This window comes from Neospora caninum, chromosome V (assembly GCF_000208865.1).
Source record: "Neospora caninum Liverpool complete genome, chromosome V".
NCBI classification, from domain to species: Eukaryota; Apicomplexa; class Conoidasida; order Eucoccidiorida; family Sarcocystidae; genus Neospora; species Neospora caninum.
The window spans coordinates 303,453-371,557 of NC_018391.1; the positions used below are offsets into that span (position 1 = coordinate 303,453).

The following is a 68,105-nucleotide window of genomic DNA, read 5'->3' on the forward strand; positions in this document are numbered from 1 at the left end:
TTCAGTCGCACATGGTGCAAAATACGTGAACGACAGACTGGAGCTCGTTTTCCTTGTCCAAGGATCCTTCTTACAGGTGTATCTGTACATGCACTTAGTACACGGGCTTTTCATACGCGTAAGCCGCTTTGTCTCACAGCCTACCTCCTACAACCATGGAGCCTGCTTGGACCGGAAGAAGACATGTGGGTGTTCCTGTGTCTCTCAATGACTTCCCATTTATGTTTATAACTGTGTACGTATATAGTGCACGTGTAGTACGTATATGGTGCACGTATAGTACGTATATAGTGCACGTATATATATATATATATATGCATAAAATCTCTCCTTCGGGAGATGGTCGAAGCGTTGCCGGCCTTGTGTCGGTCTGGAGGCCTGCTCAACAGAGTGCTTTCTGTTGGATCGAGATGGGCAAAGGGTCGACCGTGGATTTTCTCGTGCGTTTGTGTGTTCCGGCAGTCCTCGGCGTGGTACCTGATGCAGTTGAAGCTGCATGCACTGAAGCTCCGGCCTAGGGGGCCGTTGACAGCGCGTACCGCTCACGACATCTTATCTTCACATGACAATTTCTACTTCCATAGTCCGTACTCGCAGGAGAATTTCCTTCATCGGCTTCGCTGCCGTTTTGCTTCCGACGCCAGTGCACCCGCACAACAGGCTGTCGGTCGCACTTCCCACTTTGAGCTCGGGGCTTCGTCCCTTGCGTCGCTTTCCTGTTCGCCGCGATCAGCGGAGAGTGCGCACGCTGACGCCCCGACAGCCGGAGCTTCTCCCCAGCGCGAACACTGGGCGGGCAGTCCAGGTGGAGGTCCAGCGCATGCAGCTGGAACGGGGTTTCCCGTCCGCGCTATAGGGGGACACCTGGCGCCTTCGCCACCGAGGCAGGAAGTGCACCGTTCCCTCCCGGCTTCGCCGTCTGTGGCGCCGCGAACGTCTCTCGTCCCGGGTCCAGCAGCAGGCGCACTGGCGAATCTTGCCGCCTCCTTGCTGGCGAAGCACGAGTTGAAGACGGGAAGTCCGTGGGTTCTGCCGTCGCTCTCTACGCCCCAGTCGCTGGTGAGGGAGCAGGTCTGTCAGCTGCGTGCGGATTTGCCTGCGCCGGCAAAAGCCTGTCACTCTGCGGATCGTATCGGAAAGACTCCAGAAGACACTGGTGCCGCACCCATGACACAGAATCGTGGCCTCGCTTCCTTCCATGCTCCGCTCGCCGAAAAGTTGATCTTGGCTCGACGCCTGCTGTATCTCAGCCAGGGTGGGGGCGTAGGGGTGTCGGAGGCAGGAGCGACAGCGGCGAACCCGCCGCCTTCTCCGGCCGTGGTAGAGCGGGACAAGGTGGTGGAGCAGTCTGATCAGGCGCAGTCGCCGGCGACGCTTCAGCGTGTCCAGGCTCGTGTCTTGGAGAGCTCGAAGGGTCGCCGTTCTCGCCAGGTACAGGCGAGTGTGCAGCCACTGGACGTCTTGTCTCAGTCGCAACTGGGAGGCAATCGAAGGGAGACCGCGTCGGTTTGCAAGCAGGCGCCAGGCCAGCAGGAGGCCGGCCTCGACTCGCCATGGAGGGCGAACGTGAAGGTGGCGCGAGACGCTCTGCAGCCCCGGAGGTCGAGGGACAGGTCCCCTGGAGAATCAGAAGCTTCGTCCTGCGCCTCAGAGGGCATGCAGCAGCGGGTGCCGCAGCCGACGTCTCCAAAGGCTGCAGCAGGGATCCGCGGAGACGGCGCGCGTGACCCAGATTCGCAGCGTGTGGAAGGCCAGCGAGCGCGCGCGTGCGTGCAACGTTTGCAGGCTGAAGACGCGAACGAGGCGGACCTGGCAGGCGGCTTGGGAGGTTCAGAGCCTGTGGGAACGGGGAGAAGGGAGAGCGGTGGCGAGACGCGGGAGGTGTGGTCGGCGACTGAGGCAGATCAGCTTCGCACGGAGTTGATGGAAAAACAGAGAGAGTTGATAGCCCAGTCGCAGATGCTGGAGAGAGAGAAGGACTTCTTTTCTGTCGAGCAGGACAAGTGGCCGGAGACGCGGAAGGAGAGCTTCTACGCGCAGCTCGTCGAGAAGCAACGCGAACTCCTGCAGTCCATTGAGAAGCAAAAGGAACGGCTGCTGCAGTCTCAGGTGACAGCACAACAGAAACGCGAATCCAGGTCCGCACAGGCGACAGAGCAGCGGAAGGACGCAGGGCCCGCGGGCTCCGAAACAGTGGCCCAGGCACGCGGGAACGAGCCCTGTGGGCGAGTCTCAGCTCCAGAAAAGAAAGCGACGGACGTGCAGCCTCTCCCCTGCTCGGCGCCGCGAGCGAAACATCCCGATGCGTCTCTTCACGCTCCGACAGGACAGCAAGTGGCGGGCAACTGCGTTCCGCAGGCGCGCATCCCGGCGAGGGCGGACGAGGCGCATCCCGAGTCTCCGCGGGCCAAACAGCAAACGGAGGCTGGGCTCCTCTCACCGTCCACAAGGAGCACCACGGACGAGAAACGGAGATCCACCGATCTTGCAGAGAACGGTTCAGCTCTGACCCGTGGAGACCGTGGGTTCGAGGGAACGAGCCAAGAGGACAGTGCTGGCGAGCAGCGTCCAGGCGATGGGGTCCGAGAGACATGGAGATCTGGAGCCGATACCGAAACGAAGCACGAGAAGCAACGCGGCGCACAGCAAGGAGTGGAGGACAGGCCGAAGACGGGGGCGTGTGGAGGGGAGCGACACGACACGCGCCAAGAGAAGCTGAGAAATGCAACAGACGGAGGTAAACAGCAGACTTGCACTGAAAAGCAGGGGCGGTGATTTGGGGAGTGTCTCAGACACCCGCTGTGTGTGGGGGGGGTTACGGTGTAGGTGCGGTAGATCAGAGAACCTTCGTGGTTCACAATCAGACACAGCGCTAGAGTGATTCATGTGATTGTGCTGCAATCGCGCTCGACGGAGGTTCATCAACCGTGTGTATAGATGTAAGTGCTTGCGTACTTTCGTGTTTATTCCCTGTCCAGTGGCCAGAAGCGTCGTCGTGTCGATTGTTGGCTTCCGTGCAACGCATGCAGCGTCCAGTCTCGCTGCGTCTTCGCGATATGGATCTCCATGAGTACCCCCGAGCTCGTATGTTTTCTCGTCTCCAGTTTTCTCCCTCTTCACTCCTTGTCTCTCTGTTTCCGCTTGCTTGTTGTTTCGGCTGGCCTCCAGGGTCGGCTACTTTAGCTGGAACCGCCGTCGACGTGCGCACAGCAGGGGCGTGTTCTCGAGCGCATGCTTCGGCCTCTTTCGTCGGTGTTCCTCTGCTTTCCTCGTCAACCGTTGTGTCCCCATCCGCCCTTCTGCGTCCTGCGACGCCGCGCTCTTCCGTCGCTTCTGGAGCGTCCCAGCACGCGCCTTTGGAGACCGCGTCTCCGTCGAGTTCAGCGCGTGCCTTGGGCTGTGTGACGGCTTCGAGCGGGCCTCGTATAGAAGCCGCAAACGGCCGCACGCGTGGCGAACACGGCAGCGGAACTGCTCCCGTTGTCCCCGTTGTATGCGGCGTGAATCCTGCCGCGTGTCGGGCAGCGCCTCTTTTGAATCTCGCTTCTCTGGCGCCTCTGCACCATCTTCTGTATCCCGCGCTCCATCGCCAGCTCGTGGCCGCCTGTGAGGTCTCCGCAGCCCAGCGTTCGTGTGTCCCACGGGACGCTGAACTCGGGGACCTTCTCCAGAACTACCTTCTGCCGATGCCTCTCGCAGGCGCAGCCGGGGCTCCTGGCGGCGGCGCCTTCTTCCCCGCCTCGCTGTCGTCTCCCCTGTCGTCTGTGTCTCCTCGGCCTGTCTCGGCGCCCCTTCCTCATCTCGCCACGGGCGTGTGGGTACAACAGGGCGAGAGCGGGACCGCCCCGCTGCTGTCTCCGCTGGCGACAGAGCGTACAGCCGCTGCGCCTGGGGAGTGCGTGAAGGGAGACAGGAAGGCCGGAAGCGAGAAGCAGCCGAAGGACAAAGGGCCCAGAGGACTTGGAGGGACAGGCGAGAGCCGACAGGCGCCGTCCATTCCTCCGCTCGAAAGACTCGTCGACATCGCCATGGCTTACAGCAGCTGTCTTCCGCCTTGCGCGCCTCTTCGAGGTGGACACGACGATGGGCACAGTGTCAGTCCCGGCGCGAGAAGCAAAAAGGGTAAGCTTGCCGTCGTGGTCATCCCCCCTCTCGCGCTTTAATGAGTAACACCCCTCGGAAGGCGGCCCGAGGTCTTCTCCAGGTTCCTCGGGTCTCGTCTGTCTCCTGCCCCCTCGCCGGTAACATTCGACGTGAAATGTGTCTCCCTCGTCCTGGCGCCTTTCGCCGCAGGCGCTGCTCGTTGTCCCTCCCATCGATTTCGTCTTCTCCCCGTGCGTGTTCTTGTCTCCGCTCGCCTCTTCGCATTTCGTTTCTTCATTCGCCACAAACCTAAGCTCCGGTCTGCCTGCTGTTGTCTGTTTGCCGTCTCAGCAGCGCCGAAGGCTGGACCCGATGCGTCGCAGAGACCGAACAGACTCCACCACCACCAGCCTCTGCGCTGCGTGTGGTTTCTCGACGCTTCGTCCGCCTCTGCTTCGCCTCTCGCTGCCGGCAATGCGATTGCCAAACAACGGCCCTCCCCGTCCCGGCGTACCTCCGTCGCCAGCTGCACGGATGCTGCTGAGCTTCGCGAGAAAGAGAAAGGCGGAGGCCTGCGGGAAGGGCAATGGTGTTGTTCGCGGTCACATCCGAAAGGACGGTCGACGGGGACGACATTCTCTGTTAAACTCTTTGGATGTAAGTCGGCCTTGTGTGTGTCCCTGCTTGCGTCGCCGCCTCCTTTGCATCCGTCCGTGTGGACAGTGGGCCGCCTCAGTTTTTTCGTGACTTCCACGCCTCGTCGCCTTCGCTTCCCTCGTCTCGGCGATGGCGCTATCCCTCTCCTCTCTCTGCGCTCCGTTCTTTCTCCTCCTGGACCACGTTTGACTTGTCGCTCTTCTGATCTTTCGCCCGGCCTCTCCCACCTCTCGCTTTGGCTGCACAGCCCGGAGACTGCAGCCGCTCTCGCCTGCTGTGTGTCACCCCTCCGGGCTCCATACGCGATGCTCGAGCGTGGATGTGTGGAGATTCGTTGGCCCACTCGCGTCCATCTGGTTTCTGCTGTCTTCAGATGAAGAGGCAAAGAGGCTGGCCCTGTACACAGCCCTCTACGCGTACTCTCCCCAAGACAGACAGGAAGTCCTCCAGGTGCGTCCCGCGCGTGGTGCCGAGCGTCTGTCCTCTCTGTGCCTTTCCCCGACGCGGTGGGCTCTGGAATATCTCTTTCATCGCCCCAGCTCTCTGTTGACTCGCTTCGCTCTTTCGTCCGTAGCCGCTCCTCGCTCTCGTCTTCTGTGCAGGCGCGCGTTTCGACCGCTCACCCCCTGCGACGTCTCGTTCTCTTTCTGCGGTCTCCGGGCTCTGGAGGAGACAGGCATGTGCTGCTGACGCATACAGTCGGGATTCTGTCCCTGGTGTCCTAAACGCATAAAGTCGTAAATGCACGTGCCGGGTGGCAGGTGCGGCGGTTGGAGGAAGGCGAAAGCTGTCGTTAAATGGATGTGGATGGGCAGCAAAAGTGCAAACGTAGCTTGAGGCGCGTGTTCACTCCTTTTTCATCTCCAGTAACTTCACGCCTCCTGCGACGTGGTTTTGCTGTGTCTCTGTGTGTTTCACGCTCGTCCTTTTCCACCTTCTTGTAGTTCTGAGGATCAAGGTTTGTCTCATGTTCCGTGTCACAGGAGCTAATCGACGAGGCGGTCGCAGCTTCGTCCTCCTCTCCTTCGGCTTCTCCTCTCCCTAACCCGGAGCGTTTTTCCGGCATTCTGGAGATGCAGCGGAAACCCGCTTCTCTCGCTTCGCCGCCCGACGCGTCGCTCGCGCCTGCGATCTGCGTGCGTCTGGAGGCGTGCACTTTTCCGCTGCCAGGTGAGAAGAGAGGAAAAGACGGAGGAGACAGCCGTCCAGGGGAAAGGACAACGAGTGGTCCAAAACCAGCAGTCCGACGTTTTTCTGTGTTTGCGGCGGACTTAAGAGGAGCAACACGAGCGCAAAAGGCGGGCCCAGAGGCAGCAACAAATCGGCGGGTCTCGCCTCCCTCGGTCGCGCCGACGGCTGAACGGTCTCCGTGAGAGACCGGATAGTCGGTTGGGAGAAGTCTCACGCGAGCGTCGCCGTGTTCGGCGTTCCTAGTCTGTGCCGAGGCATTGTGTCACCTATGTGGGCGTATACACGGTTTTCCAAAAAAAGACTTCGATGCGGCCATGCGAGCGGAGGACAAGCAAAAATCGGTGAGTGTGCTCCTCGGGTGTGTGATACGCGTGATGTGTGTGCCTGGATGTTTCTGTCTTTTCAGTTCTCTCGGGGTCGTCCTTTCGTTCCTCGCATGCGTCGTCTGGGGGAAGTGGAGCCAAGGCTCCTCCGGCGAATGTGTCTCGTGCTCGGCCGAGTCTTCTCCTTTCGCACCCCGGCGCTGTCTCCCGAAACGGCAAGGCTTCCCAGTCCCGGCAGCCCCGAGCCTCACCGAGGCTTCCGGCGTTGTCGCCTTCTTCTCGGTCTTCAGTTCTGGCCGCGAGCAAGAAAGGAGAGACCAGTGGCGAGGCTGACCAAGAGACGAAGCTGCGGGCCGTGGAGACAGGAGAGAAGACAGGAAGGCGAGAAAATAGAAGACGCACTCCCGACATTTTCGCGGGGAACAACGAGAACGTGGCGAGAAAGCGGGAGAAGAGCCGGTCGCCTCGCTCTTTGCGTAGGCGTCATTTTTCTTCGGGTCAGCTGCGGATGCAAGAGGGAAGTGGAAGAGCGACGACGCGTCGTTTGGGAGTTGAGAGGGAGGAAACGAAGACGGCGCGACAGTCAACGGACTCCTTCGAGACGAACGGCAGCAATGGGGCAGGGCAAAACGGCAGTGTTGAATTGGCGAGCGTCTCTGGCCTGAATGTGCGCCATTGTCGCAGTGTCGCTGTAAAGGCGATCGCTGGGAAACGTGGACAAAATAGCGAAAGCGTTTCTTGCCGCCTCCGATCTTCATCCTCATCCTCGGTTTCCGTCTCCTCTTCGTCTTCTGCCTCGACCTCTTCTTCGCAGTGTGGCGCTTCCTCTGTTCGACTGTCGTCTCTCTCTGGGCCGGAGCGAGGCGAGGAACGCCCGACAGGTGCCTGTCCGCGGGCCTCGCGCTCGAGAGCCATATGGCTTTCTTCTCGTGCTGCGACGTTGCGTTCGAGCCCTCCGGCTGCGGGCGGAGGCGAAGTTGTGGGACAGGCCAGGGAAGAGAGAAGGACTAGGAAAGGTGCGTGAGAAGCGCTCAGCCGGCGAGAAGACTCGCCGCCAACAGGTAGAGACAGCAAGAACGGCACACAGAACAAAGCGGAAGAACCAGAGACTGCAAGCGCAGGAGTTGTTTTTCCGCGTGGAGCAGAACCAAGCCAGCGGAAAGACGGGAAAGGACATGTGGAGGCAACGAGTAACGGTGTCGCCTCGGCGTGCGGAAGAATGTACTTGGCGAGGACTGGACCACGATAGATGAAAGGAGGCAGCGTCCGAGGAAGAAGGAAGGCAGAAGAAGAGAGGGGGCTAGAAACACAAAGGCACACGAGAGAGAGACGAACCAATGCAGAGAGGTACGTAGCTAGTGCTTCACATGGGTGTATGCAATTCGTAGGTATTCGAGGGAACGAATGAGAGTCGTCGGGCTGTTGAGTCATCCTGCTTCCGGTGGGCAGCGCGCGAGAGGGATGTTTGTGCACGTCGGTTTTGTTACGCCTCAGTTTTTTTGTCAACGCACCGGTAGCCGACTTCCTTCTTTCTTAGGTGTCAGCAATCAGCCGGATACAGGTGTTTCTCTTGGCTGTGCGTGGCCGTGAATTTTCTTTCCGTTTGCCTGAAAGTGACAAAAATGGGATTCCGCTACCTCCAGGGCTGTTCCCATTTGTTCTCAATGACGTCGTTTTCCTCCGGAGATTTTCTTTTCCGAAACTCTTTCGTGTCTTCTCACTCCACTGCGCTCTCTAGTCTCCGTCGAGTCGTGCCTCCCGCCGGTTCTCGTGTTTGGGTCGGCGCTTGGCGTCCTCCCCATCGTCCTTTCTCTTCAGGGCTCTTGGTGGGACTCCTTGTCTTCTGGGTATCTTCACGTGTCTCCGTTTCTTCCGTTTTGCGTTCGTTCGCTTCCCGTTCTGTTCGATTTGACTGGCGGTACCTCTTGTCCTGTAGTCTCGATACGTTTTTCGATCGCAGTGTCTTGTGCAGTTTTGCTGGACTGCAGTCGCTAGGCAGGTCCTGGTTACGGAAAGCATTGCTGCCCGTACGGGTCTTTCTCCCGTTTGCTGGGTCATTTCTCGGCTCTTCTCAAGCACGAAGATGCTAATGTTTCGTTTGTTGGCGAACGCCCGAGCCTGTTTTCCTTCGTGGCGTTTCGGAACTCAGCCGGAGCGGACTTAAAGAGTGGGAGTCGTTGAGCAGTTCCTTGACACTCGAGAACGGGCTTTGCTGAGCACAATACAGTCTCGACGTGTGAAGTCTATAGATGGTGAACGAAAGGTGAAAACCGCAGGCTTGAAAAAGCGCGAGTAGCTGGACTGAAGAGAGACGGTTGCCAGGTGTGATCGTCTCCACCTGTATAAAATGAGAGGCGTGCTTTGCCCCCACAACCAGTGCGACATACAGGCAGGGCGGTCGGTATCCAGAACGTGGGACCGCTTCACCAGCAAACTGACGCTACAACCACAACGCACCGCCTCCCTCAGTCACCATACACGGTGGTTGCCTTCCCCTCGATGTGTGTGGCGACGAGGAAGCCAGAACGAGAACTACAGAAATGTATGTATGTATGTATGTATGTATGTATGTATGTATATATATATATATATATGGGAGACACACGGCATATATTTGTGTGTCGGAACAGGAGACAGAGCTACAGAAGTCAGATTCCCGATATCCCCGCGAAGACAGGAACGAAGCGAAAACCGGCCTTGACTAGACGGGTCAGCACCGTGTCCGCGTGAAAGGGAGCAAGGGACGCACATGTGGAGGCGCGGGTCAGATCTGCCTTGTGTGTGGCCAGTGTTGAGCCTAATCGTATGCGTTTCCAACCCAACCACGATGACTTGTGCGCAATCCGTCTAGACAACATCTCTCTCCGTTGCGCCGTTGCAATGCTGTCGTCGCTCATCGCGGGTAGGCTCGGCTGGGAGAGTGGCGTCGCCTGGCTCCTCACGTTGTCGAAAGCAAAGAAACCGGCGAGTGCCTCACGACAAAAGCGATCCGGGTTCGTTTAGCTAGCTCTATCCGTCGGGCGACTTCTCTAGGGTTTCGCTGCTATTAGACCTGAACGGTTTCCAACACGCAACAGTCGCCATCGGGCCCATTCTAGGCGGAAACCAAACGCCCAGAGCCTGCAGGCGAGGATCCGCGCAATACGGCATGCACGCTCCCAAGCAAGACTGCAACTCGTGAAAGTGGAGCTCGGGAAAAACCGTCCCGACCGGTACTGGGAAACTGACTGCTACACGAGTAACCGGGGACACGACACGAACCCGCGGTGAGTCTTTTTGAGGGTCAACAGGCACGCCGTATCCGCCTTCAAAGAAATGTGTGCACGCTCTGAAACGCTTCGTGAAAAAAGGAGCTAATAGAAAAACCGGTGATGTCCCGCGCTTTCTTCTTCCAAGTGGCTGCGTTCACACACATGGAACCGAGGACACCAGGGAGGCGAATTGTGTACAGTCACGAGAAACGCTGCCCAGTACGGAAACCATAATGCGCAGGCAGGCGTCAGAGCGTGGGTTTACCAAGCGATGCGAAAAGGAGATGAAACAAGGAAAGACGAATGGAATACAAACAGTAAAAACGCGGCGGATCCTCGGCTAGACTTGCTGCGTTGAGGCACAGCAGCACACGGAGAATGTAAAGCGAGAGGACGCTAACTTCTTCCAGGCTTCATTACAAACGTACTTACATGTGCGCAGATATACGCACATCAAGACACGCCGGTCACCGCTGCATGCAACTGGGCATACGTATGAACCTCTTTCCCTCCATAGTCATTTTAGCGTAGACGGAATGTAATCAAGACGCGTTTGCATCTTCCGTTCCCGTTGCTGGAGACCCTGTTTCTAACCTCTACTTTTTCCTTCTGGCTTTCCGTCGACTTCGCCTTATGCTCAGCGGGCTTCTCCTTCGCTTCCCTGTGTCCTTTGTTTTCTTCTTCATCTTCACCTTATGCCCACCGAAAGTCTCGTCCATCTTCCCCTCCCATCATCCTTTCCGTTTCTTCTCGAGCTTTCCCTGTTCCGCCTTCCTTCCTCACGGAGCCGAGACGGGGGAAAGCCTGAGATCCGCTACGCCCCGCACCGGTGGACCACGACGAGAAGAACATGGTTTTCCTCCGTGGGCAAAACGAGCAGCAGCGGTACAAAGCGCGAACTCGACGAAGCTTGGAAACCGAGGTGGAGACGGAGGAAACGAGATGAAGAAGGACAGGAAAGTCGACGCAACCCAGTTCTTGGTCACACCAGAGCAGAACAGTCAGGTGAACGAGGCCGACTTCATAACCTGAGAGCGGAGAAAAAACCCAACCAGGCAAGAAACCGGAATGAGAGACAAAAGAGGGGAAAAGGCGAGTTTACGCTGTCACGAAGATGTGGAAATGCAGCGGGGAGCGAGAAACAGGCGTTTCTTTCGCTCACCTATGAAGGAGGAGATCGAGATCGCAGGGATGTCGGCGGCTAAGCCGTAGAGGCCCCACAAGCAGTTACAGACGACCGTCATGGAGACAAGAGGGCGAGGCAAACCCAAGGAGGATCGCCGGCGAATCATATTGCCCTGAGCGTGAAGCAAGTCGGCAAGAAAGAGAAACCAGATTCTCGGTGCTCTTTGGGAGAGAGGCCAAGCGGACGCCACGTACAGAAACGCCGCTCGAAGGCTCTAGGCACGACAAACAAGCGACTGGATCCTTCGTTCTCACTCCTTCGCTGCGTGTGTTCGGGGCGCTTCGTCTCGTTTTTTTCCTTCTTGTGTCTGTGCAGCTTTACTTGTTTTCCTTCACGCTTCCTCACCAGGAGGCTCAGCGGACTGACTGCAGTCAGCACATTGAAAACGGTGAGAAGCACGCCCAGCGCCGACACCGGCAAGAGGGCCAGGAATAGACAAAGCGGGGCGAACGCGGCGGAGACGCGAGCGAAAGCGAAGAGAATCGAGCTCCAGGGTTGGTAGTCCCCCGGGTCTCGTTTCGCTTCCTCTCTGTCATTCACAAACGGCGCAGACCGTCTCTCCCCTTGGCGTTGCTGTCCTGAAGCTCTCGCCTCGTTGACGTCTCCTCGCCTGCCGAACCGCGGTTGGCTTCTTCCCTGGCACACCGTCGCCGTCGCGCCATCTACAGTGGACCACGAAGATGGAGCGCAGGGAGGTGACACAGCCGAAAGAGACACGAGGAACGAGGCAGACGCTCTTCTTCTCTCCCTGTTGAGGGTTTCACCCTCTGGTGCGTTCTCTGCGCCACTGCACTGCGCGTCAGCCGCGGCCGAACAAAACGGTCCGCGGCTGTGACGAGGCGAGAGAGACGTTTCTGATTGGACAACCGCGGGAGACCCCGCCCGGGGCGCGGCGCCTGACGAGGTAAGCACGCACCGGCCACAGCGAGAGGAAGAAGGCGTTCTCGAGGGCGAAGCAGCCAGGGCCGAACACGCAAACTGAGGCGGAGGCCCCTGGGCCGCAGACGCCTCGCTGTCGTCGCCGAGCCACAAGCCACAGCCGGAGGCGGGGGGAAGGGTGGAAACAGGTGAATGCGGACGAGAAGGCGCCGGCGTAGAGTGAGGAGAACAGGGGCGAATGGAAAACGAGGAGAGCTCGAGAGACATCCGTCTCGTGAGATCGGGTTGGCCATCGAGCGTTGCTTCGAGCCTCTGACAGCGCACTTCATGCAAAGCGTTCATTCCTTGCAGTTCTTCTACGCCTTGCCGAGGGCGGGAAGTCTCTCCTTGACGGTCGAACTCGGTCATGCTCCCCCCAGCTGAAGGCGCGCACAACTCTCTCCTGACTTCTCCATCGCTCGCGATTCTCGCCTGTGTCGTCGCCTCATGTTCGGCGTTCGCTTCACCTCCCTCAACTCGCTGTCTCGCGAGGAGCGAGACGCGTCGACCGGAAGGGTGGGAGAGAGACACTGCGGCTAAATGCGTGTGACCCCCTACCGAGCAAGGTAGAGTCGCGGTCGCAGGGCGCGAGGCCGCCAAATCCCAAGGAAACTGCGGCAAAGCATTTCCCAGACAAATGCGCCTCGTCCGTCCTCTCTCTTCTCCCGTGTCGCCCCTCCCTGCAGCTTCTTCTTGCTCTTCACTTCCTTCTCGTCTTCCTTCCACCGACCTTTCTCGTTGAAATGTCGTCTCCTGCGAGTGAAGAGGAAGGCCGATCCAGGCGTTCTTTGAGTCTCCAGATTGTCGTCCTTCTGGGCTCGAGGAGACTCGGCGCGAAGAGGCGGGAGGGACGGAAATGTCAGAGAGGCCGACGCGACGCTGGGCGTCTGGTGAACGACTGTCTTCTTCGTTCGGGCATAACGGCGAGAACTTCCGCGACGCTGCGGGACTCGGTCCGCCTTCCACAGACCACACAGTCTCTCTTGCGGCCAAGCTGGAAGCGACATTGTCAGAGCCCTCACCAGCGGGAGCAGAGACGCTCGTGGACGAGGGATTGGAAGGGCGGGCTGGCGGGTGTCTCCAGGAGACGTACACGGCCAGCCAGAACACTTGGAAGGAAAGCCCTGCGGAGACAGCGGAGAACGAACCGGAACAGGTACGGCGAAAACACACGAAACACGGTCTGAGAATCTACCCTAGAAGAAGAGTGGACGGAGAAGGCGCCGGAGCTCACAATGCAGAGAAGCGGGAGGGTAAAGCCAGCACTGTGATCCCGTTAACAGGGGTGGGAAGACAATCAAATGAATGAAACGGAGCAGCGCCGAGGCGCGCGAAAGTCTCAACGTGAAGAGAACCTGTTCTCTTTTCGTTGCCCGAGTCCGCAGGAGTGGTCGGGAGCTGTGTTCCGCTCTCGTGTAGTCTCTAGAGATACCACGTGTAGATACGTTGTCTGGACAGGAAAGGGGGGTGACTGCTTTCCATTGACGGGGAAAGCGAAGCTGTCGGTGATCTGCCGAGGGGGACCGGTAACATGCGGCTGCCTGTGTGGAGGGTTTGTTCGTTAAAAGTCTCACCAACGCAGTTTGTGGCAGCGAGGACCACGCTGGGAAGCGAGAAACCGTAGGTACACCCGATGAGGTTGCACATCCCCTGGAGGACGAAAACGAAGGCTGGCAGGTGTTCACTTCTTCTGCTTTTTATTGCGGTCCAGGCCGCGCCTGCCGGGGCGACATAAACGCAGAGAGAACTGATGGGGCAGAGGCCGTCGAGGCAACTGAGGGCACCAGCTCGAAAGGCAGGTGAGAAGCAGAAGCACCAGCCAAGGAACCCAGGCGGAATGGAACAGAGAAGGAGGAGAGAAAGAAGAGCGGCCACCGCTTTGAGACGAGGAACGACATCCGACGAGTGCGCGCTGCCATTCAATCTGCGAGGCGCAGCAGATTGAGACCGACAAGTGGAGACACGGCCTTCACACTTCTCCTTCACCAGGGAAGAAGGGATTCTCGCGGAAGATCCACACGGAGACACCGGGTCGTGCGCGACACGCAAGGATCCACTCTGACAGCGAGAGTCAAAGGAGGGCGAGGATGAACAGCAAGAAAAACGAGACGACAACGAGGAAGAAGACGCTAGACAGGGGTTCGGGATCGCAGGCAGATCTCCGTGACCAGCTGCGATCCGTCCATTCGCTCGGTTTCGAGGGCTCAGCGCCGCATCGCCTCCCACTCTAGAGGCGGAAACGGGTTCCCCGCTGCCTCTCCCCGAGCATCCACGCCCTCCTGGTCCTCGCGGCCGTGCTTCTTTTTCCAGTTTCGTCACTCTGCAGGGACTTCCTTTCCCGAATGGCGTCCCCGGGTGGGCGCTGGGGGACGGGTAGCCGGGAGGGCTACTGTGCGCCGCGACCTCCAGAACGTTCACGGCATCTGAAGCCGGTGAGGCAGGAGATCCACGGAGTATGGACGCCTGGCCGCACCCTACGTGGCGGCTCTCATGCAGCTCTGTGTGCTCGATACGGTCGTCCCCGCGTCCATTAGGAGAACTCGCTTGAGTTCTTTCCCGAAGGGTTTGCTTTTGGTGCGAAGACAAGAGGATGTCCTCGAGAGGAAGAGAAGGGCTGTCAGAAGCGAAAATCGAAGACGACGCAGTGGTGCTTAAATCAGCCGCTTCTGCACCATCCACGCCGCTGCCGACAGACCTCCACGCTGCTTCGTCTACGGGCGAGGCCACGTAAGGAGACCGGTGCGTTTCGATGGTGACATATGCCCGTTCTTCTTCGCTCTTTCCCCCGGGGTTTCGGGCGAGCAAAGCGGAGACAACGCCAGTTGTATAAGGCCCTCTGTTCCACTGTTTGGCCGGGGCTGGACCCGACCTGGGAAGGAGGAGGTTCCGTGAAGCGGAAGAAGACGGTTGGGCCGCTGTTGAGTGTAAATCCACTCCAGTACAGGATACCGGGCGCTTTGTAAAAAGGTCAGGAAGAACCGAAATACGAATTTCAGCCTTTTCGATGCCATGCTCCTCGTCTTCCTCTCTTACTGGCACGCAGGCATCTGTCCCGACCGATCCGTCTTCCATTTCGACCGCTCTTGCTCTCCGTTTGCCCGCACAGGAAAAACTGGTTTGGGTTAGGTGCCTCCATCCGGAGAAGCGGGGAGACACGGACAGGACAGAGACAATCTGTCCACGATTTCCTCCTCCAGCGAATGCTCTTTCCGGAGCGAGGGCGTGGGTTGCTGGGTGGCCGAACGGGTACAGAAGACCAGAGGTTCGGGGAGGAAGCAAAAGAACGGAGGACAGCCGCAGCGAATCAGAGACAATCGAGTGGAGACAAGATTAAGAATTGCAGAGATCGAAGTAAACAGGGGACAAGACGAAGGAGAGGGGTGGAGCAGGGAAGGGAGGCAGAACCCGGTGCGGCGCGCGAAAGGTGTCTGGGTTGTTTTCTTAGCAGTCACGGGAGAATGAAGGAAAGGAGGAACTGGACGAGTCTCGGGATAGAGCGGATAGAGGTGAAGATAAAGTGGATGAGAAAGGAGAGGAGTCACGAATGCATACCGGGATAGAAACGGGAAAAAACATGTTCGGGATGGGTGATGGGTGATGGGTGAGGGCCGGCATGGCGTGAGACAGACGGACTCCAGAGCGTTGCAGAGAAACCTTTCCCAGAACCCAAAAACTGCCCTTTTCACAGCAATCAACCCCGCAGATAGCGTTTTTCCCGTCATTAGCAAAACTCGAGCAGAGCGAGAAATTGTGCCGCCTTCCGACCCAGTAAGAAGGGCTGAGAGGATCCTTCACGGCTTGCGCAGTTCCTCAAGGACGCAGACAACGGATTATTTGTGTTTCCATATTTACGAAAACAGGACTTGTGCAATAACACAAAAATCCGTGCGGTTTATCAGACCGGCTCGGGTTCTGCCGTTCGTCCCCCGCCCTTCAGAACGTTTTAACCGAAAGACCGCCGAACGACCAGAGAGAAAGAGCTCAAGGTGTTCCACCGGGTAGACTCTCTGAGTCACGGTTGAGGCCGCAAGAGAAAGGAAGCGAGGCAGGGAAACGCCGCTATTGAGAAGGAACTCTCGGAGTATCACTTCCTGGCTCCTGAGCGGTTGTCGCAGTGGGTGGTTGTGGGCCATGCCTCTCTCCTTGAGGTATTCCGAGAAGTCCAGGAACACACAAATGAACTGCCTCCAGGCATCGGTGTGAACGAGTGAGCAAATTTCCTCTGCAGTCTAAGACGCGAGATCAAGTAGCTAAGCAGACACGGGCGTCGCGAAGCGCCGGGCTGCACACCCTTGGCAACCAAGAGTCGGCCCTTTCAGATGTGCACGGAGTCGTGCCTCCTCAAACTTGTCCGTGCTTAATTCTGCGAGCAATGACTTGCAAGGAGAAGAGAGACGCCGCAGGCCCCTGCCACGTCTGTTTCCTCCATATCGCCCGAGTCGGGAGACACCGCTCGCTGAGACTCACTCGAAACAGTAGAGCGTTCAGCGCTTCGGCGGGTGGCCGGGCACCAGACCATCCGCTGAAAATTAGGTTACGAAGAAGCGAAAGAAAGAAGAAGTAGCAATAAAGTTGTAAGAACAGAGAAGGACAACTTCAAGGAAAACAGCAAAGGCGAACTCCGAAAGTCGATATGGCCGAGACGTTGAGGTGCGCAAATTCACGACGCGTCGCGCATGCGACAGTGCCGGGTTGAGAGGCGCGTAGCTTGCAAGAAAAGACGTTTTTTCTTTTCTTCGCGTCAATTTTGGTTGTGTCACGGCTGGTTTCCACCGCTCGAAGTTCTCCCTCGCGCTACGGTGCGTCTTGTCTCGAGCAGACGACTCTGGCCCTTACCAAACAGGGCCTGTCTCGCATTTAACTCTTGGCTAGGATCGTCTTGCTCGACGCCTACGATGTTTCTGCCGCTTTGGGACACCCACAATGTCGAAGACACCACCGCTAACGCACGTGGCCGTTGTGGATTTGTTAATTGGGGGGCTAGCCTCACTGAGATCTGGCTTTTTCCAGACATGCGAAGCACAGGAGACATGGCGAAGCACTGGAGACATGGCGAAGCACAGAGGCGCAGTCAACCTTGTAACCTGCACACCAGTCGCGTCTTCAGCGTCCTTACTGTGTTACACGGAGTGTCAGTTTTTTTGGGGGTCGCTTCATCTTAGTCAAGCATCTGGGTCACAGCACATGTTTGCTGGGAACAAACAGGACTGATTCTCGGCATGAGCGAGGAGGCAAGTGCATCAGATACGTCCCAGGAATACAGCTGGCTGTTTCTTCGCGAGTATCTTCGTGAGATAATACAGATCTCCGTGCAAGTTCTGGTGTCATTTTGGAACAGGAATGTAGGCCAAAAACGGGCTGGAGCGGCAAAGGAGCCCAGTACGGGCTGATGGTGTAGGGGTATCACGTTCGCTTCGCATGCGAAAGGTCTCGGGTTCAATTCCCGATCAGTCCAGATAGTTTTCTCTCCATGAACTGAAAACTTTTTCCGGGGGCCGGTTATTGTAGCCTGCCAGTGCTGCAACCGTGTGTTTTACACGGCTCGGGCCCGCAGCCATCGTTTGGCTCGCGTGGCTCCTACCAGCAATACGGGAGAGCTGAGGAGTTGTTATGTCGGTACGCTCTGAAGGCTAACCACTGTTGATCGCTCCCCTACTCGAACAAGCAGGCATTCTCGAGCTCGCTCCCGACACATCGATGGACTCATCTAGCTCCTTGAGGAACAACAATCTATTTTTGACTTAACAGTGAGGTTCTGGTGGAGATGTGTAAAGAATGTGAGTCTGAAGAGCAAGAGCCTGCGATTTTGTGTAGCACTGTGAGAGTAACCGCGCCGTGCATTCTCCACGGCAGTCGCATTGTGTTTGGTTCGTACAGTGTACCGCAAAAATGCGTCCTAGGACGCGCCTCGGAGTTCCCGTTTGTTGTTACAGGGAGATGGCCGAGCCAGGATGCACAGATTTGGTTTTTGCTCTTGAATGGAACGAGGATTGGTAGAAAGAATACGTCTCCGGTAACGTTCCCGCGTAGTTAGCTGCTTGGGTCACAGTGGTGGTTTGTCTACCGCGACCTTCTGCTGGCGCAAAGGAGCCTTTCAGCCCAAATCATTGCCGGCACCGGGTAGCTGGCGACGAATCCCGGGGGACTGCGAAGAAGGCCAGTTAATAAACCTTCCATGTGCAAATGCAAGCTTTAGGTCAGCCTCATAGTGCTGGTACACCGTAAGACTAGACAGAAAAGTCGGGAGTCCACGGCAATTCGTGGGCGCTGTGACACACCAAAAATAAGCTATGTAGTGGTACTAAAAGTTTAACTGTCTTCTACTCTCGAGTCAGCCACCATGGCCCTGAAAGGAGCCGCTTGGGGGGCTGTAACGGAACGTCAACTGTGGTGTGCACTGGCACTCACTGAGTTGCAGACTGGTCCCTCCATGATTTACGACAGTCGCCCAGACGACGCGCGGCATGCAGCTTTGCTCGAGCTCGACTAGGCGCCGCAGCCACATAGTTGTAAGGGCGGGGGCAGAGGAACGTGGCATCTCCATTGGGGTCGTCGCCTGCCATCGTGCAGCTGCCGGGAGGCCGCATGAGATTGACCCAATAGGCAGTGCTGGCTCCTTCAAAGTGTGCGAAGGACTTGCGAGAGCAGCGGGCGAAAGAACTAGGGACGGAGACTTGAGTTGAGCACCGGAATTATCGTTCGTTGACACATACTTATGCAACAAGGGGGCTAGCCTCAGTCAGCTACAAAAATCGCTTCTTCTCTTTAGTCTCCTCTCCCTTCGTGTATTGAGTGTATTTCTGGGTTGCTACCGGGGGAGATGTCCCCGGTGGTTTCGTCCAGTGTGTGAACCTCACCGCGAGTGGCATCCTCAGTAATCAACAATGATGGACTTCCTTTGTAGCAGGCGTGAAGCGCGTTTACCTCTATGGCAAAACCCGCACCGCGCATCAATGGGTCATATTAGTCTGTTTTGAAAGAACGTGTAGCTCCATCGTCACCCTACGGGATGGTTCGCTTGTCTACAGAACGCAGCGTGGCACCTTCTGCCATCACATCCCTCCTGTCGACTGTGAACTGGATAACTCGCAGCAAAGATGGCGTTGTAGCGGAGAGCCAGGCGACGACGCACGGTGGCGCCGTAGCCGCACACTCTTTCCCACTAAAACGACTAGAAGTGGACGAGTTTGGTGTTCGCCGATTGCCGCTACGCCTCACCAGACTCGTCATCATGCTTGTCCTTCTGGTTTGTGGCGCCACCGTGTTTGTGATTTTTCTGACAAAGCTCGCGTATAGGTTCTTCTCCCCACACCGGGGGGATTTGCTAACGAGTCTTGGATCCCTACAAGAAGGGGTGCTACCTTTTTTACCTGATAGCAGCGTGAGCGAGAGAGGCCAAACACATGCGAACAAGTCAGGGAATACCCACAAAGCTCTGCTACATGGTAGAATGTCATGGGTTGTACCCTCCGTTGCTTCTGCGCCCTCGGCCGCTTTATGGGCGAAAACCCGTGGTGACTGGTCGGGCGAGGAAATCACCCCTTCGGTGGATCTTAGTTGGCCGCATCATCTGGATAAATACTTCGATAAGGTCGGCTTTCTGTATGTGACCGCGAGTGGTGTTTTTGGGCCTCCGGAAATTCACGAGATTGCTGCGAAATCTGACACGGTTGCAGCCGTTTCCTCAGGGGCGCGGCTACGCGTAAAGCACCGGCAAAGCTTACATAGAGTGTGGAACAGTTCTGATGAGGAGCCCCTTCATCTCACGATCGGCGTAAGGCTGCAGCAGGAAGCGATCCGCGTAAGGCTGCAGCAGGAAGCGATCCGCGTAGGGCTGCAGCAGGAAGCTATCCGCGTAGGGCTGCAGCAGGAAGCGATCCCCGTAGGGCTGCAGCAGGAAACGCCGAGAAACACAGTAGGCCTCTACAGGTCTCTGTCAACGGATGATCCTCTTCTTGTCCTCAACACGGGGTCCCCGGTGCGCAAACTGAGCGGTCTCGTTGACGAAAGGAGAACTCTTTCTGAACTGAATAACGGCCCAACCATTGTTTGCATCGTTCTCATTGCAATTGTTGGCGCTGTATCTGTCACGGCAGGAACGGGAGGTAAGTTACTGTGTATTTCCGCGTCACGAGAACTCCGGTATGTAAGACAACGGCAATTCTTCCTTTGTAGAGCAACGAAAAGACTCCTGTTTTTACTGTTGGCTGCATTCCATCAAGAGAACGGGGAACCGTCTGAGGTAGGGGCGTGAGACTCGGTCTTGCTTGTGTTCTGCATGTGACCGTCCCAACGGTCAAACTACGTCAGAAAAGCTCTTAGGTCAGTGTTGTCTCGGATGAAGGGAGATACATTAACGGAAATATACATCTCTTGTGAACGAGGCTGTGCCTTCCAACGAAATGGGGTCCTTCCCTATATGGAGGACTAATCAATGAGGGAGCGAGTACGAGAGCGGTGTCCAATGAAAGTTGGGTGTGGAGGTACCGAGCCGTGATTCAGGGGCCGCATATCTGCATATCCGTACAGTTGCCGAATTACGCTTATCAACGTCATTGTACAGAGGGGAGGCTCTAAAATCCAGAGGAGAGTGTGTGACGGCTCATACCTCGTCGGGAACATGCGGTCGTAATTTCTTACACCGTCATGCAAACCCGGCGTATACTGCCGCTTTTGTTTCTGTATACGCGCCTGGCAGATAGAGAGCAGCAAGATGACATTGTACCAGACTCTTCAGAAGAATTTGGGTTTCCAGATCTTCAGCCATGCTGTGTAGTGGGGGCGCGTCAACATTTTATTCTTTGGCAGCATGTGCCCAGTGTCTATCGTCAGTGACGACAGAGAACCCAGAAATGTAGCCAGAAGTGTGGAAGCAGAATCGACGAGAACAGCTGGCTCCGGTTGTCGGCCGCTGCTTGTCCGTTTTGCGATAGATATAGGTTGTTGGTACCTGTCCTGGTTCCCTGTGATTTTCCTGCCGCGCTGTCGCTACAGGCGGAGCAATATTTGTCCCGCTTATGCAACTTATAATGCATTTTAATACTTTTGAGGCAACCGCAACAAGTCAATGCTTGATGACAGGGAGCGCCCTCGCAGGTCTCTGTCTCAACTTCGTCCGCCGCAACCCCGTCGTTGACATGCCACTTATTGACATGGATATGGTAGGCGATACTGCAAGTTCAGTCCACGATATCAAATCATTGGACATCAACAGGAACTGGTCTTCTCTCGTAGTTTCGTTGTCATGCACTCGCGTGTCCACAAGCATGCCTGCGGAGCACAATACGGCTTGTAATATTGCATTGTCGAACCTTGCTATCAACGTTTTCCCTCCTGGCGTGACCAGGTTGTTGCTACCATTCTGTGGCCTGGCCGGAGTCTATGCTAGCATGACCATGATCGACTTGGAGGTGGCCGGGATGTGTCGTCGATTGCTTCTGTAATTCCATTCGTCTCTCTATTTCGGCCGTCTCGCGCTGCTCCTTTTCTTCTGGTGCAGGTCCTCCTCCTCGGTCCGATGCAGATGTGTGGTTCCTCGGTCGGCGTCATTGTGAATCGTGTGCTGCCTGCGTGGTTAATAACTGTCCTGCTTGTCGTTTGTTTGTTATACGAAACCGTTCGCCTCATGCGGCGTCTTCGTGACAAGCAAAGAGAGGCGAAAAAAGTAACCCAGCTGACTGCATCTGAGCACGCACACAAGGAGACATGTGGGGAGATTGGGGCGGCTGTCCCGATGGAGGAACCAGCGTCAGCGGGAGACAGGGAGTTTCCTGCCCAGAAAGTAGCGGGAGACGACGAGAAGCAAGGTGGAAACGAAACAAAGAGGGAACTGCAGAACAGCGGGAAAAAAGAAGGCGAAGAATGCGGTACGACTGTCCGGCTCACAGAAACTCTGCCCCTGTCTTTGTGCCTGTGTCTCTGCAGATAAATAGCCGTATATGCCCTCACGCTTATGTGGGTGAAGCACTTGGTGGTGCTCTATATAGGTACCTGTACAGTGTCAGGGTATCTCCACTGACAACTCTCCCCTGCTACCCCTGGTCTCTACGTTACTGCGTTCTGGTTTGATTCCCCTGGAAGCGAACCGGTTTTCTTGTTGGTGGATCATGCATGAACGACTGCAGAGCAGATCCTAAGTTGACCTCTAAGTCGACAAGTATATCAAACGCAGTAACTAACACAAACGCAAGTAAACATCTCCCAAAATGTAAGCATTTTTTGCTGGTACCCAGATATGCGTCAACAACTATACACGTCTACATGAACACAACTGCTTCTGGTAAAAGCCCCAGAACTTGTGCTCACAGATCTCAATATCCTCTTGTACTATTCGCTGCTGCTAACAGAGGATCAAGGGGTTCGGGTGTCATCAGATGATGGCAAATTCGCTCCCGAGGAGCCACAAGATAGAGAACAAGCTACAGTAGACTACGGTAGTAGTCACATCAATCGAAAACGGGGTCGCTCAACAATCAAGTACCAATGGAAGCGTCACGAGCTGACGGTAAGTCCTGTTCCCCACTGCTGCACACAGGGCATTACCTCTGACTTATGGTGACGGTTGTCTTCTTGATTTGGGGAAGAATTGCGTGTGCAATCAGGGTGGTGGCTCCCGTAGATATTCATGGCGACATTTTTCTGGTAACTGCCCACATGTTTCACATGCAGATGTTACGTCTCGTGGCGTCCCCAGTTTTATACACTGTACTGTGTGTTTCATCTCCAGTTTCACCGTTTTCACGATTCGAAGCAGTCAGGCTGTTCTCTGTAGGTGGGGCTCCTTCGGTGACGGTTTTGTTTTGACTTGCAGAAGTGGTCAATGCTGCTGGCAGTCTGGATCATCAACCTCACCATTACATTTATCAAGGGCGGCAAGCATTCCACCTTCCACATTGTAAGAGGCACGCACGCATGTTTCGGTTGCTGTCTCCTGCTGCACGGCGTTCCTCTGATTCGTTTACTGGCCAATTCACGCTGTATCATGTAACTTATGCCTGCAAAACCGCGACGAGCAGCTTCACAATTTCTGTATGCTTTCTGCTTTGAGTTTCTCGTTTGTCTCCTTGGTTCCTCATGGCTCACGCAGAAAGACATCTGGCGACGTAACTCTCAATTCCAGGAGGTCTCTCAGTTTGGCCATTTTCCGTGACTGTAACGTGCACGCACAGGTACACATCTCGATAGATTGTTCATCCGTTGCAGGTTTCCAACCGCTATGCTTACGCATTTGCGAATCTCACCCGTTTTTGCATAGAGGACTGAGGGACTGAGTCAGCTTGTGTTTCCTCCATCCAAGTGTTGTACTGCCGGGTTATGGACCAGTTTTCCTCGAAGGCGAAGGGCAGTGATTCGAACACCTAATTTGTAAGGTGTTTTCCACGTTCTGTCCGTTTTCTTCTGTCTCCCTTGAGAGCTCTTCCACTTGTGGTCGCATCGGCTTTCTCTTCTGGAGAGTCTCATGTCGCCTTCGTGTGTCCCAGGGCGCTATGGCTGTCTCCAAGGGGTCTGATGCCGCCAGACAACGTCACTTCTGAGATTTAAAACTTGTTTCCTACGACAACGGGACGTCCGTCAGCTACAACGGTTGTTCCCTGTTCTACTTCATTGTCATACTCATGTTCTATCACTTTTTTTCAGGTCCCCTTCTGCTCGGTGTCCTACTGGCTAATATATCTGATCGGCTGTCTTTTCCTAGCAACAGTATCCCTTCTATGGGGCCAAAAGCTCATCACACGTCACAAGAAGAGACTCCTGCTCCACAATCACTGCTACTCCCCCATCGAGTTTACCGTGGGGAACGTGCATTTTCTTCTTGCCCAGTCTTTCTTCGCCGGCATGCTAGGTAAGGGAGCAAGCGAGAGAAGAGGAAACGAAGGTTGTTGTCTTTAGGAATGCATCATAGTTTCTCGGTTGTATGCAGCGGCACTCCTGTCTCCAGCAGTACGCTTCCTGTCGGGTGTTTTCCGTAGTTTTGGCGTGTATTCAGCCACTCGTCTCCCCTCTTTCCTTTCATATCGCTCTCTTTGCGGGTCAACACGCGGCAGCAAAAGATATTAATTTATGTTCGAAGAGAGCCGCTCTTTTCTTTTTACAGTTGCCTCTTTTTTCTCTCTGTGTTGTTCTTTGCCCCTGTCTCAAGCGCTTGGGTCGCGCCCCTCCTTCTCTCATCGCTGTGCCGCACCGTCTCTCTCTGCTGAGCGGCTGCAGGTGCCATCGTGGGGATCGGCGGAGGCCTAATTCTTGGCCCAATGCTTCTTTTGAAGGGCGTCATACCATCCGTGTCGTCTGCGCTGACGTCATGTCTTGTACTTTTGTCTGCTTCGACGGCCGGGACGATCAACTTGACAAGCAGAATGGCGCCTCCAAGCATCAGTGGTGTTCTCTTCCTCGTCCTGTTCTTCACCACCCTTGTCGGCAAATCTCTTCTGGATCGATACGTGGGCTCGAAAGCTTTTCTAGTAGCGGAATATGGAAACAGATCCTTTTGGATGTGTCACAAATAGTAGGTCGCCTGACCATTATTTTAAAAACGTTTAATGTCGAAAATCAGTTTTAAAACGGATATAACCCCGGTACAACAGGATTTTACCTCTCGCAGGCGTTACGTAAGTCTACAGTCCGCAGATGGTTTGGCTGTCGTTCGTTCGTCTGGTGCGCGTCAGAGTAGACACCCTTGTGGTACAGGCCGCATATACGCGACAATCCGGAAGTGCACTTCTTCTTTCTTCTTGTCCATCCCTACATGAACTTCGGCAGAAACGAGTCCTTCTGTGTACAGATTAGGAAACATCGACTTGAACGCCTGCTGATCGTCCTCATGGTCAGCGTCATGTGTTGCTCTATTGGGTGCTCGATAGGTAAGCGTTGGAGGACCGTTTCAGTACACGAATGCTCCTCGTGGTGTTCTCTACATGATTTGAAACGAGTCATTGCCAGGGTGCTCGTCTCTCCTTCCGCTGTTCGTCCCTCACGGACAATTCCTGAACTGCCTTGGTTTCTGTTTCACCGGCCCTTCCGGTATGCCTCAGCTGCTCTGTGTTCCACTCACCCGTGAAACATCCGCCCCTAGGTGGCCGTCTTTCGTTTCCCTCACGTTTGTACTTGTTTGATCGCCGTTTCTTCTCCTGTTCCGTATTTTGTGTACCGGCTGACTTCGCGTTCCGACTGCTACATTATCTCGTTGCTTTGTTTCCCCACATCACTTCTTCCTCTTCCGCACTCCTCTCTCCTGTCAGGTGGTTCCGGGGCTGATGTATCGAAATATGGGAGGATGCCAGTCGTGTCGGGATGAAAAAAGTCGAGACAGAACGACCCTTTTGACGCAGCTCTGTCCACTCTTGCGCGCAGCTGCAGGCACACTTGATGGGATCCGGGGCCCGAAGTCACGACAGGAATTCAAGTTCCCATGCGACCGATAAACACGGGAGGGGAAAAACACGAAGGAAAGGACGCTGAGGGAAAGAACATACAGGGGGTCAAGGAACCGCAAGATAGACAAAGACAGCAACTACTAGGCCTCAGGGGAGTCAGTTAATTTGATGCTCGTTGCTTTGCCCAGCAGAGACAGGTTGTGAAATCGGCATGTATTTGTTTTCAGTCGTGTGAACTAACGTTCGTGCATCGAGCCTAAGCATTAACCACGAGGAGCGTCAAGGGGGGAAAACGCTGAAGTGTAACAAATCGTCACGTCGAACTGAAGCTCTTCTTGAGCGAGATGGTACTGAACATACTGGGACTGTGCTCAGAAGATTTGGTGTCTCGAGTTTTCTGCTACCCTCCTTTCGGGGGCGCGGCGTGGAGATTTGGGGGGTAGTTTAGGGCCTCAAGGCCCCCAAAGTGTGTGCAGGCGATACGGGTTCTAACGCGTCGAGGCAAGAAGCCGTTATTACTGGAAATATGCCACGCAAACGTATGCCTACAACGGTGTGTCAGCGACACTGAGCAGCGTGCATTTTCTCTAACCAGGTCAGCTAACCAACAGAGAGGCGGAAAACGTGTATACGCAGGGCATATATGTACATATATACATATTATGTCGAAACTTAGGAACGAGACGGTTCCTTTGATTGACGACGGGCACGGATGCTATTGGTCTCCTGGCAAGACGAGAAACTTCGTCGTCGCAGTAGACCAGTTTTCTACTGCTGCCTTACACAGATAGCTTATTAACGAAACGGCGTTTCTAGGTTAGTCTTTGGACACAAATACTCTCTATGGAAAGAGGAATCTGTCATTGTGACCCCAACCTCACGCGGCGTGAACAGCCCCTTCAGAGAAGCGAGCAGCTTCACATTCCACGCATGTACACATCTGTTCCTATACACCCCATCTTGCCCTCGGTCGCCAATCACGTAGGCCGCTGCATAGGCACGAACAGAAAAAAAGGCGCCAAATACTCGCAGAGATAGACACGTGTACCGCATGCCTACGAGTCACTGTCCGAGGCCACGTCGCTGCCGAGCTCGTCGTAGTGCACGTACTGTCGGAGCTGGCCTAGGAGCATGCCAGGCACACCTGAGACACAGAACCGCAACAGCCCGAGGAGCGAGAGTCATGAAGACAGCAGGAAGAGAAGAGACACGTAACGACGCACGCGAGAACCGGTAGATAAAAAACAGCAGCTTGACGGCGGAGGTGCGACAGAAATCCAGGGGAGACGGCGACGCACGCAGGTAATGCCGCCTTTCCATCTTCGGCACGCGTTCCGCGGCAAGCATCCGCCTCCGTGAACGCGCGGCCCCTTCAATGAGTCCGTTCTCTTGTTTTTGCTTGGCGTCAGCTGAACGTGAACTCTTTCCCCATCACTGCCGACTCCTTTGCCCGACGTTCTCCTCCCTTGCGCGTTTCCTGTCCCTCGGCCGGCTTCCTCGTCGTTCCCCTGGACCTCTCTTTTTCTCCAGCGACAAAAACCTACCTCTGTTACTTTCTGGAGACCCGAGACCCTCGCTTGGTTCTCTTCCTCTTCGCTCCCGTCGTCCCCCAGTTCGCGAGCTAGCCGACGCGTTTAACCGATCTTCTGCGTCTTCTTCGTTCACTCCTCGATGCCTCTCAGCTCCGCGCTGTTCGTGTCCTCGCTCAGGAGACGCGGAAAACGAGCGAGGGGCCCTGGAAGGGCCATGCGCGTCTCTGTCGCCATCGTTTCTTCCTCGCTCCCCCGGAAAACGAAGAGCAGCCGCGGAAGGCGGGGCTGTTGTGGAGGGGGAGGATGCAGATACCGAAGCAGACGAAGGAAGCGCATGCGCCCGTTTGAAGGGAAACGTCACAAAGGCAGAGAAATTCGACCGGCAAATGGGACACCGTTCCTGATGAAGCGAACGGAGGCAGTCAAAGCAGAGCGAGCAGTGCCTGCAAACAGACAACGATTACAGAAACACTCCGGGAATTGCCGCAGCGGTGAAAGCGAAGCTACGTCCAAACACAAAAAGGACATCCCGCGCAAGAAAAAGAAACAGAACCAGCACAAGACTGAGGGAAATTTACCCACTCCCCCACTGCTCACACCAAGCGAGTCTCGAACTCTCGTCCCCTCTCTCCTCACAGTAGCACTTTCCTCGAGTCAAAAAGTGCCCGGGAAAAAACGGTGCAGGCAACTCCAGGCGACGGGGGCGTTTCTTTTTTTTCTGTTTTCGCCTCACCTGCACGGGTACAGCATCACGTCTTTCGCGTTCGTCATACACACCAAGCATTCTTTCTCGCCACCAATCGTGTCACCTTCTTCCAGTCCATACACATCTAGACGCTCTTGCGCCCGCGAGAGCCCGCCGCCGAGAACAACTTCCTTCGCCAACTCCAGGCCGAGATGGGACGAATTTTGGGCAGTTCTACGGAGTATGAGAACGTGCGTTGAAGCCTAAGGACGAACGCGAACCGAAGCAAAAGACATCTCCACACATGTATGCGCATAGGTCTGCCCACACACATCTGCATCAATCTTGCCAGGGACGTTTTTTTTCCTCCACCCAAACGAAAAAACGTTCAAAACACAACAGTCTATCTACATACTGATTGACAAGTGCATTTACATGCAGGCGTACGGCGTAACTAGACCGGCGCCCGAGAAGGCCGCGTGGCCTTTCTTCGTGCCGCGATGCGTTGATGTGGTTCTGCGAAAAGAGGACTCCGTCTGCGCCTTCAACTCTTCAACGTTGAAGAGCCGGTCGTCGTCTGCGTCTCGCTCGTCACTCACCTCCGAAACGGACACCGCGCCGAGGTGGCCCAGCTCGCCCATGCGGCGGTGCTGCGAAAACGGAAGGCGACAGGAGACTCTCGGTCTTCGCCTTTAGTTGTCCGAGTCACGCAAGCAGGAGCAATCAACCGGCTGCATCGGCGGCAACGGAAGGCGCCAGATGAAGGCCGGCAAAAAACTGGAGACGACTCCGTCTTCGTGTCTCCGACCAGGCCACCCCAACAGAGAGACTCCGTACGCAGCGGGACGAAAGACTTACCGGATGCGAGAGGAGAGAAGCGACGACGATCAAGGGAACCTCGGCTCTGTCATCCGCGTCTGATGCGTCAGTCGATTCTTCCGCAAAGCTTCCCAGGGTTGCCTTCTGCAAAAAACACAAACCATCAATCGCCGAAACGGAGACAAACGCTGAACTTGAGTGTTGACAGTTTACCGGGCACTGGAAAGACCGTTTGCGAACGGTTGTGCTTGAGACGCGTCTCATTGTGCTTGGTGCCGCTACGGCGCCCAGCGCCATGTGACTTGAGAAGGGAGGAGGCGAAAGAAACGAAACCGAAAGAAGACTGGCAGAGACTGAGACGCAAAACGTAAAGCCTAGGGAGAGAGAAGGCCGTCGCCTCAACGCGTTCAGTGCGAGAGCAAATGATGGAGGAAACGCCCGTTCGCATCTCCCTCTCGCACAACGTTGAAAGATCTGATTCTCTCCCGTCGGTCCCTGTCTCGCAGCGACTTCCCCCAGCTCTTTTCGCGTTTCGGCCTGCCTTCCGCCTGCGAAATCGCCACGCACCGGGTCCAAAGGTGAGATCCGCACGCACTGATTCATTCCAGCTTCTAGTCTGCGTCAGAGACAGAGAAGCCAGCATGCGGAGCAAGGAAGACAAGAAAGGTGAGCTGAGAGAGAGAGAGGCAACGAAGCGCGAGAGTCACATGAAAGACCAAACTGAGAGCCAAGCGAGGACTGAGTCGTCTTTCAGAACATGGAGAGGAAATGTAACCTACGTGCCTAGATGAGAAGTAAAACAGAAATCGCGGGGAGACAGAGAGACAGAATGCCTCACCTCGGCATAGACATGACGCTCGACAGCGGCAGTCATTCAGCTGCTCAAGAAGAGAGAAACGAAGAAAACGGAGAGAAGGCAGGAGAAACAAAGCCGCGGCCTGGATTCTGCGTTCAAAATGACGTTTCGACACTCACCTCATCTCAGCGGATCGCAGGCGATACTCGGAAGGCGAGAGGAGCGGTGGAGACGCAGAGGCCGAGGATCCGTCATTTCCTCCCCGGTCTGGCGTCGGCAGCCTCTCGCCCTCGCTCTCCCTCTCCGGTCCCGCAGCAGCGAGACCTAACGAGCAAAGAGACAAGACCACCGAAACCAGATCACGGCGGAAAATGCAAACCTAGCGCAGAAAAGACACGTACTCAGAAAAGGTGAAACGGCCTCTCGAATAGAAAGAACACCGGATTCAAAGCTGAGCGACGTCGCATGCATCAATGTTCAGCAGTGGCAAGAGATGCGAGCTTGAATTTTTGAATCTGAAGAAGTGCGTCTGTGTGTCTTAGGTTTGTGTTGACACCGACTGCAATTCTCTACGACGTCTCTGGATCCTTCGCTCTCACGTTTGCGAGTGGCTCGTGCTGGGCCTTACTCTCCCTTCCTTCTAACTCGAGAAGCGAGCGAGCGGCTTCAGGGTGCACGGAGGATCCTCGTGCCGCGCGGGAGGAAGCGAGGCGGCGCACACCGAAGATTCTCCGGAGAGAACGAGGAAAATGGAGAGGACGATCGAGGCCGCCGAGAGAAATGCTCACTTCATCCGCCTTTTTCGCGAGCTGAGGGAACGAGAGAAACCGCAGAGGGACGCCGCGGAAAGATGGACTCCAGGAAACCGCGAACGAAAATGAAGGAACAAAACGAGAAGTGGAGCGTACCAACAGGACGAACACAAAGGCATCCCGATGCACCAGGAACTACACTTGCCTCTTTTGCCTTTTGAGACGGCGATACACCAGAACGGAACCGCAACTGTTTCTCTTTTCCCTCCGACTCCTTTCAACCTCTCCTCCCTGTAGTCGTATCCATATTCTCTTTTGCATGATCCTCCTCTCATTCCAACGCTCCTTGCGCCGCCCGCCTCGACAAAAAACACGAAACTCCACCACACGCCATTTCACTCCTATCTGGATTCCCTCCTTCACCTTCCTTCGCCCTTCGCTCCTCCTCTTCTCGCCTTCATCTCTCCTCACGCTACCTGTCCTCTCTCTCTTCTTTATTCACTGCGTAGCCTCTCGTTGCTCTCTCAATGTTTCTTCCTGATCTCTCGATATTCCCTCCTTGATACCTCCTTCTTCCCTGCTGGACGTCTCCTTCTCTCTGAATTCCCTCTTCTTCCCCTCTCCGTGTTCTCTCCTCATTCCCGCCTCATTCTTTCCTTGCTCTCTCCATGGCCTCGCCGCAGCCTTTCCTCGATCTGTCCCTTTTCTCGTCTTCTCAGTTCTCTCGTTGTTCCCACCGTCATCTCTCCTTGATCTGTCCATATTTTCTGCTTGATCTCTTTCTGTTCTTTCCCGTCCTCTCTTCTTCGTCTTCGTGTTCTTTTCTGACTCACCGCCTTTTGAAGCGCTCTCGCGTCGACTCCCCAGTAGACGACGAGCGTGGCTGCGTCGCACGCGTCGACAACGAGCTCAATTTCTCCCTTGTCCGTTGCCCCCACAGCCGCCGCAGCCGCCGCTCCTTTCTGCTCTTCGCCTGTTCCTCTTTCTTCCCCGCTACTTATATCATGCCTGAACACGCCCTCGCACGGTCGATCACCTGTGTGAGAAGGCAGAAACGAGAAAGAAGACGAAGCCGACGAAGCCGACGAAGCCGACGAAGACGAAGACTTGGACGAAGATGAGGTGGGAAGAAAGAGGACAGATTTTGTTTGAACGGCCACATGGACGCGAAGAATTGCGAGAGGCGAGGCGGGGTTGTAGTTCCTCACGAGCTTCTCGAAGTGAATGCGAAGGAGGCGCTGTAGGTCCTCAGAGTAGCCTGCGAGGCCGCGAAGATGTAGGGGATGCTGTAAAAAAAGGAAGCGAAGCGCGCGCGGCAGACAGACGCTAAAAGTAAAAGGGACCATCGTTTCTCGCCTGCGCAGAGACAAAGCCGCTGGGCGAGGCGAGAGAACCTCAGAGCCGGCGAAAAGTTGGGGGGACCCAAGAAAAGCGGAAAGAAGAAAGAGATGCGCATCTTCTACTCGCGCATAGGGCGCCGTGCTTGGCGCCGTCTCTCGTGTCTGGACTCGGACAAGAACGAGGCTGTGGAGGGAAGGGAGAGGGAGAGAAAGAACAGAACCCGTGGGTCACACACGCTGTAGAAAAGGAAGGAGACTACCGTCGACCTCTCGATGCTCGATGGGCACCGAGCGTTTTGAGATTCTCGCACGTGCACAACATCCACGAGAAGATACGGTGTCCAGCGGAAAAGGCAGGAGAGAAAAGGATGAAAAAGGATGGAACGGAGGCGGTCAAGTGCTCTTTTCTGGCGGAGGGATCTCGCTCACCTGCTGAACTGCGAACTGGCGTCGAACTTTGTGCGCTTTGATGAGACGCCGCAACAGATGGAGGAACCAAAGAAGAAGCAGGACGCCGGCAAGGACGCAGAGGGTGTTGTGCAGGCCTGGGCAGATTCCCCGCGTGGCAAGGAGAGAATGCGAAGAGGCAAAGGGAGTCCTCCGTTCGTCTCGGAAGATCGACTCGTCTCCCTTCTGTTCGGTGGCAAAAGCGAAAGAGAGCGGTGAGGCAGAGAAGGCCCCATTTGCCATCTTGCAGAGGAACGCAGAAGAGGGGACAAACCAGCGGAGAGCACCTGTTCTTCTTTCCCCTTCTTCCCTTTGATCCTCTTCCGTCTCTTCTTCCTAAACGGTGAGCATTTCCTCCGCGTCAATGATATCGTTCTTCCCTGGTCTTCCTTCTCTCTCCTCTTCGCTCGTGCTTCCCGACTTCTTACTCTGTGTTGCCTCCGCGTTTGCCTCTCTCCACTACGAAAGGGAGGAAGAGAAAAGATACAGAGGAACCAGTGAAGGAGAAGACGCGGAGAAAGGAACAGGTACGCCGACGAGACCCCGTTCTTCCTCCGTTCTTTCAGTGTGCGGCGCCGTCGCTGAACTTGAGAGGCGGAAGGAGCGAGAGAAGAAGCCGAGATAAGAAAGAGACTCAAGAAGGAAGGTGAGGGGCAAAGAAATCGACTGCCGGAAGACAGAAGCAAGACGGGTGTCCAAGTTTTTTCCTGAGACTCGAGCATGCAACGCGACCCTCGAGAAAGAAAGGAGAGGACGCGCACCGGAGCCAGGCAACGGCGACGCGGCACGGGCAGAAGACAGCACGAGAACGACGGAAAAGAGGGGGAAAGGAGAGACGAGAAAGCGGTTTTGGCAGAAACACCCGAAAATGAAGCCGTGTCTCTCCCTTCTCCAAGCGGTAGAAGGAGACGGCCAGCTGAACGCGCTGGAGAAGGAGGAAAACTTCACCTCTCCTCAAAAAAGCATTTGCGCACGACACTCACTGCTGGCTACAGGAGAGAGAAAAATAAGCAGCTTAGCGTTTTGTCTTTGACTTCCGCGCTCTCTGCTCTTTGCCCAGCTACTCGCTTGTTTCGCGCATGCAAAACCCTCTTAGATGCACAGCTCACAAGGGCGGAAGAAAGGACAGCTGCATCCTGTTGAAACACGGTGATAGAAAACTTTATGTGCGAAAGAAAACACAAGGAAACTCTCTACCTCGCTCCTTGCTTTTCTTTCTTCGTTCCTGAACCGTCGACCGGCGCGGGAATCAACGTGTGCCGCGCGTGCACGCTGGCGGCGGAGAGAGGATGCGTCTTCCTTTTGTGAAGAACGGCTTTCTCTCTCTCTCGTCTTCTTTTTGAAACAGATGGAAAGGAGACAGAGCTCCGATCTTGCTTCGTGAGATGCACTTGGCGTCTTGGACGCCTCGGCACGGGGAGCCGGGGAAAGGTAGAGGAAAAACGGTGGCGGTAGGTGGAGAGAACCGAGCCGCAGCTCTTCTTGTCAGTTCTCTGCAAAGCTTGGCAACGAGCGTATCACCTTTGTTTGTCCCCAGAGACCAATAGACTAGAACTGTAGATACAAGTAGACGGAGAGACACACAGACATGTAGCAGTATGTCCAGCGAAGTCCGAGCACCCCCCATCGATCACAGTTGTGTGTCCCAGGCACCCACATAGGATGCAGAAGTATTTCTTTTGTGCAGTGCGTAAATCCGCGAACGATAAGCTGCTTGGCCTTGACAAAAAGAGCGAGAGCTCGGCTCCAAACTGAGGGCAGGCCGCAAGTCGAGAGGCTACGGAGTTGTGCAAGACAGAAAACACGTCGCGAAGAAAGAGAAGCGAGAATGCCAGCCTCATGGGTACAACACGGTCCTTCGTCTCCTTCAGGAGGCGAGAGGAGTGGCGAGTTAAACGACGGAGTCGCTAGTCGAGCGTCTCCCGTCCTCGTATCAAAGAAAGAAGGCAGGGACGGAAAGAGTCTCTTCGAAAACCGCACGTTCCCTGTCTCTCCCTCTTCGCATTCCGCCTCCATTTCGGCCGCTGGTGGACGCAGGGGCCCGTCGCACGTGTCTGTGTCTGGCCGCCTCAGAGCCGCCTCTTCAGGCGCACCACTGCGGGCAACTCTCTCGGGTCAGGTGGAGAAAGAGGGAAGTTCCGCAGAGCTGCTTTGTGTGCCCAGGCGCAGTCTCTCTTCTGCGCGCTGGCGTTCTCTCGCCGTCGAGTGCGCGTCTTTCCGCCAGAGTTCCACTGTCTCAGAATCTTCCCGTGCCGGTTCGTCTCCGTTGTCTTGCACTCAAAAAAGGACCCCCTTTCTTCGTTCTTCGTGCTCTTGCCCCAGCCTCTCTTCTCCGTCCTTCCTCTCTTCTCCACACGCTCCCCCCGCAGCGTCTCATCCGCCTCCCCCTCCTCGTGCATTCGGCTCTCTTCCAAACTGTGGAAGCCCTACGGTTCGGGTTGCGTACCAGCAAGTGATTCCGCTATCGTCTCTGGCGGCAAGAGCTCCCACGTCTTCTCTCCCCCAACAGGGGGTTTATGGGCCTCGCTGGGGTGTCGACGTGCGTCAACAAGCGGGCGTGCGCTCGCCTCTGTCGCGTAGCTCTCTGGGACTTGAGAGAGCAGCGAGCGCCTTCTTCACCCTTCCAGATCCCCCCCGGTATCGACGAGGGTCTTCCGCGTTGTCCGCCGACTTCACGTGGAACGGATTCGTTTCCCGGCCTTGCTACGGGTTCCCCAGATTCCAGAGTCTCCCTAATCTCCTTGTTCGCGATGCTCCGCCTTTCTCGCTGATTGCCTCTGATTCGCCTGACGCGCGCCTGCATCAGTCTTCGTCGGTTTCTTCCAATCACGAAACACAAAGGGAGAGGCAAACGCGGGAGGACAAAAGAGGTCTTTTGGAGGCGACGCTGAGCAGCGGACGGAGACGACTGCGGGGAGCCAGCGGGGAAGCAAGAGAGACCGGGGAGACGGGCGGAGAGACAGGAGACGGGAAGGGAGGAGACAGAGAGCGAACGGGCACAGCAAAAAAAGGGGAGGAGAGAAGAACGAAACAACAGGGTGGGACACGGGACGCTGGCACAGGAGGGGAAAGGAGAGGCGAAGGAGAGAAGAGAGACCGCGCGAAAAACGAAGGAAAGGGTGGAGGCGGAGAACTGATCCGAGAGGCGAAAGAGCAGACCTGGACACATCCTGGCCGCTTTCGAGACCGAACCTGTTCATCAAAATCCTCTCAAGTGTCTGTCTACCCCAGAACGCGATACGCAGTAAGCTCCAGTTGGGCGTCTTCTTGTGTTTCCCCGCAGTTTAGCAGAGCGTCTTCTTTTTCGGCCACAAGGAGCACTGGAGGCGACGGTTTTCACCAAAGAGCGGAACAGAACGAACCGGAGCAGGAAACGCAATTGACCAAGAAAAGCGACCTCGCGGTCTTCCGGCGTCTGACCTGCTGTCTCAGTGCCAGCGAATGTCCCTCTCGCAGCGCGTGGAGCAGTGCGCGGGAGGCGAGGGGCCGAACGGAAGGACAGGCAGATGGGGGAGAAGGGAGCGGAAGAGAAAAACGAGAAAGAGCAGGAGCCGTGGAGACCCGCGGAGCAGGACGAGAGGACGGCACGTGGAGGAAAGATGAAGACGAGACACAGGGAGAACGTGAGAGAGAGATACAAAGGCAAACAGAGAGAACGCGGGAGCCTAACGAGGAAGACGAAGAAACACGAAAGGTTCGAGAGGACGACGAAACAACTTGGAATAGCTTCCTTCTCTCTCTTCAGCGAGAAACCACGAACTCTGGTTCTGAAGCGAGAGGATTGACCGCGAACGCCTTCACAGACGAAGAACGCGCGACGACTGCAAAAGCAAGGCACCGTCAGAGACAGCAAGTGCATTCTGCGTTCAAGGCGAGAAGCACACACTTGGACGGTGGCGCCGAGAACAGAGAAAAAAGGAAAGAAGGCGAGAAGGACGGAAAGGTCGCCCGACTGCGTCCACATGAGCCCAGAGGAAGCTCAGCATGCCGACGTGGCGACGAAGGAGAGAATCGGCGAGACGGTTCCAGTCCGTCTCGCTCTCCCTCCTCTTCTCCTTCGGATTCTCCCCCATGCCCGTCCTCGTCCTCCCCTTCTCTGTGTCCCTCTTTCTGCTCCTCTCTGTCTTCCTTTTCGTCTCCTCAGTCCCCGTTTCTTTCGCCCTGGAAGCTGCAGAACGCGATCGTTCGAGTCCCCATAAGCAGCGCGCCTTCTCACGACGAGTGCCTGGGACGGTCGTCACAGTCACGCTCTCTGGAGAGAAGCGGAGAAGGAGAAATGAGAGACAGTGGCTCGCGGGGCGCTCCGACGGTTGGCATCTCGCCTGCCGCACGGGGAAAGAGAGGACGGAACTCCAAATGCTTTTCCAAGGCAGGCCAGTCAAGGGCGACTCGAGGCAATATCTCAGACGCCGCTTCTGACGCGCGACACAGAGAGTGTCGCACGGCGAGAAGCAAGCGAGATGAGGACGAGCTGGCGTCGACACAGACCGGACGAAGAGTTTATTCTTCCTACAGCAACGCACATCGAGTCTCTTCGCCCCACCACCGAGACAGGGGGGCCCATTCTGAGGCCATAGGCGGAGACAGCAGCCTTTCATCTCCCGAGCCAGAAAGGCTCTCTGCTCCTCGCGACAGACTCGGTGTCTCTGACTCTTCACGCTGTTCAAGAGGCCTGCGAAACGCGGAAACGAGAGAACACGACGGGCATTATGTCTGCGCAGTTGATTATCTGTACTCGCCCTCGGGACGCAGCAGCGAGAGACGGCAGCGACAGCGCCCGAGTGCGATCTCTACGCGCCTACAGAGAAGCACATGTGCACTCACGGGCGACAGTGGGCACGTCGAGACACGGGACGCACGAGAGAGGAGAATGTCGAGCTTCACAGGGCGAAGGAAAGCAGGAAACGCGCACGAGGAGCGCGAGGAGCGCGTGGCGCCCAGCGGGGTAACGGGGGACAGGAGAGGAGATGGATATGCCTTTGAAGGGAAGAGGTGGAACAGAAGCGAAGCGAAGGAAGAGCGAAGCGTGTCTGAAATTCTGTGGGACGAAGCACGGAAAAAACACAGACAGAGTCTCGCTCTGGAGAGAGAGAAGATCGCTCAGCAGCGCGCGGAAAACGCTCGAAGAAGAAAAGAAATCGCAGCCCTGCTGGACAGCCCCAACCCTCGAGACAGCGAAAGCACACCAACGGTGAAAACGCCTTCTGAAAACGGAGTGCGGGAGGCGGCAGCAAGCAAGGAAGAAAGGAAAGCATGGGGCAGGAGAAGAGAAAAAGACGGGAAGCGCCACGAGAAAGACAGGCAACTGCAGACGACGGAGGGCCACAGCAGCCTAGTGAGGATTGCACAGAGAAGGAAGAGAAGAACGAGAGAAGAGAAGGAAGGGGCCTGCGAAAACCCCTGTAGCGACAGCGACGATCGGGCGAGCAGTTCGAGTGAGTCTCCGGAGAGGGAAAGTGACGAACGAGAGAGCAAAACAGTTGAAGGAGGGACACGGGGAAACAGGAGGAGAGAAGAAAGGTGTTTCTCTTCAATGCGAGAAAAAACGAACACGAAGTCGTCTCCATCAGCGCTAGAAAGCAGCTCCAGGTCTAGCAGTGCTCGATCCGTAGAGAGTAGCGCCTCGTCAGACGCAAAAGCGTCTCCTCGCGAGGGACTCAAATGGGACACGTCTTCGTCTGGAGACGACAGTCTAGGTGAGTCAAGTAGCCATAGTGAAGCAGAACTGGAGCACGAAGGAAACCAAAAAGAACAAGATCAAGAGTTTGAAACCAGATCTGAAGAACAGCGGGTTCCCGAAGGAGAAAGCAGTTCGTCAAGCAGCGAGGAAGCAGCGAGCACAGAAGAACCGCTCCCAACTGGTCTTACACGCATTGCTGAGAGACGAAATGTCGTTGAGAGACACAGTTCCTCGACGAGTAGCGATGGCGAAGAGAAGGACGAAGGAGCAGGAAGAGTCTTGAGGCATATAAAAAATGGGGCTCGCACCACACGAATCTGTATCAGTTTCCCTGACGCAGCTCCAGGCGACCTCATCTTGTCTCTGGCGAGAGACGATGAAGGCCGGGGTCTTTGGGTGGGAGACGTTGGGGGGAAGGAACACGGAAGCGAGAAACCCAGAGAGACAGACAGTAGACGCATCTCCAAAACTGTCCACTTTGCGCCCATTTTTGCCTCTGGGAAAGCTGACGGTCAGACGGAATCAAAATGGCGTGAAGGACGCAAGGAGAGAACAGAGAACGCACCTGCTCAGCAAGGGCCACTCTCGCCTCCCTTTCATCATCCGGGAAACAGCAAAAGTGGAATGAAGGGGGAGACTGGAACGTGGAGAAGGGACACCTTTTCTTCGTCTCCTTCGTCTCCATCATCTGATGCATCTTCGCAAGAAAGCTCCCTGGCGAAGGAGGCCGCTGCCCACAGTGGTCCTTACGCCATGGGGGGAGCCAGGGACGGATCGCCGGTTGGTTCCTCCTCTTCGGAAGAGGGGGAGGCGCAAGAGCCGCCTTCGGCCGAAAGAAAACCTATTAAGAGGCATACAGCCTCTCTGTCCTCGCACTCGCGTCCATTTTCTCCTCCAAAAGCACCGTCTTTTTCGGACGTGTGTCTACCAGGGCAAGAAACAAAAAAGAGGGGCGAACGCCGCCCTTTCTCCTCAACGTCCTCTTCCTCGGTTTGTGCTTTTCCTGCTCTCTCTGCCTCTCCTCGGAGCTCGGGGTCTAGAACGAGGAGCACTCCTCTTGGCCCACCCTACGTGGGTAGGCTGAGTACGAGTCTGTTCCCCTCGTCTTCCGCTGGAGAATCAGCCATATCCTCATCCCAGACGCAGGATCAACATCTTTTCCTTTCTCCCTTCGCACCAAAGAGAACCGTCACCTCACCGAAACCTACAAAACCTCGGAAAACGCAGACTCTGCAGATACGAGGGAACGCATCGCCCGGCACAGACACGGCGCTCCGGAAAAAGCGAGAAGATACAAGGATGGAGCTTGCTGCTAGTGAGGAGCCCGAAAAAAAGAGCTGTTCTCACTGAGAGAGTTCTGTCGCGAACTCACATCAGTCACGACACCCTGCTTCTTCTCTTTTGTTTGTTCTTAAGGAGTCAGGAAAGGTTTTTGGGTGTTCGGCGGCCAGTTCCTGTTTCTGAGTCGCTGACTCGAGGAGACGAGTGATGCAGGAGGGCGGGCGAAGGCGAACAGACACGATTCCCGTGGATCCGTGTGCGCACGTGGAAAGGACCGTCTTCTCTTTGGATACCAATGGCTGACGTCGTTTCCTAGTCGTCTGGGACAAGGTCTGTTCTGTATCGAGGCCTTCGACGCGTCATGAAGTGTATGCGACATGTGGTGCTGTGTGTCGCATCCTCGCGACAGTGGTTACAAAAAACAGTCTGCACAACTGCACTGGCACTTACGCCTATGCGGCGGCGTAGGGCGCACACTTGTTTTTAAAAGCATTTCTCGAACATACACCGGAATTCTAATGACAATGGACCTGCGCCATGATGTGTACCCCCAATATTCCCGGCAATTTCGCTGCACACAACTGGCTTAACGGCTGAGGCCTTACTGGGTAGGTAATACATGTGGGATATCGTGTATTCCTAGGCTCCCCCGTCTGCCGCCACTCTGTACTGCCTTTGTACGAAGAACAGCACGTAAATAATACGGTTTGTTTCACCTCTTCCTGGACGTCATTCACTACCAAACCCCTGCCCCGGAACGGAAGAGACCGCCGCGCGTCTGGGGTGTTTCTCGGCTTCGTGGTAACAGCGAAAACTTTTGTGCGGCGAATCCAAAGCCCTCACAATCAGCGAACAAACGTTGCGCGTAACCTGACAGGCATTAGTAAATGCGCCCGAAATGGAACAGGAGAATCCTCTGAGCCATCATTACCGTCAAGTCCAAACGCACAAGCCTTTCGTTTCATGGAGCTACGCAGCAACCCAATTCCTCGCTTCTACACGCCGAAAAGAATATCATTCCGCGCGACTGGTGTTTTCACAACTGTAGGTCTAAGCGAGTCTCGCCTGTCACGCTGTCCGACAAAACGTGCACAATTTCCCCTTTCTCCGCCGCCTGTCTCTAACGACACCGGTTTTTCCACGAAATCTATTTCGAAGAAGAGGCCAATACTACTACTTTAAAACATAATATACAGTCCCAGCACTAGCGGTTAAACTATGGAAGACTCGAGTTGTATCCCTACAGATCCGGCGTGAAAAGCTGAGTCTCTCTCCACCTGGTTCTGCTGGCAAACAAAAAATTTTCGGGCTGGGACGGAAACCGTGGACCGGTGGTCTCTGGTCTTGTCTTCTGCGTGTCCGTGTACGTTGTCCGTCAAACCCTTTGCGAGAGACGTCTCGCGTTTCTTTGACGTCAATGTCCGAGGCCGAACAACTGTTCATTCGCAAAAAAAATGTTCTCGTCATTGGTAGCCCCCCCACAATTCGCCTGGAAGTTTGTAACATTGAGAGACCGGCAGCTAGCAGCTTCAGGCTCATCTCGTTGCGAGAACGCTCGTACTATTTCACGGGGTTTTACGCTCGAGGGCGGCGTTGTCTCCCTCTGACTTGAGCAGACGGGACGACGGCGCATCTGATGGCTGTCTTCGCACTCTTCGGCTAGATAGAAAGTGTTTTTTCGTAGTGCACCAAAAGCTTGTGCGTTTGAAGGTAAAGTCCTTTATTTTCCATGATCGTCTTTCATTTGAAACGCGAGATCTATCGGTTTTTTGCAATGCACGTGTCCATCTCTGCTTTCTGCTCGCTCTTCGGCTGAGTCTCGGTTCGACGCAGAATCCGTGGTCGCGAAAAGCTGACTTCCATTTTCGGCAAAATCTACGGAGAATCCCGGAAACCCGAGGGATCCCTCCATGCCTTAAAACCTGCGGCTCCCCCCTTTTGAGAGTTTCTCAAGTCTCGGACCGTGCGTCGCCGACTTTTCCGCCTTCTGTCTCTGAGCCGGGAGAGGCGAAGAACACAGAGGCAGCTGAGCTAGAGACACGAAGACGCCATTGGCGTGCTTTTCTTTCCTCACCTGCGCTGCTAAATTCCAAAGATTTCAGTTCGTCGTGCCCTGTCATTTTCAGCTTCGGTACTTCCGTGCCCGTGCTTCCGCCTCCCTGAGCGCGCGCCTTTGTTGCGATCCTGCGTGGATTTCCTGACAAAAGCGCGACGCCTCGTGTGCTCGCGTGCGCGGCCTCCCGCCGTCGAAGGATGCTGTTTCGGCGGAGCATGTCGTGCTGGAGAAAACGCTTGGTTCAACACAGCTTTTTCGAGTTGCCTTCTGTCGGTTTTCGCGTTGCTTAATTTTATCAATTTCTGCTCTTTCCCGTTCGCTTCCGGAGTTTACTCTCTGCCGACTTTGGTTGTCCGCCGTCACATTTCCTTGCTGTTTCCCTCCCCCCCCCTCCGTCCAAGCTTTGTCTTTTTCTGCGTCTGTGCTGCGTGTTTTTCCTCGTTCGTCTTCACAAAGTTGGAATCTTTTTTCCGCTGCGCTCATGTATGTCCACGCGTCTGCTGCGCCTTCGTCTTCGGTCCGAAACTCCCCCATAAAGCGGTCCATGTATTCCCTTCCGTCGGCCGGGGCGCCGTTGGTCCGTCTCTCTCCGTCTCTTCCTTTTCCCCCCAGAAGGCAGTTCGGGTTCTCTGCCCGCGCGCTCTCAATTTCTTCCCGTGCTGTCGCTGTAGTTCCCACGTCGCTCTTTGGATTCTTTGTCTCTCTCCCACGCCCGCCCTAAAAAACCTGAGAGCCGTCAACGACCGCCGCTCGCTCCCCCTCGCCACCCCGCCGCACAGTGCCTGTCTCTCTCGCGCCGTTTCCGCTTCCCTCGCGTTCTCCTTCTCTTTGGCCGCCCCACCTCGAGTGTCCCTCCGCCCCATCTCGAGTGTCCCCGTGCGTCTCCTGTCTCTTCGCGTGTTTCGCCCCACCATGGCGCCCCCGGGTGGTCCTCCTCGCCACGTGAGCGGCGCGCCGTCTGCGGCTAGCCAGCACAACTCGACTTACCAAATTGTTTTGCCAGGCGACCAGGAGTGGAAGCCTGCCTCGCGGAATCCGTTTGCGCGTATGTTTGGCGCCGTCGTGCGCCGCATCCAGGCGTTGATGGCGCCCGTGGAAGAGACGCCGGCGATCCACGCCGCAAAGTGCCAGCAGCGGCCGTGTCAGTTGAACCGGTTCGTGCTCTTGGCCACCTACTTTGTCTACGCGCTCCTCACCGCGCGCGTGTACTTTGCCTGGCCGAACTTGTCCAACCTGCTCTTCCGCAACGACGCGTACATCTGGTTGTGCAGCGACGACGAACCGGACATGCGGCTTCCAGAGAACGGAGAGCGGCGCTACAAGTGCGAGGCGCAGAACTCGGAAGTCGGGAAGCTCTTTGTCACGTGTCTCGCCTTTGCATTCTCGTGCTCGCTCGTCGCGGGCATCCTGCTGGACTTCCTCGGCGCAAAGATCACCGCCATGATCGGCCAGCTGTGCAACTTCCTCTCTTGGCTTCTCCTCGCCTTCGCCGGCGAAGGATGCGAAACGTACTTCCCAGCCTTCATCCTCATGGGCGTCGGCTCAGACGTCGGCTACCTTCCCCTACTCTCGTCGGCCAACTTGTTCCCCGGACACGAAGGGTGAGAGAAAGAACAAGGGAGGAGCAACTGAAGCGATCTCGCGCAGAAAACGAAACGGGGAATCAAGAAGAAGGACGGGGAGACGAGGGAACAGAGTGTGAGAGAGGCGGCAAATGCGAGAGGGGCCAGATCGTGACGGGGGGGTGGGGTGACTGTTTGTGTTCGTCGCGTGGTTTCCGTCCGATCTCGGTTTTTTTCCGTTCGCTTTTTTTCGCAGGCTGGTTATCGCGCTGTTGGGGGCAGCCAAAAGCGCCAGCTTCGCCATGCCGACCATTTTGGACGTGACGGAAAACGCCGTCGACAACGTGCACCTGAAAGAAGTGTCTCTTGGATACGCTGTCTTTGGGCCAGGTAAGGAAATCGCCTTTGCTCGTCGCTTGTCTCGCTGTTCAGTCTCCGCTGCGTCGCCACGTTCGTTATGGGGCCTGCAGTTTTTCCTCGCGTCAACTCGCGTTCTTAACTCGTGAGGACGCGTTTAGAAAGCGCAGGGGAGACGCAAGTGTGCATTTAAAAGCTACGCTGCATGCGTAGCAATATCCAGCCTGCCTGCACGCCCTCGCGCTTACGCGCATTTGGCGCATTCCAACCGGCACACCACTACACTACTTTTCTGCAGATGTAGGAATGCAGATACTTTATTTAGATGTGCGGCTACCTCTGTTTAAGTGCCTTTTTTTATGTTTGCGGTGGTCATACGATGCACGTTTCGTGGCCGGTGTCTTCCGGTTTCAAGGCGTTTCGAGGTGTGCTTTTCCGCTGTCTTTTTAGGCGTGTGTTTCCTGTTGGCGATCTTTCTAGTTCCTCTCCAAGTGTTCAAACCGTGGAACGAGTTTGTGGGTTTGGAGGGCGAAGACCAACCGCACCCGCTCGTGCGCGTGAACGACTCGTTTGCGTCTTACGGAGCGCACGCGTGGCGAGACAGTTTCTCGAGCTTCCAGGAAGTGAAGGACTGGATCCATCAACACCACATCCACACGCCCCTGGAAGAGATGACGACGGGGACGGTGCACCATCCGGCGTCTCCTTCGTCGCTCGCGCCGCCGCACCACGTGCCGGCTGTGGTGGGCGGCGGCGTCTCGGGCTCGCTAGCTGGCCCCGCGCCGGCGGCTCAGCAGGCGCGACAGCTCGGCGTACCGCAAGACGCGTTGCCTGCCAAGGACGACGAGCGGAAGTTGGACGAGACCCGCGCAGGGAAAGACGCGTCCTCGCCCACGTCTTCGGGTGCAAAGACCACGCCTGCGACGCCGCCGCTCGAGAAGATCGCCTCTGGAGACACGGTCGCCACGACGCAGGTGCTCTCGGTCGCGCCGAGCACGGAGCCGGAGAGGGAGACAAAGGAGACAAGCGCCCTGTCGTCTTCGCAGCTGCTGGCCACCTCGCTCCCGCCGATCGCGGCTAGCCGGGCGGGCAGTGTGTTTGGAGCCTCGGATGCCGACGTTGTGCACTCGCGAGCGTCTTTCTCAGGGGCCCTCGGTAGCGCCGGCGAGGAGGAGAAACCCGCCAAGTTCTGGTCCCAAGTCTTCTCCAAATACGCCTTCGGCATCATCGTGTACAGTGTCCTGAAAGCCATCATGTACGCCTTCTTCACCACCGGCGGCGAAAACCTGCTCGGGAAGCAGGTCAACGACTTCATGGGTGCCGCGCTTCCATTTTCCTGCCTGCCGTGCTTGGTAAGTGGAAACACGAAACACGGGAGAAATGCGAAACCTACGCACACACAGAGAGACGGCCAGTAACGCGGGGACACACAAAACAAGGAACAGGCGTGTGCGCGAATCACCCTGGCGTCTCATCCCGACACGCGATGCGGGAAAGGCGCATGTCGATACTGGCCAAGTTTCCCCGTACACTCCGGCACGGCGATGCCCCTGTATCTCAGTGTGTATCGAACTAGAACGCTGCACAGATATGTCTATATATCCGATATGGGTGTGCATACGTAGCCGTATCCCTAAACGGATGCGTGTGGCGTGCACAAAGGTTGTGGGTGGACGCTTGCGCGTGGAGAGGCCGTTTATGGCCGGACTCGAGGAGGAAAGCGGAGACAAGCGAGAAGGGGGACGCGAGCGGAGAGCGCGTCCTCGGCGTGCACCTGGCTGTGTGGACCGACCACACTGGGACATGGAAGAGCAGAGCGAAACGCGCCTTCGGGGAGGCGAACAGCGTGGGCGCAGCGCCGCTCAGGGATCTCTCTGCGAACGCGGCTGTGTTGTTTCTTCGGTGTATCGTCGCCGGTTGTCCACGTGTCGCCGCTGTCTGGTGTGTGTGTGTGCGTGTGTGTGTGTGTGCAGGTTTTGGGGAAGGTCGTCGATACCGTGGGAATCATGCCGGCGCTTTTGCTGCTGAACAGCTTCATCACTCTCGCCTACGGCTTCTCGATGGTTGGCAACACGGGCACGGCGTACATGGCGGCTCTGTTGTACATTTGCTACGTCTCGTTTTATTCTTCTCAGAGCTACTGCTACGTTTCCGACACCTTTTCCTCGTGCCACTTTGGCAAGCTGGTGGGGATTATCCACATGATCGCAGGTTTCCTCTCGCTGCTCAAGATTCCCATGCAGTCGCTCGTCGTCCACGTCTTCCACTCGGAGTACTTGTATCCGTGCCTCATTATGCTGGGCTTCTGCCTGTGCAACTTCTTCATTCTCTTTTGGCTGGTTTACTTGAAGCGCAAAGACCCTCACCCCTTCTGGTCCAAGTCGGCGCGCGACGCCGTCAAGAAGGAGCAGGAGCGACAGGACGCAATCAAGCAGGAGAGAAGGGAGAAGCAAAGGCGGGAGAAGGAGGCGAGGAGACACAGGGGCGAGGGACAGGTCGAAGCTACCGAGATGGCGTAGCGAGTGTGACGGGTGTGGAAAACGAGAGCGAAACTGCAACAGGAAACAGGTGATATCGCGAAGCGGGGGACGTGCGCGGAGAAGCAAAGGGAGGCGCAGCGCGGGAGGGTCAGGCGCCGGAGAAAAAGGCACAAGAGAGATAGAGAGGAAACGGAACCCAGCCGACGGAGAAGAAAAGAAAGCCAGAGGGCGGGGGCTGCAAAACTCCCAGTGATAAGAGGATGAAGAAGCGGAAAGAGGGATAAAAGCATACTCGGAAAAACGGATCAGGTTTTTCTCAGTCGGCTCTCCTAGGAGGATGTGTGATGTCGTTCCCAGCCCGACACGTGAGTGTGTTGGTGCACGCGTACGACGACACACAGATATCTACCCGTCCATGAATGCATACATGCATTTATATATTTATATACATTTATATATTTATATGTGTAAGGAAATGTACAGTTTAGGCTTGGGGGGATTGCAATCAGGGTCATCAGAGCTGGTTTCGGCAGTCGGTTTATCTCTCTGTGTTTTTCCGTTTTTTTCATTCGTTCCTGCCGGTGTGCTCTGCGTAGCAACGGGCAGTCATCGGGGAGGACAGAAGATACGGCGCGCAGTTTTCTCACGGTGTTTGTCTTCTTCGTGTTAGGTTATGTGGAGTAAGAGTGACGAGTGGGCGTGGATTGCGTTGAGTGAGGATGTTTCCGCTTTCCGTTCTGTCGTCTGTATAGCTTCATAGTTCCGGGTCACAGATTCTCTGCCGCTCTGGCGGTATCTCGTGTCAGCTCGCATATGTCTCCGTTCCTCTCTCCACGGGATGCGGCGCGTGTTCTCCCGTGTGAGAGACACGGAGATGGGGAGAGAGCGAGAGGGGGGGGGGGGGGGGGGGAATCCCCGAATCGGGGCGAATGGAAGCTGCGGCGTCGAGGCGGCGTTTGGCCCATGCGTGAGACGGCCGCCTCGGCCGGAGTCATGCAAAACAACGAGAGGGACAGAAACGACCAAGGAGTATCACGACGCCTCGGTCTCGACTATACATGAAGAGATAAAGGGTGTGTGGGCGGCGTTCAGTCTTTTTAGGCGAATCGATTTCGTTTTCATGGCGTTTTCGCTCACCTGGGGCTGGCTTTCTCTGCGCGAAATTTCCGCTGCGAAAGGCGAGAGCTCTAAGCCGTTGGCTGCTGGAATCCGCTGTGTGCAGCAGTCGGGTGTGCTCGAGGACGGCTCCGAGTCGAGGCGCGTCTTTTCGTTTTCTGTTTGCGTGTCCACGCAAGCAGAAAGACGTTCAAGTAGGTGGTTTGTGTCTACGGTCCACTCCGATGCGACTCTCCTATCTACTCTGTGTCCTTGACTGAACAGGGAGGCTACGCTCCGGCTGCCAGGCGCGGAAGGGGTGGGTCTTCTCTCTGAGTGTGTCAGGGGCGGTCGTGTTGTCCATCGCCTCAGCCCAAGAGAATTCTTTTTCCGTGTCGTGTGCGTGTCGACTACACACTTGATGCGCGTGCGCGCATTGTGCATGGGCAGGGCGCGTGTGTGTGTGAAAGAGTGAACAACAGAGACGTGTGTTGCGTGTGTTCCGATTCGTGTCCTATGAATGCATTCGTCGCGTCTGAGCGACTGAAACACCACATGCAATCGGGTTTTAGAAACAAGGTCAAGGCGCTTGCGACGAGTCCGCCTTTGTGCCCAGAGCGCCTCGAGGCACAACCCGCTGGGTGGGCGGGGCACAGGAAGCCGTTCATGACTCCGGGTCGCCGTGGGGCAGCGGACCTTTCGTCCGGGAAAGCAAACAGAAGCTCGAGAGACACTCTCAAAAAAACGTAGATAGCAAGCGGTGGAACTGGTGACCTGGCAGAGTCGATGCAATCCACGACGCGTGTAGCTCGTCTGAACTGGAGAGAGGAAGGAAAGCGATGAAGGGACCGCGCATGAGCAGTCCATCGGAATAGGGGCTTTCTGCGGGGGAGTCCTTGCCAGCGAGAGAACGCGGGAAGAGACGCTGAGCGTCGGTGGCATATTGCCCGCCTGGCGGCGTCGAGCGAGCGCAGAAACATCCAAGTTTCGTGGTACAAGGCAGGTCTCTCGACACCTGTCGTGTAAATGCCTTTCGTGTGACTCATTCGCTTTCACAAAGAAAAGGGACAGCGTGCGCATCGAACACGGGCAACCCGTAGCAGAAGCAACCGTGGGAGAGACAGAAATGACGAGGTGGACAACTGCGACAGAGGGAGTGATAATCCGAGACAGGATGATTTATAAGCTTTTTGTGGGGAGTGCATACTACGCTTTGGACTACTGGTTTAGATCTTGTGAACGTCTTTGTTTTCCGGATCCCAGTTCTATTGCGTTAGCAGAGCATGGGTTTAAGATGTTCACTGTTGTGGAAATAGAACCAGTTGACTGAAGAGGAAGCGAGGCTAGCACTCAAAGTAGAGGATGCGAGCACAAGTGTTGAGCGTCCGATTTGGAAGGGCTGAGTCGCCGAAAGAGATACAGACAATCGGAGACGCCTGAAGAGAGGGCGTTTCTGCAGGTTGTACGCCACAGCTTCGGTGATGTGGATTTGGTGCCGACGGCAGAATCAGTCGACTCCAATCCCGCTCCCCGCAGTCTTCTGCGAACAATTTTGGAATGGACAGAGACAGGACGAAACTGACGTTTGCGCAGGCAGACAGAAAAAGAGGAAAACAGTATGGGGCGAATTCCAGGGGAGAATAGAGGATGAGAAACCCACGTCTTCTGTCCCCTGCCTCCTCGTCGGTCTCCAAAGAGAGAACCGTGTTTACACCGAAACTGGAAAGAGGAGCGAGGCCGTGACTGGGAAAAGGAGGAGCTTCGCTTTTTTCTTCTGACCCTTTCTCGCCACCGTTTGGTCGACCGTCGCCCCCAGCGGGGAAGCAAAGACACACGCACAGCTTTCTGTGTCAGAGACGGCACAAGCAACGAGGTCGAGGAAGCACACGAACAGGAAAATCAAGAGACGAGACGGAGCACAGCAGCTCATTCCCTTCGTCGGCGTTTCCTCCTCTTTCTTCAGGGTTGTTAGGCGGGGTTGCCACCGAGCAAAGGATACGAAAACGGCCTTCGCTTCTTTCCGACGAAAAACGACAAGAGAGAAGAGGGATTCTGCCTTCCTCTCCCGGGGCCTGATGTTGGTCAAGTTAGTGGTCAAACACAACAGCGATGGCCGTCAGATTGTCCTGCAGAGACACCACAGGCACCAGCAAGGGGGAATGCAAAGCACGACGGAACGACACCACACCGGCAACAAATGAAGGTGCGATTCAGCGTGGGGACGGCTACACGAAGCAAAACCAGAGTCAGGGAGTCCCTCAAGAAATAGAGAGCGCCGACAAAGGCGGTTTAAGGCACTGCGGCAGCGGAAGGCAGACGAAGGGATACAGATAAATTTCCAGAAAGCCGTAAAGGACGGGCCAAGAGGCGAAAACGGCGAGGGTATGGAGAGAAGCTGGAAGAACACGACGGAGTCCCGGAACGAAAAAGAGGAGAGAAGCACAGACGGACCTGGCTGCCGCGTTCGAACGCCCGTTTAACGACCTGACTAGCCGCCTCCTTTGGGTCGTCCAAGTGGCAAGCTGCAATTTCAACTGCTTCCTGAGGGCAAGCACGCACGGCAGGCGCTCAGCGCTGGAAGGAAAGGAGCAACAGAGGAAGACGACGCACACAAAGAGGAAGAGACAGAGCGGGGCAGGGAGAGAGAAGAACTCCAGAAAGAGCCTGAGAGCGGAAGAAAACAGCGACGAAGAGAGGCAAAGCACTGAGATACACAAAAAGGTGAAGAAAGCGACGCGACCGAGGATGCCACACAGAGAGAGAAAGCACCAGCAGCAGAAAGAAGACTGCCTTGCTTCGGAAAAGTGTGCTGGCCGGCAGGGCGCGTTCTCCTTATCAGTCCCGGCAATCGGCAGTTCGTCGCCGGAAAAAAAGATAACTTTTCGTTCTGGGCTTTGCACGGAAAAAAAAGGGACTGCCTTGTTGAGAAATCTCCAGCCTCTGACGAGAGAGCAAGGAGGCCGAGGCTTGAGAGAGCAAGGAGGCCGAGGCTTGAGAGAGCAAGGAGGCCGAGGCTTGAGAGAGCAAGGAGGCCGAGGCTTGAGAGAGCAAGGAGGCCGAGGCTTGTTGCTTACCTGATCTGTCATAACGTCCCAGACGCCATCGCATGCAATGATGAGAAGGCGGACCTCCTCCGTGGCATGAAAGCCAAAGACATCGGGAGTCGCACTGATGAGGTTCTCTTCCTTCAGTTCTTTGTCTCCAAACCCGCGAGAGACTGAAGACGAGAGACACAAAGAAGGCGGCACACAGACACACGGATGACGACACCGGCCGAAAAAAAAGAGGAACGGAGAACACCGCGAAGGGACGGCGCCAGACAAAGCACATATACACGCCGTTGCAGGCGTACGTATCTGATGCTGGGAAAACAAATATGTGACTCAAAACGGTGCATGCAGTTCACGCTCGCTTGTCACATTGAGGTGACTTGCCTGCCATCAGTACTGGCGGTGGCTGGGAGGCTCCACCACGAATGCACTGCTCCATCTTGATCTGTTTTGCTCTCTCCTGCAAGAAACAGAGGGAGACCGAGAAGAGATTGTCCTTTCTAGCAACAGAGAGGAAGCAGCCAGAAACGGGAAATACGTCCTTGTGCCCATCTCTTGCGCGGCTTCATTAGTTTCCTCTCTCCTCCACGGTCCCTCTTCTGCCGTATCCTGTGTTTTCTCGCTCGTGCATTTCCTCTCCTCGCCTGCATCTGGCCACGTTCGACGCGTGGCGGTTTCCTCTCCTTTGTTTCCTCTTCACTTTCTCTTCTCTTTCTCTTTGCTTTCTCAGTTTGTCCCTTCTTCTCTCCTGTCTGACCCACTTCAAATCCCTTTGGAGCGACGCGTGCGACGCCGCCGACTTCAATGACTCGACCGCCGTTTGCTTCGATCCTTTCTCTCTCCTCCGGCAGGTTCGGTTTGTGGTCTCGACTGACGCGGACGGCCTCCCAGACGAACTCTTCGCCTGCTTCACCGTGGTCCACCTGGGTCTTCTCGTCGCTCCCTCCCAGTTTCACCTGGGGCCCCTGGGAATCTGCATTTGTCGACGAAGAAGGCGACTGAGAGAGCGCACCGTTTGACTCCTCGCCATCGCGCTCCTCTTGTGCTTCTCCGGGCTGTCTTTCCACCTCGCCCTTGAGGGAGCACGGCGAACCAGCTTGGGCGTCATGCTCTGAAGAAAGGAGGGAGAACGAGCGACAGAGAACCCACGGGGTGAAAGAGCAGAAACACGATTGGAAAAAACCGGACCGAGGGCGCAAAGAGGCAAACGGCGATCGTAACCCCGAGTGCAGACAAGACAGGAAGAGAAGCCTCTTGTCTTCGTTCCTCGTCCCTGTTTCTTCCTTTCGTCCCTGACATCGTTGTCTGTCTCGCCTAGCAACATGTTCTCCCCTTTGCCGCGAATCCTTCCCGTTGCTGTTGCCGTCCCCCTCTGCTTCTCTCTTGAGACTCTGTGCGTTTTCCTTCGAACCTGGCTCCGAGAACGTAACGTTCTCCCCATGACGCGGACAGCGAGCGCGACACCGTGTTCCCCAGCTTCTGTCCTCGCTTTTTGCTCTCTGCTGCTCTTCTCCTGCAAATGGCCTCGAGACCGCCCCGTCTTCGCCAGCGGACCTACCCGGGCGTTTTCTGCGACGTACGCCAGCGACTGCGCGTGAGTCTCCGACGGACGCCACGACGACGAAGTTGCCGAGAAGCAAACAGACGACAGCCGTGCAGCCTCCGACTTTGAGTGTGCGGAACTTGGAGAGGAACTCCCGGTCGACGTGCTTGAAGGCCGAAATGATTCTGGGACCCAGCGTGAGGAATAGTTCCTCGACTGGCTCAGACGGCAGAGGAAACGGGCACGCCACCAGAGACGGAAGAGAGGAAGGGAGCTTGACGAGAAGCGCCGACGCAGGAGAAGACGCAGGAGAAGAAGAGAGAGAAGACGGCGAAGCAGCGGCGGACAGGGCGTCGCCCTCTGCAACTGTGGCTGCGGAGTGCTGAGAAAGTTTCTGTCGCTTTGATTTTGGAAGGGACTTGACCAAGTAGGAAACCACGCGAGACGGCAGCTGTGTGGCGCAGAATTCCGAGCACGTCGCCCCACAGTGGCCATCGAAGAGCGCGACCAGCGCAGCTAAGAGGCAGCGAAAAAGCACACGACCGTGAACGGGGTGATACCGCCGAGCCGAGAAACGCAGAGACGAAAAAGTCGAGGGACTGTGCAAAACGCGACAACGGAGACACGAGAGAACAGGAAGGGAATCTACACACGCAGAAGCACGCAGTCGGCTCAGAGACGCTCCATTAAAAGGATGGAGAGGAAGCTGGAGGGTCACATACCCCGTCTCCAGTTCTTCACCTGGCGAATCTCGAGGGGGCCAAGCTTCAGACGAGACTTCTGCACTTTCTGGGCGTTCGAGTCCCTCTTAGTGGGCCTCACACGCAGAGAGACAGCTAGCGGCCGGAGTGTGCACACTTTTTGAGGCATTCACGTACACCGCAGCAGAGCTTTGCGTGTATGACTACGAGTGTCTGGATACGCGCGTTTGCACGCACATCGAAGCCTAAGTTTCCCCTGGAGCTTACCCGGACGGCAATCCAGGGCTCGAATCGCCGCTTTGTCCTGGCCTTCGATCAGTGTGCTTATGTCGGACACCAATACGTGACGATCTTCCTGCTTCGGCCGCCTCCCTTGCATGAATCGCGCCTCCATCCGAACTCGAAGCGAAGGCGTCTCGCCGCGCCGCCTCTTCATTCTCTCTCCGTCTGCACTTGAGTGCGGGGCTGCCCCAGTGGCGCAAGAAGGCTGGCCGTGAGCCTGCGACGGGGGAAGCAACCCAGAAGGAGACGGAGAGACACCAGAAGGAGACGCAGAGACACCAGAAGACGGCGGTGAAACACCAGAAGACGGCGGTGAAACACCAGAAGACGGAGAGGAACTAGGAGGAGAAGGAGAGGAACTGGAAGAAGGTGGTGAGACACCCAAAGGGGACGGAGAGGAAGAGGAACCAGAGGAAGAGGAAAAGGACAAGGAAGTAGAAGAGGCGCCGTGGAGAGACGGCGGGGTGTCTGGGGCGTCCCCCTGCGACATTTTGTCTCTCACCCAGCCAGAAAGGAAAGGCGGAATTCGAGGAAGGTGTATCTTAGTTCCGGCGAGAAGACGATGTCGCAGAGACGATCAAGATGGGAAGGAAAGGAAGAAAGAGGGTGTACGTGGCCCTCTGGAACTGCGAATTCCCACACGAGGAAAGAGACACTCGAGACAGGAAGATGCAGATTTTTGTTGGAAGGAAAGGACCAGGCAGTTCTGTTTGGTCCAAAGTCTTTTGCGGTGATACAATAAGAACCGCAGAGGCATTATCTCTATACACAGACGGAAAAGATAGTGCGCACTGAACAGAGAAAAAACGATTCGGCAGAATCCCTTGATTCTTTCTAACACTTCGGAATTACGAGGCCCCCTCTCTCCCCTTCTGTCTTTCTGCCTCCGCCTCTTGTCGTTCTCGAAGGTGAGACCAACTGAGTATTCCACGAGCGCAGACGAGGCGATGCCAGATACGCCGAGAAGACGACGACTCTTGCGGTGTTTCGTTTGCGCCGAATGATTCACAGAGCTCGCGAGAAGTCGGCAAGAGCGCGAGAGGAAGGGACTACAGGGAAAGCAATGACCATCAGAAAATAGAGAAAAAAAGATTTCAACGCCGATCCTCGATGCGCGAAGGGGCCCGATCCACCGGCAGCTGGGATGCACAGAATCGCGATGAATAAAGATGGCGATTGCGAGCAGGGGCAAAGAATTTAAAGGGGGAAAGAAACGCGTTCTAGAAACCCGCCAGAATTTCGTTTGATCCCACTCTCTCTCTCATTCCTCTTGGGAAATATGCAAGGAGGAAAGCGAAGAAATTTGAGAGAGGAAACTGTTGCTCCATCAGGTGCCTCTTCGATGGGACACTCCACAGCGACAAACGCCATGCCCTGTGCCGGATGGTGTGCGTCAGATGCGAAGAAAGAGAGAGAGTCCCAGTAATCTCGGCTGGTCAGTGTGTGTATCGCTTTCACTATGAGGTCACTGGATTCCTGTTTTTCAGCTTCCATTATCTTATTTTTACTCAGAGAAAAACCCTTGAAGCGGGCATGAAGAAACATCCGCGTCGCGAAGTGGGAAAACAGCCGTTGTCAGGCGGTGTGTCCGAGTGGTTAAGGAGATGGACTAGAAATCCATTAGGCTCTGCCTGCGCAGGTTCGAATCCTGCCGCCGTCGGTGTTTTTTCACCTCGCTCCCCCTGTCTTTGCTTTTCTGGCCCGTTCCCTTTTTCTCCATTGTCTGTAGTGTCCCAAAGTGACAGTCACCTGTCTCTCTTGCTTCTCATGGTAAGTCAGTGTGCTCTAGGTTCTCTCACATGTCCTCTGACCCCAACCACCAGACAGCACGACGAGACTCCAGGAGGCTGTCCCCGCCATTTTGCTTCGCATTCCTTTTCTGCCCCCCACTAAGTTCCTGCAGGAACATTTGTATTTTCGTAAGAGTGAAAAAACGATTTTTAAATGGTAGATAGGACGTCACTACACCAGCGAGTATACGGAGGGTTAAGTCGAATTCTGCGCCCACGTACAACAGAGAATCGAGTGTGGAGTGCTACCACGTGACTGCGCTCATATCCTTTGACGGGGTCCTCCGCTTTCTATTCTAACACAGCAAAGACAACTGCAAGATGATGATGATGGGGAAAAACAGCAATAGAAAGGATCCGGAGAAAAGCATGCCACTGTCAGAAATGGTTCGATTAAAATTGGGGGAGTTGCTACTCATCTCAACAGCGAGACGACAGGAAAGGAGACGATACAGAAACTTCTGATAAAACCTGCTCGGACGCCGCCACCGCACCCCGGATCCGCTGCCACCAGGCTCACTCCGAGACTTCAGCTGCATCAATCCAGCAGCCTCCTGCCGGAATTAGCTTCCACAACACCGTATATTCCTTCAGCACTCTCCACACATCCGCAACTTTACTTTTTCAACCTCAGTTCAGGATACTGGGAATGAATGCCAAAACAAACCCTAAAACCGTCGCAGCCAAAGTAGCACCGCCGACTGCGGCCCCGGCAACTGAACCGGACTGCGTCACCTCGATCAGAACATTGCACACCTTAGTCGTCGATGTGTCAGTGCCTGATGAACCTTTGTTAACTGTTTGTGTGGAGCTTTCCGATGGGCTACACTGGTAGCGGAGCAGCTTGTTGCCGTCATTTGGCAACTCCTTAACGGTAAGCTCGTACGCTGGAGTCTCTGAAAAGCTGTCAGCGTCATCGCTGGCTTCAATCAACGTAGAATTCGACACCACAGAGGACAAGCTGACCTCCGTCAACTGTCCCTTGTCAGACGCCTGAAACACCTTGTCAAAAAGGACTGGAGACAATACTCTCGTCTGTCCGCACCCGAATGCCACACTTCTGCCGCTCTCGTTGACCTGCAGAGATACACTCTCTTTGTCCTCGCTGCACACAGCTGAAAAATAGAAAAACAGAGCAGCAGCGGAGCAGCGAAAAAGTGCCCGTCCACGGCCCCGCTCAATCTACGCAAACGGCGCTATTTCAACCACCGTGTAAATAATTGCTCGAATCAACCAATCAACGACGCCAAACACAACCTCGACACAACGAATCTCGAAACTAGTACTCCTGTGCAGACCGCCAGCACACACACAAATCTATTCCGACACGGCCTGCTCCTCTCCCTCTACGTTCCCGCCTTGGCAACAAAGGCAAGTCACGCGATCTCAACACAAAAAGGAAAAACAAACTCAATGGCGTCACATTTCAGCCTCTCACGCTTAGTCGTCAAAACGTCACCGAACAACTGATCTGCCAAGATCTGCGGTATACACAAACACGCACGCATCCGCATTCACTGATAACAGCCTGGCAGCAGGCAGACGTAGATCCAGCTTACCGTCGTTCTCGAGCGCGGGGATCATTTGCCCCCAAACCGATATCTGAACTATGCATCTCTTTTCTGCATCCTCGCTCCGCGAGACTTCCTCGCCGGCCGCTGTAGGAGACTTCGAACTGCAGATGAAGTACACTGACTGACCCATCTGAGGCACTTTCTCGACAGTCAACGTGTAGGAATTCTGGGTATCCTGCTTTCGCCCATCACTTCCGGTGGCCGCCTCCAGCTTCATGTTAATACTGCTCAGCGAGGCTGTGCGTGTGCACTCGGAATCTACACAAAACTCAGTGAACGAACTGGCACTGGACTTTTTTCCAGGAACAAGGGACGTCAAGCCTGTACCGCATTTGAATGTCACGGTTCCATTCCCTTTGGCCGGTGCCGATTTACTTGAAGACAAGGGGATACGCAGGGTCAGTGGACTCGTCTGGCTGCTGCACGTCGGTGGATCGACCGCCTGCTGTTGGCCAAGAACCACTTGCGGCGACAACAACGCAGCCACAATCAACACCAACAATGCCACAGAAAAACACGAAATTCCAGACAGACAAACGGACCCTTCTCGCCGCCGCAACCCAACAAAACCCGCCCATCGGGACGCCGACCCCCAGAGGCACCCAAAGGAACAAGAAGTTGTCTCCATCGTGAAATCGGAATGAACCGTCCACGAAATCCTGCACACCTGAAGCACAAAGACTTGTTCACCGAACGCAGGGGTTGTGAAAAGCTAAAAAGAAGCAAGATATTGTGTGTCCGCACAAGTCATCTCTCGGCAGATGTCGAAACCCGACACTGGTGGTGCCTGGCGCATGCTACCCAGCCGACGAGCGGAACCAGATTTGCCCGGGCCTCGTCTCCGGGGTGGAAGAGTCCCTCCGATTTCCGGCCGAAGCCCGAAACAGGGGATCCAGCGACCGCCTCCCTCACGCCCTTTCTCCCTCCAAAGGACACTTCCGTGACCATGAATGTCACGCCACAAAAACGAGAAAAGGTCTCTGTATGGCGTCTCAGTGTCTTCGTGACTCCACCAGAGACATTGCCGCGTGGTGGTGTGCCGGTGAAGGTTGTGTAACCAAATGGAGGCTTATGTAGAATGTTTTTAGTTATTCGGCGAGCATGGCATTTGGCCGAGAGACGTGAAAAGAGAACATCCGTTCGTTCCTGGTCTCCAGCTTCTATTCGCGCGCCGGGTGCGCATCTTGCCGCTACACCAGGCGGCACGACACTTCCCTTCGTCCCAACACGATCTGTGTAAGCACGGGGCTCTAACCCTGGGGTTCCGCTGCCGATCCGGGGACGATTGCGGAATCGACGAAATATATTTGGACGAATTCAGGTGAAGACCAAACCTGGATTTTGCAAATAGATATAAAGCTTCCAGCTCAAACATGTTCTACAAGGGATTCAGAGAAATATACATCGTGCGTTAACGAGACCTACTTTCTAGAGTCCCGTGCAGAGACACAGAGGCTCGCTGCTGGAGCGCGAACTTTTCCTGACACAAAGGGCTCATCAGGCTTACGTGCAGGTGGTTGTGGGAGGTGGTTTCTATGTATATTTCTACATCTGACGGACACCGCATGCAAATATGAGTGCCACGAACCTCCTGAATGAATGCAACTGCGTATACCACGTATCGACTTGCTGCGGAGGCGAGAGCCAAGTATGGGGTTATGCAGATCCGACCTTTGTCACAGCATTCCAGTGTGACCTGGTATCTGTATGCATTGCTGATTCTTCTATCAGCGGGTCTTCATGTTTCCTCAAGACATGCACGCACCACCACTGCTAATCTGTAGGTCCCTTCAACGCCTGTCTGAATGTTTTCCTTCACATATATATACTGCAAATTTATAGATATATACACACAAATGTAAACGTACGTATCGAAGTACCTGTTCAGACAGCGGTGTGGCCTAGCCGTCTAGTGAACCGCCGCACAGATGGAGAGCGAGCTACACCCACAAAATCCGACATTCAGATATTTAACTGATCGATAGGTGTGTAGGTCCAGTCAAGTATGGAGTCACCACTGCCTCCCGTAGAGGCTGCGAAACATCGTGACACAAATGAAATACAGTTTTTTATCGCAGTGAAGGGATTTGTGTGATATCCTGCGTAACAACAAAGAGTTTGGAAATGCACTAATCGCCAAAACGCATGTCGTCCTCCTCCTAAATCGCACCGGAGCCACCCACAGACCAGATCCTCCTCACCTTCACACACACACACACCCTGGGCAATGCAAACCACCATCGCTACCCTATAAAGGAAAGGCAAGCTCTGCACACAACTGTGCCTCCTTCTTCCTTTGCGAATAGTTCTCCCCAAAAACCGATTTTGGAACAACGCACAGGAACATGCCGTGTCAGCTAGTACACAAATCAGACAGCTGCACTCTAGTCCACCGTCCAATGCATCGTCTTGGTGACAATTACATCAAATCCTCGTCCCTTCCCCCCCGTCCTTCCTTCCTTTTAGTACGAAAAGGCATTCCCTCCTCAACGGCCACCATTCATTTACACCGAAAACGCTCACCCGAGACCAAACGCGTGCACCACACAAAACGACGTCATGTCTAACCTAGCGACGGGAGCCTTTCTCCCAGCCCTCTCCCCGCCACCTTATACTCCCCCCTAGCACTACCCAGCACATGTCACACATGCAGCCACAGAATCTCCACCAGCCACAACAGCGAATCTGAAGATTGCTCCAACATCACCCTCGACTACGCAGAAATAATCCCCGCTCCACCGTGGTTCTTCGACAGCCACCGCATCAATTCAACTTCCGCTAATGATTCTTCCATCATTGTCGCCACTCCCGTCCTTCGACAACATCAACCTCAGTTCAAGACACTTGGAACAAATGCCAAAACAAACCCTAAAACCGTCGCAGCCAAAGTAGCACCGCCGACTGCGGCCCCGGCAACTGAACCGGACTGCGTCACCTCGATCAGAACATTGCACACCTTAGTCGTCGATGTGTCAGTGCCTGATGAATCTTTGTTAACCGGTTTTGCGGAGCTTTCCGATGGGCTACACTGGTAGCGGAGCAGCTTGTTGCCGTCATTTGGCAACTCCTTAACGGTAAGCTCGTACGCTGGAGTCTCTGAAAAGCTGTCAGCGTCATCGCTGGCTTCAATCAACGTAGAATTCGACACCACAGAGGACAAGCTGACCTCCGTCAACTGTCCCTTGTCAGACACCTGAAACACCTTGTCAAAAAGGACTGGAGACAATACTCTCGTCTGTCCGCACCCGAATGCCACACTTCTGCCGCTCTCGTTGACCTGCAGAGATACACTCTCTTTGTCCTCGCTGCACACAGCTGAAAAATAGAAAAACAGAGCAGCAGCGGAGCAGCGAAAAAGTGCCCGTCCACGGCCCCGCTCAATCTACGCAAACGGCGCCATTTCAACCACCGTGTAAACAATTGCTCGAATCAACCAATCAACGACGCCAAACACAACCTCGACACAACGAATCTCGAAACTAGTACTCCTGTGCAGACCGCCAGCACACACACAAATCTATTCCGACACGGCCTGCTCCTCTCCCTCTACGTTCCCGCCTTGGCAACAAAGGCAAGTCACGCGATCTCAACACAAAAAGGAAAAACAAACTCAATGGCGTCACATTTCAGCCTCTCACGCTTAGTCGTCAAAGCGTCACCGAACAACTGATCTGCCAAGATCTGCGGTATACACAAACACGCACGCATCCGCATTCACTGGTAACAGCCTGGAAGCAGGCAGGATGTAGGTCTAGCTTACCGTCGTTCTCGAGCGCGGGGCCCGATTGTCCCCATACCGATATCTGAACTATGCATCTCTTTTCTGTATCCTCGTTCCGCGAGCTTGTGTCCTCCCTCTCTGTAGAAGAATTTGAGCTACACATGAAGTACACTGACTGACCCATCTCAGGCACCTCTTGAAGAGTCAACGTGTAGGTAGTATCCTGGGTTGACAGCTTTCGCCCACTAGTTCCGGGGGTCCCGGTAGTTTCCTGGGGTAACCGCCCTAACTTCCCAGCCTTGCTGGTCTCCGCCAGCGTCATATTGATACTGCTCAGCGAGGCTGTGCGTGTGCATTCGGAATCTACACAAAACTCAGTGAACGAACCGGTACTGGACTTTTTTCCAGGAACAAGGGACGTCAAGCCTGCACCACATTTGAACGTCACGGGTTCGCTGGTAACTGACGAGACATAATTCTGTTGAGCCAAGGGGATACGCAGGGTCAGTGGACCCGTCTCGCTGTTGCACGTCGGTGTAGCGACCTCCTTCTGTTGGCCAAGAACCACTTGCGGCGACAACAACGCAGCCACAATCAACACCAACAATGCCACAGAAAAACACGAAATTCCAGACAGACAAACGGACCCTTCTCGCCGCCGCAACCCAACAAAACCCGCCCATCGGGACGCCGACCCCCAGAGGCACCCAAAGGAACAAGAAGTTGTCTCCATCGTGAAATCGGGATGAACCGTCCACGAAATCCTGCACACCTGAAGCACAAAGACTTGTTCACCGAACGCAGGGGTTGTGAAAAGCTAAAAAGAAGCAAGATATTGTGTGTCCGCACAAGTCATCTCTCGGCAGATGCTGAAACCCGACACTGGTGGTGCCTGGCGCATGCTACCCAGCCGACGAGCGGAACCAGATTTGCCCGGGCCTCGTCTCCGGGGTGGAAGAGTCCCTCCGATTTCCGGCCGAAGCCCGAAACAGGGGATCCAGCGACCGCCTCTCTCACACCGTTTATCAGCCAGATGCATCAGTTGCGTATCACGACTTTATTCTACAGTTTGTGCAATATACCAACGCGTCCAGCGATCCATTACAGCAGAAAAATGGCAAGCATCGCAGCGTTACGTTTCCTCTCCGTGGTGAACCGAAACAGATCCAATTTTTTTTGCGATGCGGTATGTGGAATCAAACTGTCGCGCGGCAGAGAAAAGCACAGCAGCCTGTTCCTGCGGTATGGCATTGCTGAAAGTGTATTCCTGAGGTGCCACGCACGGACTTCGTTTTGTGGCCAGTGGACTGCCTTTCTTGGACGCAACCCGTGTGCGGCGTTGCGCTCGGACACTGCCACATGTAGGGACGGAAGTGCAAAGCAGCCTTGAACAGTGCACACACACGAACTACGTGCCACGAACACAGTCGCCGCTCCGGAGCTACTCTTCTTTGGGTCCTAGTGGAGGGCAGCACCTTACGCGCCTCTGCAAAGACATGAAGAAGTATTCGTTGCCTTACTCGAAGAGAGGAAGGATACGGAGCGGCGACGGTAATCTAAAAGCGAAACCCGGTTCTTTGGTATCCGACTTTTGTCTGGATCCGGTTGATCTTCCTACAGAACACGACGAGTCCCACGATGCCTAGACTTACATGGTGCCAGTTCTGTCAATGCGGGGTTACAGTGCACTCTTCTTGCTCATTGCTGCTACGAGGTGAAGCCTTCAGGTGTGAGAGTGGAGCGTACTATTGAGGGGACAATACAAGTGGCCAGGCTACTTAAGGCTATCTGTGAATTGGTGTAGACAGGGAATGCTGTCTTTGGGCGAGTCTCCTTGAATCGCACGCCACCAATTCCGGTGACTTAGAGACTACCACCGAGTACAGGTTCCAAAAAACGTTGTCCACTCGCACTGCGGCTGCTCCACTGACGCCTTAGGTATACAGGACGAAGAGTATTCCATGGCCAGTGTGCCCGGGGTTCCCGATGAGCGTTTTTTTTTCTTGCCGTTTCAATTTGCGCCGGCGACTGGGAATATGAAGACCCGAGGGCCTGGTCCGAACGCGAAAGTGTATCCTGTTCCGTATGCCCGAGGGAGACTCAGAAGAACGTGGAACCCGCTTTACATTTCAAATAGGGCTGACGAGCAGATATAAAAACCCTTGCAAGCAATCGGAAGACTTATTTTTTTCTGTCGGGGTCTCGCGTTGACGAGATTGTGGGTTAGCGGAAGGACTCCCTCGTCGATCACTGCGCGACTAAAGAGAAGCATTCTGTTATGGGCGAACCACAGAGCCGCCCTGGCGCTAGACCTGAGCCAACAGTTCTTCAGGGTGGTGTACTGCATGGTAAGTAGCCACTGGCTGATTCTGTTTGAGTGTGGAACGGAGGTGACAAAAAACTCCGTGCACGCCAAGTTCCCCCGTTATCGTAAGGGATTTTCCCCATCTTGTGCGCGTCACTACGCCTCTTCGCGCTATCCATCGGAGAAGTTTGTGCATGGAGAGGGAACCGGGCCCCACCAGGGAAGCACGAAAACCTCCAGTTTCCTTTGGCGATGTGTAATTCCGATTAATTTTTACAACCGAAGTTTGGTGGTATGGGAACACGAAATACTCTCGTGTTCAGCCGTTAAGCGTGACTGACAAAGGAAGATGGAAACACGGGTAAAAAATTCACAAAACGAGCATGAAGCAAACCAACAATGAAAGAATTTTCAGGCATCGGTTGGCCGGACCTTCTTGTGCCGAGTGAAGTCGGGCCGCGTCCGTTTTCCTACGGATTCAGCGGCGCCATCGCCACTCGCACACCAGCCAACATGTAGGACTGCGATCAAAATGAATTTGGGGAGGAATGAGCAAATATAGGTAGGTTTTCTTTTGTTTACGCTAAAGTGCAGATCTTCTCCGGACTGACGGATGACGAAGAACCTGGTGCATGGAGTCATCAACTCGCTCGTACTGCTGAAGACGGCCACAAAAAAGTGTCCCAACTCTTTTACCATCGCATGGTGGAACGGACAGTTCGGCGGTCCCTTTCCGAATGATTTTCAAGAAATGCCACCTTCCCCTGTCTCCCTTTCCTGTCCCAGCGACGCGAGGAACGGCCGAGTGCAGGTCTCCGGGAGACGGGAGAAACAACCGGGTGCATTCGAGATGGTCGTGGCCCTCGAGGAGTCTCAAAATCAACTATCTCGTTGCAAAAAACGAACCTTCAAGTGGTCTCGAAGAAACAGCGAAGCTTGTACAGACATAGAGCCACGCCAAGACAAGGCTTGACTGTAGTGCCCGCATCGTCCCCGCTCGTCCCGCGTGACGCCGTATACCAAGAAAGGCACACGAAACAGAGAGTGCAGCTAATCATGCGATAACCGATCTGGTTACAGTGTCAGTTCGAAACACTACTTGGAAAGTCCTCAATTTCTCCACACATTCGGCACGATTGCCTCCATGCCCCAGCCGCTACTGTGGTATGCTGCCATCGTGGCTGTCATTCGTACGCGACCAACTGGGAGTTGGGGGTAGGCGAGAAGGCGTAGCTCCCCCGTCCGGTGATTTCCCTCTAGATGCCGTCTTGGCGTCTTTTCCCGTATGTCTGTTTTTGGTCTATTACGTATCAGCCAATCGAAAATCCCCCGTTTCCATCGACACTCCAGACAGCCACAAAATTTCCCGTTAGAGGCGTGTGTCCGATTGGCGCCGTGGGGGGAGTGTGCAAAGGTGGACCAGCGCAGCATCTCTGCAGAGGTTGGAGGGAGAGAGCCAAACTCTGGCCCGCCTCATTTGACTGGGGCTCAGAATTTCCCCCGCTTTCAGTTTCAGCACATCGCAGGAGAAACAGCTAGCATTCCCTGCGAGGTGGAACGCGTCTGCGGCGGCTGACGGTCGGGTTCAAAAGGTGCTATCGGTGGACTGGACGCGCCGTCTCGTGCCTCACAGCGCACAGGTCCTCGCTGCTAATCCCTCGTACTTGCCCCAGGTGGGCTCTTTACGCCTGCACACAGTCCCATCCATCAACTTCGAATCCCTACCGCTCGTTAGGGTCAGGCGCCACTTGCGGTGTGACTTCTCTGCAGATCTGTGCTTCTCTTGCCTATATCACGACTTCTGCCCCGTCCACGTTCCTGCATCGGTTCTCCCGGCCTCTACCAGCGTGTGTGTGTCTCGTACTAAGCTTGCACACCCAATCAAGGCCGGTCTCCCGGTGTTCTTCCCGCGTTGCATGCACCCGGGGGGGCTCAGCAAGAAACGTCAGGCAGAGTGACGCTGTAGGTGGCCAGTATCTGTAAACCTCTCAGCGGAACCAACAGACAAGTTGAGGCAAAGAGCACGGGAAATCTGAAACGAGCTGAACATGGTTTACACGATCTTTGTGGTACTCGAGACGCCTGCAGTGTTCCCCTGGTCTTTCACTCTCTTATCGAGCGCAGCTTCAAAATCGAACGGATACATGTTGTCTGTTATAGCGGCCAATCGGTCCCGTGACGTTCCGGCCTCTCGCATTCTTGCTGCGTGCAGCTGTTATCTCCCCTGCGACTGCCAGAGGAAAGAGTGTATAGATCATGGGAGACAAGGAGAATACAGACAAGTTTCCACCTTCTCGATCTCAGCCTCGTCTTGGACCCGTTGGTACCCGCTGTCCGTTGAATCAAGCGCTGCAGTTCGTGTGCCTGGGGCATTCGTTCGCACACAACCGTGGACATGTGCTTGCGCTTTTAACTGGCAATCGCGCGTCTGTTTGTTGAAATGGGAATACGGGCGAAAAGACGTCGGGGGACGGGACACGCGTACGGCAGAGTGCTGTCCACGCAGCGCATGGACGAGCTGTTCGGACACACAATCTCCAGGAAGAACAGACGGGGCATGCCTTCCTCTTCCCCTTTTCGGTCAAGTCCTAGCACCTTAAGCTGCTTGTGACATTTCTCTTCCGCCGACGGCCTCGATGGTTCTGTGTATTATGCACCGCTCTGTGGTATGTACACCTACCAAAACAAAGCGATATGCAAGGTTAAGATGAGGCGGGATTGGCGCTACCGTTGATTTTTTTCTGAGACGTGGCGATTCTGTTTTCATTGTCACTTTTTTGCACGAAAACCCAAGATCAAGCGCCACTGTTCTTCAGATTGCACTCCCTACGGTTCCCGTCTACGAAATTAACATCGATGCTACATACGGCATTCCAACTTTTTCCGTTGCTTTTCCCGTGCTGGATGGCATGCCCCTTTTCTTGTTTCACGGTCAGTTGCGCTCTCAGTCAAGCCCAATTTTCGTGAGGCACGTGTCTGTTTCTTTTTTTCTCTGCTCTTGCTTGGCCCTATGTCCGATTCATCGCCACCCTTGCTGTCTTTCCCGCCTCTCGGACGGCAAATATCCATTTCTACACTCCGTAGTTGTCCATGATCGCAGCCGTGTCTCTCTTTTGCTTTCCTGTCGTTTTCGATTGTAGCGTCGTATACCCTTTGATGTTTGCACTCTCTTCCTTTCCACACAGAGGGGTGCTTCCTTAACGCAGGCAACTTGCGAGTGTCATCTACGGTATCTCCATTTCTGAAAACGTCAAAACAGTTTTTTGCCTTTTCCCTTTCGTTCTCTACTTCGGTTTCACTTCTGTCTACCCTCTGAACCACTCCACGTAGCCCTTAATTCTTCTGTGGGCTGTCTCTTCTCCTTCCTTCTTCCGCTAGTTGCTGTTCTTTTTACTGGCTTATTTTCCTCCTTTTGCGTTCCTGTTGTTTGTTCACGCCTTTTTGTGTCCACTTCGCGTTTTTTCTTGGCAATGACGGCACCTCCAGTGTCGGTGGCGTCCGCCGCCTCCGCGTCCCCGCCTGCTTCGGCCTCGTCTTCTCCTCTCGTGCCGGCAGCAGCCGCCGCACATCTCCAGGCAGCTGTTCGCCTGATACAAGAGGCGCAATCCCTGCATCAGTTGCCCACGCTTTCTCTGCAAGACAATGCGGGGAAAGAAAAGGAGAAGTTGCATCCCTGCCGCCAGGCAGAGATGTTGCCTGTACGCATCAGTTATCTGTGTAGCGCTGCTATGAAGCATTTAGAGGCGTGTGGGCTGCCTTTCTACGGGGCGGAGGATGAACGCAGGGGGGGCGGAAGTGGATCGGTTTCACTAAAGAAAGGTAGAGAAGAACACGACTCGAAGAAAGAGAGATTGTTGTCGCCAAGGGACGCATCGCGCGGGTGTCTCCTCGGTTTCCAGGCGCTTGTGCTCCTCGCTGAATCGATGAGAAGTCTCGGCAAAGACAGGGAGGCTGTGGGTTGCTATACTGAGTCGTTTAACTGGATATCAGAGGCTATGCCGGTACAACAGAGGGCCCATGCGCTCTATCGGGCAGCGTCAGTCATGATGGACGTACGAGGAGGGCTCGAGAGGCAGAGAAGGAAGAGAGAAGAACAGTCACAAGGCAACTTGACGAGTGTTTCCTTGTCTTCGACAAACGCTTCGGTCGCTTCTCCCGTGCAGTCCACGGCCCTTGCTCCCGCACAAGGAGAGAAGTGCAAAGGAAGAAAGAGGAAATCGACCGCCCCAGCCTCTGCATCTCCCACACCTGTGGGTCTCTCGTCTGTAGAGGGAAGGTCTTCGAGTGCGTCTGCGGGTGTATCAACGGTGAATGAGGAATCGAAGAGACAGGAAGGGAAGAAGGATGTGAACGAAGCGCAACTTCGGAAGGACAGAAAGAGGAGAGAACCGGTTGTGTGCAGCCGTCTTCGTCTCGCCAGTGTTCTCTCACCGCCGCAGAGGCCCAGGCTGTCTCTGACGGACGGCGAGAGCTTAAGATATTGTCGGCGAGCCCTCGAGTATGTCCTTCTTCTTCAGCCGAACCACGCGGGCGCCAGCGCCAGACTGGTCAAGGTCCTTCTCCTTCTCGGCGATTTTGGCGCTGCTGCGCATGCGCTCAAATATTCTCTTTCCCTCGGTTTAGGCGCAACAGGAGGCCGATCTGCCTCTAAAGTTAGATGGCTGTTACGGGCGCTCCGAAGCACAACTATTGAAGAAGGGGCCGAGCATGGAACAGAGCGCGAGCGTGATAGAACAGAGAGGAAGAAAGATGGGAAGGGAAGGAGTGAGGCAGACGGGAACAAGGATGATGTTAATCGGGGCGGAAGAGTGGTGCTGGGTGCATCAGATGTGATGGGAGGAGAAAAAAGCGAGGAAGAAGACATGGAGAACACCTTCCACATGCAGTTCCTTGAACAAGACAAACAGCGAATTCGTAGACAACTCGAAGAGTTGCAGAGAGAAGGTGAGAACAAAGAAAGCGACATACCTTCACCCCTCCGTGCCACGTAACGTTCGGCTGTCTAGACTCGATCTATGTCGCGTATACTTCTTTGACTTGTTTCTCATCCACGTGTCGTTCGTTTTTCGTGGTGTCCCCTTTCTTTCATCTCGTCATGGTCTGTGTCGCTTGTCGTGGTCTTGCATGGTTGCTTTAGCAGTTTCGCCTGCTGGGCTACTCTCCTGATTTCGTCTGTTTCGTTTTGTGCCTTTCTGCTTCATCCCTGCATGCCTGTTTTCTTTCTTCTGCCTTCTTTGCCTGTCGTGTGTCTTGCGGGTCGAGTGTCGCTTTCCACCCCATTTTTTGCTTCTCTTCTTTCCTTTTTTCGCCTCACGCTTGTACGCGTTTCCTTTCCGCCGGTGCCTTTGCTTCGTTGCTTGACCGTCGCGTGCGTCCCGTCATTCTGTTTCCCCATTGTCTTCTTGTCGTCTTGTGTCGCACCTGTTCCTTCTTTCTCCCATTCTACTGTTTTCAGATGCAACTTTTCTGTCTCACGTCCGGGCCTCTTCCCCCTCCGCACCAATCTGTCTTTCTCTTCCTCCGCCCCCTTCACACGCGTCTCGTGACGACGACTGTCGCGGCGTTTTCTCTCTCCTCGCCTTCCTGTACAGTCTCCTCCTTGCCGTTGATGAGGCGTTGGAAATCGACGAAGAAAATGCAGCGCCCTTATCCACGTACGCTACTGTCTTTTTCTTTTCCTCCTATCGCATCTCTCTTGGTTTTCGTCTTCTCTGTCGTTTTATTCGTGGTTTCCACCTCCAGCATCTCGCAAACGCAACTTGCCATCAATGGCAGTGGGAGGGGCAAGGTATCACAAAAAGAAAAAAGCAGAACACACGTAAACAGAAGAGAGTTTTTCTGTGGACAGGAGTAGAATCATACAAAAAGGCAAACAACTGGGGACACATTTTTTCTCCTCTTCAGCCTCTCTTCAGACCGTCTGCTACCTCTGGCAGCTGACGTGCGTGGTATCTCAATCGCGGACATCACCTCTCAAATCCAGACTCGTGCGTTCCTCGCGTCTTTCTGCGCTTTTCTGGCGGCTGATCGACATTGGTTTCGGTGTGCGCCTGACTCCTTGATCTGCCTTCAGCCCGCCTGCGACTCTAGCGCTCTGTCGTATGGTCTCCGTCTCGCGGTCCTCTTCGCCGCTTCCGGTGCCGAAGCATTTGGAGCGCCAGCTGAGCGAAGCAACCCGTCAGGTCAGCGAGATATTTTCGCCGTTTCTCTCTTGTCCTTCTCGCCGTGCCCCATCTTATGGCTCTCCTGGCGGCGGTTCGTCTTCTCCTTGCCCTGGATCTCTGCCTCCCGCTGGGTTGCCGGCAGGCGCCTGTGCGCTGTCTTCTCAAGGCCGTGAGAGCGAGAGGGCCACGCCCGTCGACGCCTCACAGCGTCAAGACCAAGAGGCAGAGAAGCGGGGAATCGCTGTGCCTGAGTCCGCGTCCTCGTCTCTCTCCGCGTGTGGGAGATCTTCGCGGAAGAAGGATACCCACGTGGGCCGTGCGCAGCACCAGCAGAGACAGTTGCTGCTTCTGCAACAGCAACAGCAGCGCAGCAGGAATCGCCTGCGCCAGGAAAAGCCCCGTCGACTGAAGTTTTTGCACGAGTGTGATACTCCGGTGAGTCAGCTTCCGTTCGCCTTCTGGAAGGCCTTCGGGAGACTCATGCGCATTCCCCACACACACGTCCCCTCCTGCACGCCGTTCGCCTCCTACGAGCACATGGACGCGCTGGAGCAGGTCTGGGGTGACGCCTGGGCGCTCTCCCAGCTCAAGAGTTCGGGACTCAGCTACAAGATCCTCCACGCGAACGCCACTGCGGCAGCCTTCGCGCTCGCTGGCAAGTCCGGAGCCGGAGAGAAGAGCGAAGGGAGATCGAGGAACGGAGTCAAACGCGACGGGAAGGGGAGCAGTGGAAAGGCCAGAGAACGGGGCAAATCAGAGGGGACGAGAAGTGTGGGATCTGCGGGCGTCGCGGCGCCCGGCGGGGAGACCGAAAGCAGGAAAGGGGGCGATGGAGAGGCCGCGGAAGATCAAGGGGGGAGAACCGAGAGGAGCGAAGGCAAAGAACGGGAGAGGGAAGAAGAGAACAGCGGGACGAAGGTGAGTGAGAAAACAGGAGGCGCAGGACGTTCAAACAACGATCCCTCTGGAGCCGAATGCGGAGGGAAAGGCGCCAGTGGAGCTCCACATGCACAAGACGGTGCCAAAGCAGCAGGCAAGACGAGCTCGGCAACGGCGGCCGCGCGCGGCGCGCTCCAGGGCGTCATTGCAGCCGCCACGGGGGTCGCAGGAGCTG

At 55.3% G+C, this 68,105-nt stretch overlaps 8 protein-coding genes and 2 non-coding genes across 10 annotated transcripts in view; 7 read left to right on the plus strand and 3 right to left on the minus strand.

Annotated features, from left to right (window-relative positions):
* NCLIV_012620 (uncharacterized protein) overlaps positions 1-7,278 on the plus strand; it is a gene marked incomplete at both ends in the record, with an annotated part of 11,762 nt that extends 4,484 nt beyond the window's left edge. The window contains 6 exons of the mRNA XM_003881448.1: positions 463-2,737; positions 3,169-4,122; positions 4,435-4,740; positions 5,114-5,190; positions 5,724-5,910; positions 6,338-7,278. Of these exons, the coding sequence (XP_003881497.1) occupies positions 463-2,737; positions 3,169-4,122; positions 4,435-4,740; positions 5,114-5,190; positions 5,724-5,910; positions 6,338-7,278 (4,740 nt within the window). The remainder of the gene's footprint in view (positions 1-462; positions 2,738-3,168; positions 4,123-4,434; positions 4,741-5,113; positions 5,191-5,723; positions 5,911-6,337) is intronic.
* Positions 7,279-16,992: 9,714 nt separating this feature from the next.
* On the plus strand, positions 16,993-17,064 carry NCLIV_t060006. The gene has a single exon. It is a non-coding gene; the product is annotated as a tRNA-Ala (tRNA).
* A 1,995-nt stretch (positions 17,065-19,059) lies between these two features.
* Positions 19,060-23,143, plus strand: NCLIV_012630 (Os03g0726500 protein, related; the record flags this gene model as incomplete). The annotated part of the gene is made up of 6 exons (XM_003881449.1): positions 19,060-19,714; positions 20,604-20,770; positions 21,109-21,475; positions 21,956-22,113; positions 22,420-22,503; positions 23,090-23,143. 6 exons carry the CDS (start codon positions 19,060-19,062, stop codon positions 23,141-23,143), a joined length of 1,485 nt encoding a protein of 494 aa, XP_003881498.1.
* A 2,891-nt stretch (positions 23,144-26,034) lies between these two features.
* Positions 26,035-31,593, minus strand: NCLIV_012640 (conserved hypothetical protein; the record flags this gene model as incomplete). The annotated part of the gene is made up of 10 exons (XM_003881450.1): positions 26,035-26,123; positions 26,524-26,954; positions 27,245-27,430; positions 27,644-27,846; positions 28,055-28,159; positions 28,611-28,686; positions 28,991-29,135; positions 29,440-29,620; positions 30,397-30,849; positions 31,333-31,593. 10 exons carry the CDS (start codon positions 31,591-31,593, stop codon positions 26,035-26,037), a joined length of 2,130 nt encoding a protein of 709 aa, XP_003881499.1.
* Positions 31,594-33,178: 1,585 nt separating this feature from the next.
* On the plus strand, positions 33,179-38,380 carry NCLIV_012650 (conserved hypothetical protein; the record flags this gene model as incomplete). The annotated part of the gene is made up of 1 exon (XM_003881451.1): positions 33,179-38,380. The coding sequence occupies one exon, from the start codon at positions 33,179-33,181 to the stop codon at positions 38,378-38,380; it is 5,202 nt and encodes a 1,733-aa protein (XP_003881500.1).
* Positions 38,381-41,279: 2,899 nt separating this feature from the next.
* NCLIV_012660 (conserved hypothetical protein) lies at positions 41,280-44,805 on the plus strand (the record flags this gene model as incomplete). Its single annotated transcript, XM_003881452.1, has 4 exons — positions 41,280-41,968; positions 42,186-42,319; positions 42,737-43,638; positions 44,260-44,805. The coding sequence occupies 4 exons, from the start codon at positions 41,280-41,282 to the stop codon at positions 44,803-44,805; spliced, it is 2,271 nt and encodes a 756-aa protein (XP_003881501.1).
* Positions 44,806-47,948: 3,143 nt separating this feature from the next.
* On the minus strand, positions 47,949-55,018 carry NCLIV_012670 (putative protein phosphatase 2C; the record flags this gene model as incomplete). The annotated part of the gene is made up of 8 exons (XM_003881453.1): positions 47,949-47,987; positions 48,313-48,402; positions 48,936-49,078; positions 49,669-50,022; positions 50,470-50,970; positions 51,423-51,654; positions 53,963-54,342; positions 54,787-55,018. 8 exons carry the CDS (start codon positions 55,016-55,018, stop codon positions 47,949-47,951), a joined length of 1,971 nt encoding a protein of 656 aa, XP_003881502.1.
* Positions 53,016-53,097, plus strand: NCLIV_t060003. The gene has a single exon. It is a non-coding gene; the product is annotated as a tRNA-Ser (tRNA).
* A 2,613-nt stretch (positions 55,019-57,631) lies between the features above and the next one.
* NCLIV_012675 (SRS domain-containing protein) lies at positions 57,632-59,255 on the minus strand (the record flags this gene model as incomplete). Its single annotated transcript, XM_003881454.1, has 2 exons — positions 57,632-58,116; positions 58,469-59,255. 2 exons carry the CDS (start codon positions 59,253-59,255, stop codon positions 57,632-57,634), a joined length of 1,272 nt encoding a protein of 423 aa, XP_003881503.1.
* Positions 59,256-64,297: 5,042 nt separating this feature from the next.
* The window catches only part of NCLIV_012680 (conserved hypothetical protein), a gene marked incomplete at both ends in the record, with an annotated part of 17,800 nt that continues 13,992 nt past the window's right edge, over positions 64,298-68,105 (plus strand). The window contains 4 exons of the mRNA XM_003881455.1: positions 64,298-64,525; positions 65,345-65,771; positions 66,283-66,481; positions 66,901-68,105. The exon at positions 66,901-68,105 is cut by the window's right edge and continues 61 nt beyond it. Coding sequence (XP_003881504.1) covers positions 64,298-64,525; positions 65,345-65,771; positions 66,283-66,481; positions 66,901-68,105 — 2,059 coding nt within the window. The remainder of the gene's footprint in view (positions 64,526-65,344; positions 65,772-66,282; positions 66,482-66,900) is intronic.